The sequence below is a fragment of the Papio anubis genome, chromosome 7 (genome assembly GCF_008728515.1).
Source record: "Papio anubis isolate 15944 chromosome 7, Panubis1.0, whole genome shotgun sequence".
In the NCBI taxonomy this organism is placed as follows: Eukaryota; Metazoa; Chordata; class Mammalia; order Primates; family Cercopithecidae; genus Papio; species Papio anubis.
The window spans coordinates 8,388,597-8,460,685 of record NC_044982.1 but is presented as its reverse complement, the minus strand read 5'-3'; the positions used below and the strand labels follow the sequence as shown (position 1 = coordinate 8,460,685).

Below are 72,089 nucleotides of genomic sequence, written 5' to 3'. Positions count from 1 at the left end.
ATACTCCCTCCAAAAGCTCTAGGAAATAATCCTTCCTTGCCTCTTCCAGATTCCTGCATCTCCAAACATTTCTTGACTTCAGGAAGCATCACTCTACTCTGCTTCTGGCTTCACGTGGCCATCTCTCTGCTTCGGTGTGTCTCAAATCTCCCTCTTCCTTTGTCTCATGAGGATACCTTGTATTGACTTTAGATCCCACCCTAAATACAGGATGTTCTCATCTCAAAATTCTTAATTACATCTATAAAGACCCCATTTCAAAACAAGTCACATTCACAAGTTCTAAGTTCTATTTGGGGGCCACTATTCAACCCACTGTAGTACCCATTTAGGAATTGTCAGGCAGCATAGATGACTGGACTTCTTCAATGGGATATTGCTCATGTAGGAGGCAGATATGACATTTAGGAAAGGGGAAAATTCCTTCAAGTCTTCCTCACTCACCCAATTATGATGACTTAGGTTTGTAAAATCTTCTCAATTCATTTCTAAGAGAGTACTAAGTGGCCTCTGGAACTTGGGAGGAAATTATTCCTTATCACTAAGCAGGCTCTCAGCATTCAGTTGTTCCAGTTTTTGATTTAAAAAAAAAAAAAAAAAAAGTCTTTCCTGAGCACCCATTACGCATCCTGGGCTAGACACTGGGTTGACAAGGAGGTGGATGGGACAAGGCACTGGTCACTTTCTCCCAGCGATAAGCCCTCCTTTGGAGACCTGCTCTCTTCTGCCTTCTAGGGAAAAGGGAATTTAAGGAACACAGGTTTTGTCTCCCTGGCCTCAGCTGATTGGATCAGGAATGGATACCTGGCCATATATCAGACCCACAATGAATTAGGAGATGAAGCCCCTGTTTTCTTGTTTGTTCTCTGTTTGTTGAGCAATCTTATTCACGATGTGCCCAGTGACAACTTGCAAAAAGGATGAGACAGGTGCTTAAAGAGAAGAGATGCCGCGTATCTCCAAGGAAAACAAGCCTTCTCACTGCCTCGAACACCCCATGATCTTTTTTGAAATTAAGTTCTAAGTGTCCTCAGATTTCTGTCCTCTGCAGCCAGCTGATCTCTGGCTATGCCCTCAGTGAAGGAAAGAGACAGACCTCTGGCACAACTAGACACATGGTGCAGTACTTGGTTCAATATGGATGTGAGCAAAGTGCTACAGGATTTGGGAAAAGGGTGGTTGACTGGCTCTATAAGCAAAGAATGTGTCACCAAATAGGCAACATTCATTTGGAAAAATGAGTAGAAATTTTGGAGGTTGAATTTTATTAATTAGTATGCTCATGAAGTAGTTCACAGCCCTGAATTCACATCTGGGCAATACCTGAGACCACTTCAGACCAGTTGAACAGAGGTTGTAAATTCCGCATGTGCATCTTTTTAATTCCCCCAGGTGATTCTGATGTACAGAGAAGGCTGAGAATCACTGACTTAATGAGTTACGTAATAAACCCACTTCCTTCTAGAGCAGTACATCCTCAATTCTCTTTAGACTAATAGCTACAGTGTCATCATCCTGAAGCCAGCCATGTGCCACTCACTACATTCACAGCCCCCTAGTGCCCCACTGTGTGAAACATGCAGCAGGTGCTAAAGAAATATGTTTAGCTTTTATGCAGCACTAGCAGGCATAGGCTTCTGATACTCATTGGGCTGCGTCACTTGTTTTTGTCAACAGCTTCCTCTCCTTCATTGGCAACATCATTGACTCCTAAAAATCATCCTGTACTTTATATTTGCATCCTCCTTTCTTCTGCCACTGCATTAGTTCAGGCCTTTCACATGACATTTTTATTATGGGTCTCTCTGCATCCAATGAGTCATTTTGTTATCATCATAATCATGATCTTTATATACTCACACACCCCAAACAGATGCATGCACCCCACTATCTATCTATTATCTATCCACCCAGTCATCCGTCATCCACTTATCCATCCATCACCTACCCATTCACCCACTCACTTAACCATTCATCCATCCATTCCTCCATACACGCAACTATTCACTTGTCCATTTATTCATCCACGTCTCCACACACTCAACCATACAGCCCGTCCCGTCATGGGTAGAGTGAGGGTTCAATTTAGAGTTAGAGATGAGAAGATGGAGGCTGGATTTAGGGAGGACATGAAAGCACTCCAGCAGAGTTAATACCTAGCGGACATGTGAATGGTCAAGACATGTGTGTCCACCTAAAAGTGGATTCATAGTCACCCCTGGTAGAGGGAACAGACTGACCATCTGCCTGAGGAAGTGAAACAGTGTGATCCGTGCAGATCAATTCCCAGGGGACCCACACAGGCGTGGGTGTTGGGAGAGGGGGAGAGATGGTGTGCTGAGGGTAAGGAGGGAGGACCTTGGAACCTGGAATAAAGTGTTCAATTTATATGGAAGATTATGGAGATCGCAGGAGGATTTTATGCAGGGATCGGGTGACATGAAGTGCGTATCTCCAACCATGGAGAAGTCCCTCTCATTTTTCCCATTTCTGTGCATGGTCCTTGGCTAGTTTAGGAAGTTTTCTCTGGGTTGATGTGCCAACCCAAGATTAGGGAGTATTAGAAACCACTCTCTCAAGAAATAAATAACTCCAAAGGTGTGAGCAGTCAGTTTAGAAAACCTCATCCCACTGCCATCACTCCTGCCTTACAACCAGTTCCTGCCTTTCCCCACTATAACTAAGAAGGATTTTAGACAGATTTTATGCTAAAGAGTCAACACTTGGCTTGTGTTCTCCTTCCTCCACTCTCTCCCTTTCGCCTGCCCTCCCTCCTGTCACCCAGCAAGAGAGGGCCTGGACATTCTCCCTGGCCAGTTACTGGGAGAGACACTGAGAAGAACAGCAGCCCACCATCCTTCAAGGGCAGCAGGCAGCGTATGAGAAGGTCCAGAGGTGCGAGGGAGCCTGGTCCACTGAGGTTTGAAATGAAGCCTCTTCTCCTAGGTGACGGGGTTGGAGGGAATGAGGTAGGAGAGGCCCCTGGAGGGTAAAAGGACACTGGAGTTTCAACTTTATTCTAAAGAGGAAGAAGAGAGAAGACAAGATCAATAAAGTATTTTAAACTTATAAGAGAGATATTACATTTATATTTTTAAATTTTTAATCACAGATATAAAAATTACTAGAAATAGAAAAGTATATGTATATGTACATCATATATATAATAGATGAATATAAATAATGGATAGATAATGGATGGATGGATAGATAAATACATAGATACAGTGATAATTGATGAATGGATGGACAGATGGATGGATGGGTGAGATAATGAGTAAATGGATGGATAGATGATAGATACATACATGCATAGATAGATAATGGATGTATAGATGATAGAAACACAGACGTATACATAATGAATGAATGATTGAACAGATGAGTGGAAGGGTAAGATAGATAGATAGATAGATAGATAGATAGATAGATAGATAGATACAGTGATAATTGATGAATGGATGGACAGATGGATGGATGGGTGAGATAGATAGATAAAATTTTGGAATTCATCAAGTCTTCCTAACACAAGAACTTGAATTTATGAAGTCTATCCACAAGAACTAGAAACCAGAGAGAAAAGACTGGCATATTTGTTTGTTTATTTTGTTTTGTTTTGTTTTTTGAGATTAGATGGAGTCTTGCTCTGTCACCCAGACTGGAGTGCAGTGGCACAATCTCAGCTCACTGCAACCTCTGCCTCTGGGTGCAAGCAATTCTCCTGCCTCAGCCTCCTGAATACTTGGGATTACAGGCAACCATGACCATGCCCAGCTAATTTTTGTATTTTTCATAAAGATAGGGTTTTGCCATGTTGGCCAGGCTGGTCTCAAACTTTTGACCTCAGGTGATCTTTCCACCTTGGTCTCCCAAAGTACTGGGATTTCAGGTGTGAGCCCCATGGCCAACTGGCATATTTGAATATATAAAATTATACATATTTTATGTGTCAGAAGATACAATGCAAAAGTTAGAAGACAACAGATTGAGAGACCATATTTGCCACTTTCGCACAAAAATTATTAACAATTTTAAAAGCAGCTCAATAGGAAAATTAGTCAATTCATAGAAAGATGAAATATTAATTCACTGCAAATAGCCACTAGTAGTCAGAGAAATGCAAATCAAAGCAATAAGATGGCATTGTTCCACCATCATAATGTTTTTCTTTAAAAAATTGATAATGGTTCTAAGCTGAGAAGTTGGAAGAACGTCTGCTCTTTCACAGACAGCTACTCAGAGTGTTTCATAAACTGATACAGTCTTTTTAGTGAGCAATTTGGCAATTCACTTTCAATTTTTTTTCTTTCTTCTTCTTCTTCTTTTTTTTTTTTTATTTTTGACATGCAATCTCGCTCTGTCGCCCAGGCTGGAGTGCAGTGGTATGATCTCAGCTCACTGCAACCTCTGCCTCCCAGGTTCAAAAAATTCTCCTGTCTCAGCCTCCCGAGTAGCTGGGACTACAGGCGTGCACCATCAAACCCAGCTCAGTTTTGTATTGTTAGTAGAAACGGAGTTTCACCATGTTGCCCAGGCTTGTCTCAAACTCATGAGCTCAAGTGACCTGCCTGCCTTAGCCTCCCAAAGTGCTGAGATTACAGGCATGAGCCACCGCTGCTGGCCCTCAAAATATTTTAAAAGTCCCCACTGTTTGTCCCAATGATAAGCATGCAGCAGTTTGTTTCCACTGCATCATAACCTGTAATAGCAACAATGGCTCCAAAACTAACCTCCATGTCCTTCGATAGATTATATATGTGTGTATATGCATATGTATATGTATAATGTGTGTGTGTGTGTGTGTGTGTGTGTGTGTGTATATATACCCCAAATCCTTGAACTCTGAATTAGCAAAGAGCTCTTAAGCCTAAGTTATGGCAGTTATATGAACAGCTGTATAATTATGTCACTGCTAGATAAAAAGAATAAGCCCCAGAAATAGATGAATGCTCCCATTCATGTAAACAAATAAGTAAAAATTTGTCTGCATACAAAGACCTCTCAATGAGTAGAAGATGGCCTGGGAGGCTTGCGGGAGTGGGCAGGCTTGTGTGAGGGTGCTGTATTTTTTCTGGCAAAAAAGGAGTTTATATAATTGGCTTTATATTATTTATTTTTAGACATTTTACAATGAGAATGTGTCTATTATTTACTCATGTGATTTGAAAGAAAAACGAACTAACAAAATGTGGTTTAAGAAATAGATCACTCTCGTAGCAGTGCCCAGGATGGATTGAAGTGATCAGAAAGCCTGGAGAGGGGATCTTGCAGGGATCTGGGCAGCATGTGAAGACCTGTCAGCTGATCCACAATGGCCATAGTTGAATTTGGAGAACAGGAGCTAAAGTCATGAAATGCTGAGAGGGCAGAATCCAGACCATTGGATTATCCGACAGGGCAGGAACTTGTCAACAAAGATGCTCAGAGTGTATTGGGTAAGTTACAGGGTGATGGTGCTACCATTAACAATGGCAAGTAATGCAGAATGTGGAAAAGCAATTGAAACCTGAGGAAGTGTGCACTCGGTGTTATTTTATGTGGGGGTTATACTTAGGAAACTGCAAAGAACAACTGGGATCAAGGCTATAGGAGTTGGGTGGGCTGTAGACCAATTTTATTTGGCCTCTAACTTAGGTTTAATCAGTGGACTTACACCATCCCACTTTGGAGCCAAAATGGACATTAACTTTCTCAGCTCCTGACCTGTGGACCCTGAACTTCTACAGCTGCTCAGGACAGCAAGCTCTTAACTGCCAATGTTTCAAAAATCTGAAAGGAAGTGTCTGTTTGTCTGGAATGAGGCTGCCTTCACCAACTACAGTCATTTTCTTTGCTTTTGCCTGGAATCATCCCACTTGTATTGCTCACCTGGTACAGCTTAAAAGCTCTGATTGATAAAATGGAAAGACAAACCAACAACCAAACATCTACGGAAAACAACAGTCTACAAAGAATGTGCTTCACCCCATACCTTCCGGGTTGGATAGCAGGGAACATTTTTTTTCCCTTTTATCGATTTAGGGGGTACAAAGTGCAGTTGTATTAGATGGATATATTGCATAGTGGTGAATTTTGGTCTTTTATTTTTGTGTATGTGTCACCCGAATCAAATAGACTTTACCCAATAGGAAATTTCAAGCTTGCTTTCGCAGGCTGGCCTGCAAGCTTGTTGAGACTCGGTTTTCTCCCTTTCTTTTATGTTCATTTCCTCTTTCACATTATAATGTATGATCAACCTCAATTTTGATACCCCCCAGCCCACACCCCACTTTTGGTGTATAATTTTTTTTCCTCTGGAAGGGTAGTTGATTGATGGTAGCAGAAAGGACACTGGAAAGAAAAATAAATTAAATTTATGCAAGTGGGGAGGGAGTTGCCTCATTAACAGAATAATTGAGCTGTTAGTTAATTTTACTTGTTATCCACAGAAAAGGGCAAAAATCTTCTAAGCAATGACTCCTCTTCTTCCAAATGATTAAAAGAACAACAAAAAGGTTTGTATCTTGGATGTATCCAGTAATTATATGCCTGACACTTTTTTTTTCTTTGTAAATATCATACAAGGCAGATGTATTTTTAAAATCCTGGCAATTTACACAACACTATGAAAGTGTCAGTTCTTCCTAATCAGAATTTTCTGCACTTCCCCCACACTTATTAGCAGTAATTTCTGCTAATTGATAATTATTACCTTTTTTTCTTAGTCAAATCTCGTTGTTAGTGTAACAACACTTCCTGCTTTGCTAAGATCAATATGTTTAACTATCACTGTAAATAATGCATAAAATTAATAATAAAAGTATGCCTGCTCAATAGAATGCAAACTTCATCTATTTTCATATCAGCTCCTTAATTTAGAGTCTTTTTTTTTTTTTTTTGCCACAGACTGGTAATAATAAGTAGCTCTTAAGCCCAAATAATGAAACTCTTCATATGTAAACGTCATTAGGACTTTGACTAAAGCCTGTTGACACAAACTAGGCTATCACTGGGCTCTGGAAGTCCCAGTGGAGAATAAATCTCACTCCCTTTTCAAGTCCCTTGCAATAAATCTTAATTGATTTGTAAAAGAGAATTGTTCTTTACATCCTTGAACTGGACTGGACTGAGCCCTGAGTGATCACTCTTGGATTTCTGTAGCTAATTTCCAGGAAATTGATGATGTCTTTATGGCAGTAAAGGGCAAGGCCAGCCAGCTGCTGGGTCCTAGCCCAAAATGAGCCCTTACCGAGGACCACTGGCAAATGGCCCCAGAAAAGCTTCAGAGAAGGTTATCCATCATCCCATTCTCCCAGAATATGTCCTCCACCCCAAACCTACCACTCACCTCACACCCATGCTTAATTAAGTCAAAACTACTCACTCTCTGTAAGACAAAGACCATGGTCTTTAAAAGATATTTATGTATCTATTTATACATGATTCAAGAGTCTGAGAATACAGGAAGGTATTGCGGATAGAAGAAAGAAGTAGTCACAAAGCCAAAGCTTTCCCCTCGTTTTGGAGCCGGGGGGGTAGTCCTTCGAGAAACACTTTCCATGTGACAGGAATCTTGTAAGAAATGATACTCACTTGTAGCTGTAGTGGAGAGAGCAGGGGAACTGGGAGCACAGGTTCCTGTTTCTAAAGCTTTGTGCATTAGCTTTGTGACTGACCAAGACCATGTTCTTTTGGGGCCTCAGTTTTCTCATTTGTAAAGTGAAGAAATTCAGAGCGTAAGAAGTCTCTAAGCCTCTTCCTATTCTTTTACTCCACTCTAAGTCAATGTCCATCAACCCCACTCTTTATTTACTTGCTTTGAGGGTGAAAGCAGGCATAGCCAAAAGATTGATTTCACAAACTACAAGGGGACAAAAAGAAGTTAAGAGCTCACCCACTGGTTGGAGGCCACTGCAGGCCAAGGAAAGGTGCCACCCTCATAGTAGAGAGCAAGCAGTGCTGGAGGTAAGCTCATGTGTCACCAGTTGTTAGTCAACATGGCCACTCTCGCTTTTTAGGTAGGAGTCGAAGTATCAAGAAAAAGGAAAGACTATTCTCAGAATAGAGAAAAGATCAGCTTCTAAATAAAAAAGACAAACTAGAGTGACCTGAAAAGTGACAGGCTTTCCACATAGAAAAAGAAAGAAAAGAAAAGATTACATCCCTGAAATCAAAATAGCCCCAACTAACAGAAGCAACAGGATAAGATGGGAATAGAAATGGGATGGACAACAAACCACCTGGAAGCAACGCAAAGCAGGATGACAAAGATCAAACTCACTGTGGAGCTAGAAAAGTACTATGAAAGGCAGAAGAGGCCCAATCAGCCCTGTGGCAAGTAAGCCACTGTTGAGGACTAGGAATTTTTACATTCCTCCTCAGAATGTAAAGGTAAATAAAAATGATATGGCAGATCGCAGTCTTGGGATACAAAGACGAATTTTAGTCTATGGTCCATTCAGTGAGTCTCTATTGATCACCTATCATATAGCAAGAATTGTTTTTGTACCTCAGCTGTATCAGTGAACAACATAGACAAAAATTCATGAACTCTTGGAGCTTATAGTCTAAGTCTGCAGTCCCTAACCTTTTTGACACAAAGGACCAGTTTCATGGAAGACAATTTTTCACAGACAGCAAGTGGGGAGGGTGGCAGATGGCTTCAGGATAAAAGTCTTCCACCTCAGATCATCAGGCTTTAGTTAGATTTTCATAAGGAGCAAGCATGCAATCTAGATCCTCTGAACCCTTGCATGTGTAGTTCACAAGAGGGTTTGGGCTCCAATGAGAATTTAATGCTGCTGACTGGACAGGAGGTGGAGTTCAGGCAGTAATGTTCACTTAGCTGCCACTCACCTCCTGCTGTGCAGCCTAGTTCTCAACAGGCCATGGACTGGTTCCAATCTGTGGCCCAGGGATTGAGGACCCCTGGTTTAAGTGACTGGTCTCATTGAGTGTGAATGTTACCAACCAGAAATAATCAAAGGAACCCCCATATTTTAGCTACCATGTTTCCATTCTTTATATGTAAGGTTCAGCCACCCATTCTTTGAGGTAGATTATGTTCATATATAACTCGGAGCCCTATGCCCAAAAAAGGGCACCAACTTGCCATAAATGGCCAAGCAGAAAAGGGAAGAGAAGAAATTCTCAACTTGTCACTGAGCAAGCTGCTAACTCTTTCTTAGTTTCCTGTCTTGACCTCTATTGAGCTCTAGGCTCTGTGAGAGCCAAAGCCTGTCCCAGTTACCACTGTGCAGGATATTTTCCTGAACCAAATAGGAGACCAATAACTATCTGTGGAATGTTAAGTTAATGAACAAAACCTGAAGTTGATCTACTGCAGAGTTTATGCTTTCAAACACTTAGCTATACTTAGCTTACAACCGAACAAAAGGTTCCGACGTTTATAAAAGACCTGAGTATAGAAATTGAAGTTTAGTCCATGATTATGGTAAGCCAATAAAAATAAATTTAGGTCTAAAGATGTCCTGACAAAAGCATCAAAAGGATGTGAACAAAGACAGTGTATATCTGGTTAATAAATAATTTGCCTAAAAATAAATGCAAATCATGCTAACTCGGACTGTTGCTTTCCAACACTAAATGTTTTGATTGTTATCTAAATACTTTGCAAGAAAAACAGTTCTGATCTTTAACTGTAAAACTGGCAAGGCTTTTCTCCATCTAGGGAGGCAGTCGAAAGACATCATCATCTATTTAAACACTCAAAAAAGGGTGCCACACACTCCCTCTTCTTGGGAAAAAAAAAAAAACTGATGAAGAAGAACCCAAGTTTCGTAAAAGATGAATTCAATTTAACGAACTCAAGAATGGAAAAAAAAAAAAAAGAAAACATTGGTCACAAATGTAGACAAGACATAAGGCACAGTGCAGTTCCTGATCTTTTGAAATAAAGAACTCTGCCTTGTCAAGGTTAAGTTTCAGTTCTGCCATGCTCCATATGGATGTCTAGGACAGGGGGAAATTCTGAGGCCTTCATGGAGTCATTTGGCACCATGGACAGCCTGATCTCCATGACAGATGAATCTTTTTCCTAGTTGTTTCTACTGTTCCCCACAAGGGTCAGGGTCTCTGACCCCTTGTTCATTTCTTCCCTTGTTGCCCTTTCCCTGAAGCACTCAGCTAATTTTGTGCTCCAGTGATCAAGATGGGCATTTGTCACTTTCTGCAGAAAAGAATAAAAGCTAATGAGTACTTGACATTCCCAGAAGCTGGTAACTAAATCTTGGCTCAGGTGACAGCCCACTGAGCACATTCTCTGAGTACTTCTGCATCTAGACCTTGGGTATGTCTCACAAGATGCACATGTGTGTTTCTTTCCATACTTTAATAGCAAGAATATTTGCTTTGAAATCCAGCGAATTCATCTAAAAAACAAAAAAGAAAAAAAACGTTCTGAAAACATTTTCAGAGTCTTTCCAAGAAAGAATCCACATTTGAGAGCTTTGTCTTATTTAGGGACTCTACAGACACACTGTAGGAGCTAAGATAAATAATTCATTTAATCAATACACCTACATAATGAATTGGCCTGGGCAAATTTCTAATACAGACAGACAGATCAACTGATGTTTTTCTTGTTGCATTGTTGTGCAACAAAATTCTCTAACCACTCATTCGCCTTGTGAATGCAGATTTGATGATTCACTGAAGTATACCATTTGGATTATCCAAAGATCACGGCTATGGTCTCTAGACACCACGGGCCTCTATTGAGGTCATTCCTGGATCCATTGCCTTCAAGATGCCAGGTGAGGCCATCAACAGTTAAGCCTAGCATCATCCGTACCTGCAACCTCCCCTCACCTGCTAAGGAACAGACATACTAAACTGTACACACACCCCTTGCCTGAGGCACCATGTTCCTGGATGCCTTCAGATCTTTGTCTATATTTCCCTTTGTCTGAAATGTCACTCCTACCCTTATTTTGGGGAACTTCCGTCCAGTCTTCAAGATCTTGCCCTATTCTCCCATTCCATGGAGGAGGAAATGAAAACCAGAGAACCTCAGTTATTTGCCAGAGATCATGTAGTTGGTGCTAGTGTCAGGACTTGGCTCTGTGGCTTTCAAATCTATGTCTGTGTCTGCCTATGGGTGGAGAAAGAGAGGCTGTATACCCTGTTTGGATCACAGTATTATTTATTTATGGTGTGTGGTTATGTATAAATTGAGTGGAACTTTATTTTTTGAGTTTCTTAATATGGAAGCTGACGTCACTGATTTTAAGCCTTTCTTCTTTTTTAATACAGGCATTTTTGTGCCAAAAACTTTCCTCAAAGAACTGTTAGATCCATCCCACCAATTTTTTTTATGCTGTGTTCTAATTTTCATTCAGTTCACAGTACCTTCTAATTCCTCTCTTTTATTTCTTCTGCTTGAAGTTCATTGGGATTCTTGGATCTTTGGAATATGGTTTTCATTAAATTTTAAAAATTACAGTCTTTAGTTCTTCAGGTATTTTTCTGCTCTGCCCTCCTTCAAAGACTCCAATTACATGTATTTTAGGCCATTTGAAGCTGTTCCACATGTTGCTGATCCTCTGTTCAATTTTTTCCTTAACCTGCTTTCTCTCCGTATTTCATTTTCAATAGTTCCTATTATTTTATCTTCGAGTTCATTAATGTTTCCTTCTGCAATGCCTAATTTGTTGTTAATCTTTAACAATGTACTTTTCATCTCAGACGTTATAATTTTTATCTCTAGAAGTTTGACTCGGATTTTTCTTTTTATATGTTGCATGTCTCAACATACTCATTCCTCGAGGTCATTAAACACATGAAATACATGGAAAACTTATAATAATTGTTTTAATAGCCTTGTCTACTAATTCTATCAGTTATGTCATTTCTGAGTCAGTTTCAATTGATTTATTTTTCTCCTCATTATGAGTCATATTTCCTTTCTCCTTTGACTGCCTGGTGATTTTTTATTAGATATTGAAGACAGTGAATTTTACTTTGTTGAATGTTGGATATTTTATATTCTCATAAATATTATTAAGTGTTATTCTGGGATGTAGTTATGTTACTTGGAAATAGTTTGATTCTTTTGGATCTTACTTTTAGTGTTTATTAGACAAGACCAGAGCAACATTTAGACTGCATCCTACTGCTAAGATAAAGCACATCTGAGCGTTCTACCTGCTGTCCCGTGAGTTATTAGGTTTTTGATTATGGCTGGTGGGAACAGGAACTCTTTCCAGGCCTGTGGGAGCTCTGGGGATTACTTCCTTTGATTGCGTGTGTGTGTGTGTGTGTGTGTGTGCGGTTTTTTTCCCAGTGTTGGGTATATTCCACACATACATGTGTTGATCAGCACTTAGTTAAAGAATTGAAGGGAACCCAGAAATTCTCAAAATTTCTCCTAGCACCTCTCTCTGCTCTCTGATACCCTATCCTGTGAGCTCTAGTAACCTTAGCCTCCCAGCAATATCCCCTCAACTCAGGGAGACTGCAAAGCCCTCTAAGCAATCAGCTTGGATAACTTGAGACTATGCTCAATTTGTTTTTCCTCTCTCAGGGATCCCTGTTCTTCTTGAAAATGTCCCATTGTTTAAAATGATTTCTCAAGTATTTTTAAACTATTTTTATGCATTTTATTTTTGAGGCTACTTTTAGTCTCTTTTACTTCCCCTGGTCATAAACTTAAATTAAAGTTGAGTTTAGGTTTCTATTGTAACATGACTCATGTAATTAGAATCTTTGAGAAGAATCTAGAGAAATATGTTTTGCTGAAAAAAAAATGTTGAGTTTTTTTTTAGATCATGGACAATTTTATCCTTAGTTTAGGGAGCAGTTCTCTTTGAACCAACTATCTTTCTTCAATTGTCCCTTTTTTTTTTTTTTTTTTTTTTGAGACGTAGTCTTGCTCTGTCGCCCAGGCTGGAGTGCAGTGGCGCAATCTCAGCTCACTGCAAGCTCCACCTCCCGGGTTCACGCCATTCTCCTGCCTCAGCTTCCAGAATAGCTGGGACTACAGGTGCCCACCACCACTCCCAGCTAATTTTTTTGTATTTTTAGTAGAGACGGAGTTTCACCATGTTAGCCAGGATGGTCTCCGTCTCCTGATCCTGGGGTCCACCTGCCTCGGCCTCCCAAAGTGCTGGGATTACAGGCATGAGCCACGGTACCTGGCCCTTCAATTGCCCTTTCTAAGAGTCTGATAAACTGGGTTCATGCCTTAGATTGCTTTTAACAAGCTATATTATCTCAGACAAATTACCTGAACTCTCTTGCCTTAATATCTTTAAATCTGAAAAATGGGAATTGTATCATCTACATAATGTACTTATAATTAGTAAATTAGAAACAAACAAAATATACATATATGTATATTTGCAAAATATACATATATACATATACATATGTATATTTGCAATAGCTTCCTCATAGGAAATGTCTGGAAAACAATTGTCTAATTAAGAGCAATTAAAAACTGTACACTTTAAAATGTCAAGATTCATTCATTGTCCCAAAGCCAATAACAGTTTTTTTTAAATCCATCTGCCTATTTGTTTATTTATTTATTCATCTTCATTTTCATCAAGAGAGACCTGTAAAATGTGTTCCTTTAACAAGGAACTCAGGCTGGGCATGGTGGCTCAGCCTGTAATCCTAGCACTTTGGGAGGTAGAGGCAGGAGGATCACTTGAGCTCAGGAATTAGAGACCAGCCTGGGCAACATAGAAAGACTTTGCCTCTACTAAAAATTAAAAGAAAAATCAACTGGGCCGGGTGTGCAGTGATGTGTGCCTGTGGTTCTATTATAGTCCCAGCTATTTGGGAGGCTGAGGCAGGAGGATCACTTAAACCCAGGAGATTGAGGCTGCAGTGAGCTATGACTATGCCACTGTACTCCAGCCTGGGCAACAGAGCCAGATCCTTTTTTAAAAAAAAAAAAAAAAAAAAAAAAAGATAAAACTCAAATTTGGACTTTTTTTTCTTTTCCTTTCTGTAATAACAGCTATTTTCTAAAAGATGCAGGAATAAAATATTTATTTGAAATTTAGTATGTTTGCAGCAGTGTGTTTCACATATAAAGGAGATTGAAATTTCTCTAATAGGTAAAAATAAGTCCTCAATTAATTGCCTCAGCCCAGGAAGAGGGCATTTTCACTTGGGAACCTGCTGAGAGGTCTGCAGGAGACTCATCATAGTGCCAGCAGCTCCCATAACTTCACCTGGGTCCTACCAGGCCACGCGTGTGGAGCTGCCCACACACCTCAGTCAAAAGAGCTCTCGCCATCTATCCTACTGGAGAGAGATCATTAAAAATGCAGCCAAGTGTGATGCTCTCACATTCGGCAGTTCTGTGCTTTATGTAAAGGAAGCTTCCCCTGTACTAGCATTGGTATTTAAGCTTCCAGAGGCTTCCAGTGGCTTCCAGATGATGCTTACAGTGGGCTCACTGACGCAGTTTATTTCCCTCCATCTTAGATTGTCAACTCTATCATGACCCAACTGAAACCAGAGTGATTTCTTTATGTCCTTGGAATTATGGGAGTAAGAAGAAGGAGGCAAAATGCTATTTTTTCTAATGTATGTTATTCAGAATAAAAATAAAATCATTCTTAATTGCCCTCTGATACGTGCGGTGTCTATTAAACTCACAACATCGTCTTAGCTTCTTTCCCTACTCACAGAAGGGGGCCCTGAGAATCCACACAATGGCACAGTGGGTTGGGCTAGGTGTAAACAGCTGATATAAGATGGGTCAATTGAATTTGGAATTGAAATTTTATAAGCTATATTTCATGCTAGATTAGCTCCCAGCAAACACAAAGTCTATGGGGGTGTCTTTAGAAATTCAGAGCTATGATTTCAGTGTCTTTCACCTGATAGATACTGTAAATAGTAAAGCAGATTTGCAGATAGAAAAGAAGAAGTTGGCTTGAACAGAGAGACTTTGAAATATGACTCTTTGTGCATTTCCTAGACTGTATAGATGCTGTCCCATGCCTTGTCCAAGGGCTGGGTGTATTACCACCCCACAAGACACGACTGTGGGCTTCAACTAAATGCCCGATTTTTATTTTATCCAATTTGTTTTGGTTTCTTCTGCTTGCAAACAAAGTGCTCTAACTCAGCGGGGTGACATGTAGTAAAAAAAAAAAAAAATAGCTGAGCTATACCTAAACACACAGAAAAGGTGCCAAGAAATGAGTGAACACCTAATGTGATTCCTAACAACTTTGCTATAAAAAATTCATTTAATCCTAAAAGTGTCTCATGGTAAGGAGATTGGGTAGGTCCTTTTTACTGAAGAATAAACTGAGACTCAGCTAATTCAAGTGATTTGGATAAGATGCTAAAGTCCGTAAGTTTTGGAATCAAAGTGTGAAGCCAGGTCAACTATATCGAAAGTATGAGAATGCCACACTAGTCCTTAAAGAAAGACAAAGGCAATATATGACCTGTCACTTCTGAATTCCTTGACTACAAGTTGGTTTATTTATAGAACATAGAGACATACTTATCAAATTAACTGAAATAGAGCCTCAAATATCATTCAAATGCAGTCAGGTAGGGATATAGTCCAGCAAGGACAACCCATCTTCTCCATGTATAATAAGCAATTAAATGAGATTCTTGGCAATTCAATCAGAGAGGGACAGAAATATTGAAATTCCTTGGATTAAGAAAAATAAATTTTTAACACAGTTGACCTTTGTCATTTTCATGTAAGAGAAACCAATGATGAGCCACTGAACTAGCAAATTAGCTCTTCAGAGCTGTTGACAAGGTCAGTAAGAAATGAAACCCATTTTAACAAAGATGAGCTGGTTTCTTAGGTGTATGACTCAGTTTTGGAGGCTTTAGCCATAAAGAAGTTCAGAGGAACTTTGAAAACAGACTTTAAAAATGTACAGATTTTATTTTTTTATCTTGAGACATTTGACTCTTTTCTTCTCCCTGGAAAACCAGTGAAATGTAAAGATGGGATTTTCAAATCTTCTGAAAGGTGCAGTTGTTTTATTTTTTTCAGCTGTTTAAAAGCAAACATTTGAAATGCTGGGCATCTAAACTACATCAGGCACTGTTACTTCCATAGATCATTTACTCCTCACATGAGAAGAGGAAACATTCTTTCAAATTTAAAAATATACAATTTACAAACAGAAAATTTTCATAATTTGTTATAATCTCTTTCCCCCATAACTATGTTAAAATTTAAGATCTCTGTGGAGAATGTGGGGTGCAGAAATAAGGCAAAGGCTAGTTTGGAGATCATCAATTTTATTGTTTATATTTTCTGGGTACAGGCTTGACTATAGTTTCTATACTTTCTTGAGATGGGCATGGACCTTTGACTGAGTTCTAACCAATGGCTGTAAGCAGAAATGCTTTGTAGCAATTCCTCTCTGGTCTATAAAATACTCCCCACTAACAATTTTTCTGGTTCCCCTCATTCCATTGGCCTGATGGAGACAAGCACAGCACGTCTGAAAGTCCTGCATTAAAGGTAGGGTAGTACAACACGAAAGGTGCCTGGGTCTTGGAATCACCACATGGAGAAGAGCCATTCACCAATGGGGAGCATTTATTCTGGACCTCAAATGGCAAAACATAAATTGTAGTGTACTTGAATCCTTAAGACATTTGGGAATGTACTACCACAATTAGTGTCAACTTAACTAGTATAAAGAGCTAAAGACCATGAGGGTGATAGGTTTGTTGGTAGGACTTTTACATTGAAACATGGTCCTTAAATGTGACAATTAGTTTTATTAATATATGACAACTTGGCTAGGTCGTGGTGCCCGGTTGTTTGATCAAACACTAGTCTAAATGTTACTGTCAAGGCATTTTTCAGTTGTAATTAACGTTTATAATCCATTGACTTTAATGAAAGCAGATTACCCTCCACTCTGTGGGTAAGCCTCATCCAATCCGTTGAAGGCTTTAAGGGGAAGAACCAAGGTTTCCCGAAGAAGGAATTATGGCTCCAGACTGCAACATAGAAATTCTGCCTGAGTTTCCAGACTTTGGACTCAAGACTGATACATTACCTCTTATGGATCTCCAGGCTACTGGCTTGTCCTGTGGATTACAGACTTGCCAGCTCCCAGAACTGAGTAAGCAAATTTCTTAAACTAAATACATACATATGTATGCTATATATATTATATATACAAATATATCAATATAATGTACACCATATAAGTCTACTATATGTTATATATATTAAAATATAATGATATGTGTTATATGTAGTATTTATTTAAAGAAATTAACTTGAATGCATTTGTTTATTTGTTTGTGTTAAGCACTATAGACACACATGGAAAGAGAGAGAGGTGGGGGGGTGGTACTTGGGATGCTGGCTGATGAATGAGATGCTACTACTGACTGGCATGCTCTCATTTCTGGAGAGTCAGGGAAAAACAGTAGGCAGAATCAGCCAGTTTCCAGGACTCCTAACCAACATCCTGCAACACTGGGACACTGGCTAAAATCCTCTGTCATATTCCATGGCAGACAGTCCTGCTAACTCAGGTATTCACTGTCCCTCCCAAAGGAGGATTATGTTTTCTAGCCCCACTGACATCAGGGGTGGCCACTTGACCTGCTCCGTCTGATAACACCTGATCAGAGGGGCATGTCACATCTAGTAAGAGGCTTTAAGAGTCAACATAGGGTTCCTTCTCTTGTCCTTTTGCAGCATGGCTTGCAATGTTCTAGAGACAGGTTGTACCCTCTGTGTGGATCCCAGAGACCCACACATGAAGTAGGGGCTAAAGCCAAGCCACTGTGAGTCAACAGCCGACTCACTATGGAGCCACAGTATGAGCAAGAAATAAGCCTTCTCTATTGAAAGCCACACAAAATGTGTAGTGATTTGTTACTATAGCATATATTAACCTATCCTGACTCATCTATATCTAACTATCCACAACTATAGATAGCCCCAGTTCAAATCCTGGTTCCTACCAGTTCCTAGCTGTGTGTTTGGACAAGTCATTTAGCTTCTCTGTTGCTCAATTGTCTCCTCTTTAAAAAGGAGTAGAAAGTACTCACATAAAGGGTTGTTGTAAGGATTCAGTTAACCTATGTAAAGCTTTTATTTGTTACAGGCACATAAAATGCATTAATAAATAGTTTCTATGCTTTTTTTTTTTTTTTTTTTTCCAGACAGAGTCTTGCTTTGTTGCTAGGCTGGAGTGCAGTGGCGTGATCTCAGCTCACTGCAACCTCCACCTCCTGGGTTCAAGTGATTCCCCTGCCTCAGCCTCCTGAGTAGCTGGGACTACAGGCATGTGCCACCACACTCAGCTAATTTTTTTGTATTTTAGTAGAGTCGGGTTTTCACCATGTTGGCCAGGATGGTCTCGATCTCCTGACTTCATAATCTGCCCGCCTCGGCCTCCCAAAGTGCTGGGATGACAGGCTATCTCATGCTTTTAAAACTGCTCTCCACACAGTGACCAGGAGGCCGTCACCTTTAGACAAGACAAAACTCAAAAAGTAATGCATAATCTCCACTCTACAAAGAACCAGCCAATTCTTGGGGAGGAGCAGTGGAAGTAATTTTTTTTAAATAAGGTGCCAGGTAATACCTATTTTAGGATTTGCAAGTTTTATTTGGTATCTCCTACATATTCTCCTTGTTGTCATTTTTTTTCTTTGTCCTTCTCTTTTGGTAGATCTTTAAACATGCAAAAGCAATTCTTAGTTGGAGGGACATATAAAAACAGGTCATGGCCAAATTTGGCCAGTGAGCAGAGTTTGACAATCCCTGATCTAACCAATACTTATGACATCTATTTCGATTGATTTTCTTTATAGGAGATTCCTATCTAACCTATATTCTGGAAGGAGCTCAAGACCACCTTTCGTGCAGGTAAACTTTCAGCGCACAAGGTGTATGCCTGCATTCATCCATTCAGTGTACTTTCCCTGAGAGCTAACTGTGAGTCATCAGCTCTTCTCTAGCTGGTTTCACTTCAATAACATGGGAGGTGATGCATTCCCTTGGCTCATTGGTCAGCAGTGAGGTAGACTTATTCATTACTAGAGACATTAAGTACAGCCAATGAAACCGATTCTTGAAGGGAAAGCAGAAATTTTTGTTTATATGAACAAATATTGATGAGCCACATTGCAAAATAACAAAGGACTTCTGGTGTGGGTGTTTAGTACAGTCTTGTTTGATAGGAAAACTGTGTTGCTGGCATGAATTCTGTTCTGTCCCTATGATGGCCATCAGTGATCCATAGAGGTTGGGAATGCACTGCGTTAGGGTTGTCATGAGCATGTGGATGAAACAAATGCTGACAGTTCCTCATTGGAAAATCCTACTGCAAGTGAATCTTCAAGATTGGTTCCTCTTTCCAATACTGCAGGAATTCCACCTTCTGAGTTTTATTACAAGACAATAGATAGAGTGAGCAGGGGAACACATTTCTATAAGGAAGTTGTGACGCCCTGTGTTTCAGCTCTACAGGTAGGAGCCCTATAAGATTTCACATTGACTGAATCTGACGATTTCGCAATCTTTTCTAACAATGTTGTCCAACTTAGCTACTGCCTCTTCTAGTCTTTGGCATTTGCTTTCAAATTCTGTTTGTCCATCTGTTATTTGTCCTCTGGCATTGTTGCCTGCCCATTTTTTATGTTTTTCTGTTTTTTGGGTTTTTTTTTTTTTTTCTGTCTTCCCAGTAATTTTGCAATATGAGCCTATTGATTGACTTTTTTATCTTGCTTCCTTTTTGAGGACAGGCTATGAGAAATTCTAGAACTGGAGAGAAGTGTAGGGTCTGATTTCTCTGGTGGCATATGTCTGCATCCAAAGTGTATGTTTACAGAAACACAGGGTACACAGCTCTATTCTTATAAAGCCACAAAGTTAATGTGGCCTGTTTTCCCAGAAAATTTTACATCACAATGAGTTGAAACTTTTTATTGTCATCAATAAGGGTCTATTATAGAAACTGTCAATGTGTTCTGTTGTTATAAGTAAATATAAAAACAACGGTGCTGAATGCCTTTTTAGGTTTTGTTTTTTGTTTTTTGTTTTTTTTTTGAGACGGAGTCTCGCTCTGTCGCCGGGGCTGGAGTGCAGTGGCCGGATCTCAGCTCACTGCAAACTCTGACTCCCGGGTTTACGCCATTCTCCTGCCTCAGCCTCCCGAGTAGCTGGGACTACAGGCGTCCGCCACATCCCCCGGCTAGTTTTTTTTTTTTTTTGTATTTTTTAGTAGAGACGGGGTTTCACCGTGTTAGCCAGGATAGTCTCGATCTCCTGACCTCGTGATCCGCCCGTCTTGGCCTCCCAAAGTGCTGGGATTACAGGCTTGAGCCTCAAGTTATCTCTCCCTGCTCTTAGAGAACAAGTGTGAAAAAGCAACCTTGGAAACACCAACTAAGCCATAGGGTGAGTGGGGGAGATCCTCAGTGCACACCCCTCAATGCTTCCTATGCAATAGGCACTGTGCTTGATCTTTCCCATAGATCATCTTAATGATAATCTTTATGATACACAGGCCACAATATTTACCCTTTTGACAAAATCAAGGCTGAAAGAGCCAAATTAAGGTTAGCAGAATAATGTTATTCCCATTTTATTAAGTAACTTTTCTAAGGCCATGCCTAAGAAAGATATTAACGCAACATTTCAAGTTGAGAGCTGTTCTCTCCTTATAAGGAGAGATTTTTTGCTGATATTATGGTCTGAATTGTATATGTCCCCCCCCAAAAAAAAAAGCCTGTGTTGAAGTACTAAGCCCCAGTACCTCAGACTGTGACCATATTTGGAGATGGGGTCTTTAAGGGGATTATTAAGTTAAAACGAAGTCATCAAGGTGGGCTTTAATGCATTATAACTGATTTCCTTATTTAAAAAGGACATAGAAACACAGAGGAAGATGATCTGAAGACACAGGGAGAAGACAGCTATCTGAGGCCAGGAGAGAAGCTGCAGAAGGTATCAGCCCTACTGGCACCTTGATCTTGGACTTCCAGCCTCCAGAACTGTGAGAAAATAACTTTCTGTGGTATTAGTCACCTACTCTGTGGCATTTTGTTAAAGCAGCCACAGGAAACCAATACAGGAAATTAATGACAAGGTATTCTCTCTATCTCTATCTCTGTCTCTGTCTCTGTCTCTGTCTCTGTCTCTATCTCTCTGTAATCTATATCTATAACATCTATATCTGTATCTATACTGCTTGACTTTACCTTATCTGAAATGCTTGGGATGAGAAGTATTCCAGATTCAGGATTTTTAACAATTTTGGAATATTTGCATTGCCCTGTGGATATCATGCAGGGCTTTTTGACATTTTCAACATTGTCTTTGCACCATAGAGGACAAAATAAGAAAACAAATACAGTGAGTAACGCACATAGGTCTGGGCCCCAAGTGGGGCATGGCAGGGAACCTGCCATTGGCATGTCCGGCCTGTACACATGCTATTTTATTACTATTTGTGTGCGTGTTTGCAAGGGGGAGATTGAGTATGCAAGGAAAAGACATATTACAGCTGAAGGGGTCGGTCACATGAGGTCAGTGTGAAATTTTCCACTAATTCAGTGATATCGGCCAACACTCAAAAAGTGTAGGATTTTGGAGCATTTAGAATTTTGGGTTTTCCCATTAGCAATAGTCAGTCTCTATCTGCATCTATCTATCCAATCTATTATAAATCACCTATCAATATTCAGATATAGTAGATGTAGAGACACATGTAATTCAAATATAAAACATTATAAAGGGGATTTAGTCTTTCCTTTCTAACTATTGTAAAATAGAACCTATTTTAATGACAACACAGTGTTTTCCAATCTTTATCCATCTATATGCTTGCAAGGTTTCTACACAGTGGTAATTACAGCACACACATGCATGTATGTTCTAATATTTCCCTTTATCATTAACACGCAAATATTTATAAAAATTAAAAAGAAGAGTCTGTTAAATTACAAACTATTTCTTATGGCAATATATTGAAATGTTATTGTATATTTTTTGTTTTTGTGTGTTCATCACATTAATAATCATTTTAGAAAATGTACAGAGTAGAAATATCATCTCCAGAATAAATTTTAAAATCTCTCATCATTTTATTATTCAGAGATGGTATGTGAACATTTTGTTGTTAGTGTTTCCATTTTACATTTGTAGAAATGCACACATATACACATTGAAATGTATACATATTCAACCTACTTTTCTGTGTTCTTTATATAGGAAAAGTACTAAATCCTCACCTGTTATCTCTGAAGCAAATATTTTCCCAGATTTGTGTTATTTTTATTTTCATTTAAAAGAGTTTTTGTTTGTTTGTTTGTTTGTTTTTTACATTCAAACCTCTTGAATTGTATGAGATATTTTTTCAGTCATTTTCATGCTTCAAAATTATGCCTCTATCCTGAGATCAGATAAGTATTCGCTTGGATACTATATGTGTTATGGACTAAATGTTTGAATTCATGTGTTGAAATTCTAATCCCCAGTAGCATGACATCAGGATTTCAGGAAGTGGGGCCTTTGGCAGGTAATTAGGTCATGAATGTGGAGCCCTCATGAATGGGATTAGTGCCCTTGTAAGAAGGGGAAGAGAGCTAGCCCTCTCTCTCCCCCATGTGAGAACACAATGAAAAGTCTGTAGTCTGCAAGCCTGGAAGAGAGCCCTGAACAGAACCCAGCCATGCTAGCATCTTGATCTCAGACTTCCAGCCTCCCCCACTATGAGAGAGAAATTTCTGCTGTTTATAAGCTGCCTAGTTTATGGTACTTTGTTATAACACCTCAAACAAACTAAGACAACACAGTTTCACTTTTTCCACCTAATTATTTAATCTCTCTGCAATTTACCACTACAGAGTATTTTATGGAAGCCCCTACTAGTATTTCTCAAGAAGTTAATAAACAATCCCAGTGATACATTGTGAACTGTTCTTCCCTTTTCCACTGCACTAGTTTTCTATTTCTGCATTGCAAGGTCCACAGACGTAGTGACTTAAAACAGCAGCTGCTATTAGTTCACTGTTCTGTAGGTCAGAATTCTAGGCACAGTGTGTCTCGGGCCCTGTTCAGGGCCTCACAAGTCTGGAATCAAGATGTCAATGCATGTGCCATCATCCAGAAACTCCATTAGAGAAAGATTTCCCTCCTTCTCTCTCAGGTTGTTGGAAGAATTCATTTTCTTGCCTTTGTAATACTCAGGTCCCCATTTCCTTGCTCACAGCTGAGGAGCTGAGGATCACCCTCAGCCCCTAGAGCCTGACCTCAGTTTCTTATCATGTGACCCCATCCATAACCCCTCTCACATTTTTTTTTTTTTTTCCTTGAGACAGATCCTCACTCTGTCGCCTAGGCTGGAGTGCAGTGGTGCAATCTTGGCTCACTGCAACCTCTGCCTCCCAGGTTCACGTGATTATCCTGCCTCAGCCTCTCGAGTAGCTTGGATTACAAGCCTGCACCACCATGCCTGGCTGAGTTTTGTATTTTTAGTAGAAATGAGGTTTCACCATGTTAGCCGGTCTGGTCTCGAAGTCCTGACTTCAAGTGATCCAACTGCCTGGTCCTCCCAAAGTGCTAGAATTACAGGTGTGAACCACCGAGCCCAGCCTCACATTTTGAATCTTGAGGAAGGACTAAATCACTTTTAGATCCCTTCTGATTCGGTCAAGACTACCAGAATGATCTCCCTTCTTATTAACTCAGTCGACTTATTACGAACCTTAATTACATTTGCAAAACTTACTCATATATGGTAACCTAACAAGGGGGATGCAGCTTGTCATATTCACCAATCCCGGTGACACTGAGTCAAAGGAGTTGGGGGAGGGGGATGGCGGTTATGCAGGGTATGTACCAGGGAGCACAGATCCTGGGAACAAGTCCAAAATTTTGCCTACTTCCTCATTACCTTTCTATCACATGTTACTATAGTTCATCTTTGATAAATATTTGATAACTTCTTTATCACATGTTACTGTATTTCATTTTTGTTCTATACATCATGACCTGCCAATGAACTCTGTACTCAGACCTGTGCTCTGTTGCTATCATTATTATAGAAATATAAAATGTTTTGTGACATAGCTAGGCTAGGTGCCCTCAGTTTTGTCTTCTCCCAAGAATAACTGTCTGCATTGCCTTTTATTTGTATATTTATTCTCCCAAAGGAACCCTGACACCATTTATCAAGCTCCCATTCCCCAGTCTGCAGGCTGTCTTATCTGAAATTTGACTTTGAGCTAGTGAAACCAATGTATTATGTTGGGGAAAAATTACACCTTTACAGTGTGTGGTCTTTCTACATAGACCGTACATTTACTTCCAAATTTGATTAAACACACATGTGTTGAGTGTCAACTCTTCGCTGGACAGAATTGAACATAAAGAAATGTGCTCCATAGAGCTTTGGTTTATGTTAAGAAGATGGATGATAAATAAGTAAACAAGTGAATAAAATTATTTCAAATAATGCTAAGTGCTGGGAAGAATAGGGTGAAGTCGTGAAAGTGACTGGGCTGACCGTGGGTGTGAGAGATGGGAAAAGCCATACTTGTTCCTCTTCTGATAAAGTCAATACTTCTGACACAACATCTGTACATTTTTTCCCACACATCAGTTCTCCAGCAGACACCAACTGAGTTTCCCATGACTTAACTCAATTCTGACACTATGTATTTGGAGATAGCATTGGATCTCACGGGTTAAATTCTCAAACCTACAAGACTGCTCCCTACTTTAGATGCCCGTGAAAGGTAGTAGGTTACCCACAACTTCAGCCAAACTTGCTTACAAATCAAGTGTTCACCAGCCCTGTTCTCAGGTGTGATTAATTTGCTAGAGTGACTCACAGAATGCAGGGGAACATGTGCTTATGTTTACTGTATTGCTTATGTTTATTGTGAAGGATTTTCCAAAAGATACAGATGAACAGCCGGATGAAAAGGTGCATAGAATGAGATAGGGGAGAGAGAGCGAGAAACTTCCATGCCCTCTCCAGGCAAGCCACCCTACAGGTACCTTTAAGTGTTCAACAATTTGGAAGTTCTCAGAACCCTGTCCTTTTGGGGGTTTATGAAAGTTTCATTACGTAGGTATGATCGATGACATCATTGACCACAGGTGATCAACCCAACCTTCAGTGTTTCTCACCTCCCCAGAGTTCAAGGACAAGGATGAAAATTTCGATCCCACCAGTTCTAGGGCTGGTACCTCAGCCTGGTACCAGCCAGGCCCCATCTTGATGCTGGGAGCCACCAGCCACCAACCATCTTATTAACATACAAATTAGATACTCTTAAGTGATACTAAAAGATTCCAAGGTTTTTGGGGAGCTATGTGCAGGAAAAAGGGGACAAATGATGGCAAAACATATACATATACATATACATATATATATATATATATATATATATATATATATATATATATATATATATATATATATATTACAATTACAGTATCACACTGGGCAATTATGGAACAGAAGTAAGGGAATCCTCTTTGAGATGATTGGACACTTTGATAATTCTCAACCAATTATGAAATCAGGAGGAAATGCATTTGGGGAAGAGGAAATGGTAAGTGTAAACACCCTGGAACTGCACAGGATACTATTCATGAGGGACCTGAATCAAGTCTATGTTTACATTTCTGGTGAATAAGTTTGTGCAATGTTTCCTATAAGTGTACTGTATCCATAGTGCTTCTAGATAAAATTATATTTTCTGGTTTCTAGAGAGAATGGATTAAAATTTCCATATTTTCTAAATGATTGCTTCTAACATATGGAAAAGTCATTGCATTTTATATTTTTTGAAACAGTCTCATTACTTAACTGTGATTATTCCAAAATTTTTTTTGTTTATAAACCACTGCATTTTCTGTTCTCCTGTTTTTGAGGTAGACACTCATAACAAATGCAATCATGATGATTTTGCAATAATCTAAATTTTGCATCCTCCTTTTAAAATGTCATCATAGTTTTGCTCTCATTTCATATCTTAACACTAGTTTTATTTTCACACATCCCAGTGGGAATTATTCTTCTGTTTCACAGCAAGTTGCCTTTTGGTTTAAGGTAGAGGGGGTGGGATTCTTTTCTGATATTTTTATGTTAGATACAGGAGCTCTTCTCATTTTGGATGTATTATAAATGAAAGCACTCTAAAGTATCTGTTTCCTTCAAGTTTAGTTTTCCTCTGAATAATTTCCTTTAAATATATAAAGAAGAGCCGGATTCCTGGGTTAGAAGGAATCACTGGGGTGCTGGTTGGGGATAATGACTCTGGGCAATGTTTATCAGTTGTTTACTTGCAATGACCTATCTAGGAGTTTGCTTTATAAATAATAATTCAGTTGTCTTGGGGGAAAACTGACTCTTTGTGATGGCCATGGGGAGGGATGAAGAGAAGAGAGAGGCAGTCTGACCCAGGCAACATCTTGAAAACACAGCTAAGAGTCTGTTCTACTCCTTTTCTGCAAAGTGGTTCCTGCTTATCAGGAATTGGCCATTCCCATCCCTGTGGAAGTAGTAATGCATCCTGTCCTGAATCTACACCCTGCTGTTAATTTGCTGTGAAATTTGGGCGACCAGTTAACTCCTCTGAGCCTCTTTTTCCTCATGAGGGTTATGTCCTGTATCTTGTAGGGACTGCTATTAGTATTCAATAACATACACTATATAAAGTGTCAAGCATCTTGCACAGAGCAAATCCTCAAAAATGTTGCCATATTTTCTTTCTTTATTCTTCCAAAACAAAAAGAATTTCTAGTTGCAACAGAGTCTACAGACATTTCTGTTTAATGTCTCATGTGGAAAAGCAAACACTCAGTAACTGGGAATCATGATTACTGTGACTGCTTTGTTGTTATTGCTATTTCTGTCATCATCCTCATCATCATCCCCATTGAGATGAGTCTAAGTCAACTGGGTCACCTGGTGAACAGGACTTTAAGATGGTTAGGCCAATTAGACACTGTATCTTGAAATCCTAAAGCATAAAGATAGTTATCTGCAAAAGATATACTCTGTTCCTTACACGCTAAGAATGACTGTATCAATGACTGAAGAAGTCACAATGACCGTTTCTTCCTCCCTGTGGAAATTCTTTCCCTTTTCCTCCACTTCACTTCCCCTCTGCCCATCAGTCTATTTGACTCAACAGACACTTCTGAGAGCACATGTTTCTATATTTATTACAACTGTGCCCATATAGCTCAAGACTAGACTGCCAATCTAGTGCCCTCTTAACCCTGCCCCACAAAACACCAAATTTCTCATGTAAATTGTAGGAATTTATTTCCAAACTCTGCCATAATTTTTAACCATCAGTTTGGGTGCCATTTCTCTAGACTTTATTATTTCCACGTCATTTCACAACGAATGGCTGATATACAAAGTGAAATATAAAGTGGAGGAATGATCAGGGAAATTCAAAGCACAAAAGCCATTTAAATTCACGTTCCTGTACCTGGGTGGTTTTGTGGAGATGCTGTGAGCGGCGGTACAGTCTTCAGGCCCAGCAGTTATCATACTTGCCTTTAGGAGTTAGTTAATGCTGGCTTGGGCACTGCCAGGTACAACTGAGCAACACTCACCAGGGGTCATTCTTTGCCATATACATATTAAGTGTCTTAATGAAAAAAAAAAAAAGAAAAGAAACACAATCTGCTGTTGAAATGTTGGACTTTGACTTGGAGTTGAATAAATACACTGGATTTGGGATCTGCTAGACCAAGCTTTAAAGCTCATTTACAACACATAAATAACTCTCCTTGAAATGCAGTTTTCCACCTGGAAAATTGGAGTAATAACATTTGCCACAATAGCATTTTTGGGGGAATGTTAGTGATATAATAAGCATTCTATATAGAATGACACTTTATAAGCTTGTAATAAATTATAACTATAATGAGTGTAATTATCATTTGTTGTGTCTCCAAAGTAGAACCATTGTCACCCATTGAATGTTTATAGCTTCTACTTGGAGTTGTGACTTGTGGGGCAAAGCCCACCATGGCCAATGACCATTTCCTCCTTTATCTTTAAGACTTAAAGTCCAATGATCTCTCCAGTGAGTTAATCCTAGCTGAACCCCAAATTAGTTTCCTTTTGTCAGCTTCCAGCCAGATACTTCTGCTGAGATCTGCTTGCCTTTCCCTTGGAGCTCAAAGCCATAAAGGTTTAAGAATTCAGCCGGGGATAAACTAGAAGCTTCTTCTGGATTATTTAGTATGGTCCATAAAGTATTCATTTGCCCCTCACCATTGTCTGGGGTGCATAAGGAAAAAGTTTAGGCCCTAGCAACTAAGTAAGCACTGAGCAGAAGATGTTATCACTAACCCCTTGTGAGGTCACCCTGCCCTACTGCACATCACTGAGCTTGTGGTCCCAAGAAGCAGAGCCTGAGATGGAGATCTTTGTGCAAGTGATTTACTGAGAGGGAAACTTTAAAAAGAGGGAGGAAATCAAGGAGTGGGCATGTGAAGATGCTGAGCAAGGATGAAGTCTCAGATGCAGGCTAGCTCATGCCTGATCCCACAGAAGCTCTGGGGTATAAATGGCACCACAATGTTGGTCCCCTTGGTGACTTGGACTCCAGACGATTGTTCCCACGCATCAGTTAGCTATTAACTGCAGGCCACCTGTGTTGGGTTGGGTGGGTGGAGAATGCAATTTCTAGGGTGAGGAGTTCTAACAGCAGAGGGTGTTTCTCTACAGAATGGTGCAGCTTTGAGCCTACAACAGCCAAGACTTGCAGCAACTGGAAGATGGGTGATCAGTCTGAATAAAGCAGATCTGTACAAAGTCCCAAAGTGACCACTAAGCTGACTACTCTCCCTGAACCCCTGAGACACACATTTGCCCCCATTTTACATAGCAATTGGTACTTGGTCCTGATTCTCAAATGAGTGCCCAGAGGAAACAATAGATCCTCAGAGCTCAATTCTGCATCTGACAATCTCCTACTATCCTGATTGTTGAGTGTATTCATAATCATTTATCTAATGCATCTCTTTTTCACCAGATGGCAAACTTCAGCCCAGTAAAGACAGTCTGCCATATCGCCTTTATCCAGAACATTGCCCCTACCCTGCAGTAGATGCTCAGTAAAAACATGTGGACATACACACATGAACATACACATCTACACAGATGTGGCATCTCAGGGATGTATAATCATTCTCAGAAGTAGAGCAGTTTAAGTTCATGTTGAGAAAATATTGGCTCTAACTGTAACGTAATCTGCTTCTGTGTGTCATGGACTTGGCACCATCCACCACTTACATCATTCCACAGAACAGAGCCAGTCCTGTTGTTAATCATCCTGATTCCTCACTGTGCTAAAGTTCACCATGGATAGAAATGATTGGCATCTCTGATATGCAAAGACCTAGTGAAGGTTTGCAATGACTGACTTTCTTTGACCTGGGCCACTGTAGATATCTAAGCAAAATCTCCTCTCCCAAACTGGCCTAGAAAAGTAAAAAAAAAAAAAAAAAGGGCAGGGTGACGGGACTTGGAGGATTTGACTCTCTTCTGGACAATGAGAATAAATAAGGAAGAGTCACCTCCCGATGACCACACAGCCAAGTTATAAGGGGGCTCCCATCACTTACATGTGTACAGAGCAAACCTGCCCATGGCCCACCTTTAATCAAAAAGTATTTTCTGTTGCACAAGCCCAAGCTTCCGAAACTCTCTCTCCTTGTCCATTCTTGCTTCCTTCATCCTTTTCTCATTCTCTGATCATTTTTATCCCTACAGGTCCAAGACATGGTGGAGAGCAGACTCAAAGCCTGACCAAGTCAAACTCAGGATCTTGGATATATAACTTGCCCATGATCCCATAGTCTGAACTATCCCTGGACATAGCTTGATCTTCACTTTCAGTCAAAATCATCTTTCCTCCTTGCCAGACCTAGTTCCTCCCCTACATAAACACACAAAATAAGCCTCCTTTATTCAATATAGTTGTCATTTCCAAGGTCACTGTCAGGCATGAGTATGTTGACCACACAAGCAACACTCAAACCACGGGAAGTAGGACTTGAACTAGAGGCCAGCGTGAAAGAGTTCAGATATGGAAGGAGTCCGATCAGAGAGAGCTCAGGACTCACATCATGTAGCTTTTCTGGAAAGAGGACTGAAAGCAGAGGATAAGTCCTGGGATTTGGTGCTCAATGACATGTTCCTGGGGAATGGCATACCTCAGAGCCAAGGGTGCTCATTTGCAGAGCTGCACACTGAGGCTACAGAAATGCTTAGTGTCTCTGTGGCTGGAAGGGGCTGGTGTAATGTAATATGTGTGCCTGGGGAGAGAGCAGCAACCCTGAAGGCAGAGTGGATTTGGCTGCTCAGGTTCTGTGATTATGGGTGCTAGGATTCTCAGGCTCAGTTTTGAAAGGAGCCTCTGAATTCTTGGAAAAGCTCCGTCCAAATCAGAAATGATGAGAAGCTGAACCTAACCTTCGGCTCAAGTTCACCAGTGAAGAGCTCAGGAGTAGTGCATGAGCCAGGGGTTATCAAATTGAACTTTATGCTCTTAAAGATAAATACCATATCCCAGGGCTATGTCTTCTTTGCTAAAAATTACCAGCCAGCCTGGCTATTTATGAACTTTATTCGGAAGTATTTATTGAGCACCTACCATGTACCAGGCACTACATTATACGTTATGGATACTCACACAAAGTCCTAGTTTCTGCCTGTTGTGGTTAATTTTATGCGCCAGCTTGACTGGATTGCAGACTAATTAGATATTTGATCACACATCATTCTGAGTGTTTTTGTGAGGCTGTTTAGGGAATGAGATTAACGTTTAAATTGGTGGGCTTTGGATAAAGCATACTGCCATTCTGAATTTGCGTGGGCCTTAACCAATCAGTTGAAGGCCTGAACAGAACAAAAAGGCTGACCTTGTCCTACATTACGGGGAACCTCTGTTATCTGACTGGCTTGAGCTGGAACATTGGGGGTTTTTTCCCATGTCAAATCTCTTTCTGGGTTGAGAGTCTGCTGGTCTTCAGACAGAAACTTCTACGATAGACTCTCCTGATGCTCAGACTTGCACTGGAACTAAATTACTGGGTCTCCTGACTCTTGAACTTGCCAACCACAGACCTAGCCACATGAATGATAGGGACACATTTTCTCCCTGCCTTTCTGTACTGTCTTTCACAATGTTGGCTTCACCCTCTGGTTCTATGCAATAGTCCTGGACGTTCTGGACTCTTCCCCATTGATTTAAAAAAAATGGCTGTAGCTGTTTCAGACTTTACACCCTCACAAAATACTATCCAGAGAAAGAGAAAGAGTTTCAAGAGATCCTATGAAGAAAAAGAAGACTTTCTTTTCTCAGAATCCCCAACAAATACCTCATATTTCCTTGTCTCTGATTGGGTTGTGTGCTCATCCTTAAACCAATCACAGTAGCCAGAGGGATGGGTACAATAATTGACAAAGCCAATGAGAGTCCACTCCTGAAACTAGCCACAGGGGTCAATTTTGCTATTAATTACAGCTGAGAACAGGAGGGAGCGGTTTCCCCTTAGCAATGCTAAGTACTGTTTCCTGAAGATGGTTGGATGGAAGAAAGAAAACAAGTACCATACAAGTTCACTCCACTGGCCTCCTCAGTTAAACCCTTCCATGTGCTGTTCCTCTCACCTCTGCCAATTCCCCTACCCTCATTTCTCATCTCAGACTAGTTCTATTCTATCCCCATTGACTGGTTGACATTTCTGGGGAGCTTTCCTGACCACTCTCTTCCTAGACCCACTTAAGTGTTCCTGTTGTGCCTTCTCCTGACACTCCCCTAACAAGCACCTGCTGCTCTCCTGGCACTTCCATCAGCGTCTGAATCACTTGTTTACTTGTTGCTCAAACCCACTGGACTATAAATTTTTTTCACAGTATTGCCAAAAGAAAGCACATAGCTTCAGGCACTAGGAGCTGTGCTCAAAACTATTTGAAAGGTTAATGCAGGAATGTATGGATGAGTGAATGAATGAAGTGGGTGAATAATGAAATTAATGAATGAAGTGACTTGGACTTTAATGAAAGAAAGCTCTCATTATCAGCACTCCAGGCAAGTCAGCAGAGATCTTGTTTTCCTAGATACTGGTCAAATTTGACAGAGAATATTGTTTTGAAACATGAAATGCTGAAACCAGGGAAGAACCTGATTTAACATCGTAAGAAGAATCAGACATACAAAAATAGCAAAGTGAATGCAGTTAATTATGATTTAAATATTGATCATAAAGGACTCTTTCAGCCTGAATTAATGTAGCAAATTTAAAATCAAAGACCCTGCATAATCAGATAACGATTGACCATTGATCCTGGCATTGTGCCAGATGACCAAGTCAGGTCTCATCCTTTCTTGGGAAACCTCCTCTTGGTGTTGACATTCCAGGGACAGGCATGGGTCCAGCAATGCACCCAAATGTTGAGTCCGCATAGATGTAATCAGAGATGGAGTACCAGACTGTCTTTGAGAGGGATTTCCTCCAAACCATGAAACTGATCATTAATCACTTTTGTGTAGCTTGCTGCGTTATTGCAATGATGGGGAAATTCAAGTAAAAAACAAAATTCACCTGACAATAAAAAATAAATTTGGGTCAATATCACAGTATATGTGGCAAAAAGCAGCTAAGCCATGGTCTCAACTGAAGATAGTCAGGACAGCGAGTCTTTCTATAGCACTTGGAATCTCACAGGGACCTTGGCTTTCCTGATGTCTTTACTGTACTTTGGTTTAACCAACCTGGGAGGACGACATCACCTCCCCTGTCTTGCAGAAGAGAAAACTGAGGCCCAGAAGGTTAATGGGATTTGTGTACAGGTACTAATAATTGTCCACCCAATGATTTGAATTCAAATATAGCTTCTTTAATGCTCTTCAGCACAACTTCCTCACTCTTCTTCTAAGTCAAATGTGAGCAGCATTAAAAGAAAATAAAAGTACAGTATCGTACAGAAAGCAACATGTCATTCATGGCTGTGTGTTCCCATAAATATATATGTGTGTGCGTATATATATGCATGTATATATGTATATATCTATATGTATGCTAAAAAATAAAAATAACAACTACAACAACAACAAAAAACAAAACATGGAAGTAAAAAAAGAGTGATTTTCCAGCAGGTTCCTACAGAGCCCTTCTCTTGATTCCTGAGAGGTTCAATTAACGGATGCAAGTCATAAAACAGTGCATTTTCTCTCTGCTATGATGCATTGTTTTTAATCTCACTGCCTTGTATTATATCACATTCCTATAATTCTTCCGACAGGAAAAGGCTTGTTTCATAAAAATATAGTCCCCAGCATTTGAAATATAAGTTCACATGCCGGCAACATATATATCACCGAGCTGGCAAACTAACTCACTTACTTAATCCACTAAACTTCAGGTGCTTTCTATATTATGTGAAATGGCTTGAAACAGGCAGAAGCTGCCAGGACCCATCACGGCTTCTTTGCTCAAGAGAGACAAGAGGAGAAGGGAGAGGAGGGGGGAGTGGAAATTCCCTCAGTGGATTCCACAATAACATGCCTTTCATTATCACCCAGTGTCAGGACACTGGGTAATGTTCATTGTGCATGCACAATAAATTACTATTTACCTGGCAGTGCCTTTGATAAGCTCCTCTCCTCTCCCCCTTTCTGTCCACGCAGCACGGAGCAGCGAAACCCCTTTGCCTATAATTCTTATTAAGGTGATACCTTTTCTGAATAAGAAAGTACACACTTCCAAAGCTGGCACTCTCTGGGGTTTTTAAGGGACATTGTTTTTATTGGTTCCCTTTTATTTCTTCCACCCCACTGTGTTTTAATGCTATAGTGACTTCTGTGTATACAACTCTCATATTGAAATGTCGGCTGCAGATATATGCAATATTAAAGAGCGCTTATGAATTTTTGACATCTAATTAGTCGCTACCCAGTTAACGTGTCAGGACTCAGAGGGATTAGGGAGGCAGCCCTTTCTGAATAAGTTACAGTGAGGCTCCTGTCCTTTTCATGTATTATTCTTTAATGTAGGTGGTGATTATTTGGCTGTGATTAATTGATGAAGCCCATTGGTCTGGCAAGTGGTGCCGAATTCACCATTCCTCACTTTTATTTCTCTCAGTAGGGTTCTGCCACTTAATCGGAAGGACTTGCTTCCTTGCAGGCAATCTCTCTGTGCAGCATTCTGGGGCAGAGGGACTTTTCCTGGGTGACCCACCTGGACCCTTTCACAGCTCTTGACTCCCTGGTCAGCAGTGGGCTTTGCATCCTGCCTTCTTGGACAAGCCCTGTGCCCTGTGGCCCCTGGCCAGGCATGTCTGAAATGCTGCGGCACCCCCTATACAAAAGCTTCCTGTTGCTCCCCTTTTCTCTCGTATCTGATTTTCGAGCCTTGCTTTCTGGTACCTTTAACACCTGTAGCTCCCGGCCTGGCTCAGTTTACTTCTAGGTTCAGCTGCCTGCCAAGACGCCAGGTGACACTCGGGGCTCTCCAAGGCCGCTCCTGCCATTGTCTCCAGCTGGGGGGCTCAAGAAACCACACATGTGAGATGCACAGTCTGATATGGCCGGCTCTGCCCCTCTGGGTAAGTGATACCAAGCTCTAAAAAAAGGCAACAATGAGAAGCGGATGTTGGGGAGAGGGGACCTGCTGGCTGCTTCTTTTGGGCACTGCCCCATGGGTGTCAAACACCCTGCTTTGTGCAAGCAGTTTCCACTTCCTAGGAACTCTATGCCCATGCAGTCCTCCCAGAAGCCCCTGTCCCAGCTCCCTGGGTTCCCACAGAGGAATCATCTCTGGAAGTGGGTTCCTGGGAATGTCGGATCTGATCGTCTTGGATTTGAAGCTGGGCATGACTTTTAACATTTAGATAAAGCAAGCAGGGAAATGGTTTGTGAGTACAGCTCTGTGTTTACGCACAGGGCAAAGGAGGGATTTTCTGCTTCACTGCATGACTCCCCTTCCATACCCCCACATGCACACGCAGGCACACATATGTATACACACAGGTGCATGCATCCATGCACACAGACCCACATATACACACACAGGTCCCACACACACCCATAGACACACACACTTCCATATACATGTGCAGGTGCACACACCCATGCACACACAGGCACACACAGGTACACACACAGACACACACTCTCTCTCCCACAGCTTTCTAAACAAAGGCTCTGCCCTCAGACTTTCCTACCCTAGCCTCCTGGTTTTATGAACAAATAATTCGGTGTTTTTGCAAAGCAGAATCCCCCCACCACCATTATAAACTCCCACCATTCAAATCTATAATTGGGGGAGTAACAGTGCTGTGGCTGACTTATCTTTTTAAATGCACCGACCCTGGACGAGCCATCCTAAAAATGTGTAATTATAAATAAACCTTCACCTATGTCAGCTGGCGGGGTTTTTAATTACTGCACTTGATGTCAATCAAGGCCAGCTCTGGGTGTGCATGTTAGGGGGTAATTTCAGAGGAATTTTGCGGACATAAGCTGTTCGCCTTATTCTATTATCTGCATTTAAAAGGGGAGGGGAGGAGATAAGGCGACAGCCAGGAGGGGAGAGAGAAAGAGCAGCTCATGGAAAGAAAATGGTGGGGGAGGCATTTTACCCAGGCTACAGCATCCCGCCTGGGCTGGGAAGGGCAGATACAGGACATCTCTCCTAACCCAGGGCCCCACACTGCTGACCCCCTCTTTGTCTCCCAATCCTTTCTTGCAGGAAGATCAGGAGGGAGCTGGGAGTGAGGTGTATATTTGCTGATGGAAGGGGGTGGGGGGAGTCCCTGCTAATCATGTGGGGACAAGGCGGGGATGGGGGTGGGGGTAGGATGAGGCGGGGAAGGAGAAGATCAGGAAGAGCAAGAAGTGGGGCGGGGTGGGGGGGCGCTAAAAGGAAAAAAATCAATTGATGCATATTCACTTTCTCCTCCACTGCGGATTCTATCCGAAGGAAACACTGAACTTTGTAGTGTTAGCAGCAGCTGAAATTTAGAATTATTGTTTCCTTCTAACAGAAGACTCATTTTCCACGGCCGCATTTGCAGCATAATAAGCTTTTTGTTATTTTTTCAATTAGAGTCAATTGACCTAACAAAATGCTTGGCAATTAAGTGATTTTTGTAATGGTCCGGGGGTAATTTAGTCGAGCTTGTCAGCTGTGTTTCATGAAGCCAGGCTGTCTTTTTTTTTTCCCCACTGCCTCTCTCTCTCTCCCTCTCTCTCCCTCTCTCTCTCTCTCTTGAGCATAATGGCTCATAATTTCGAAATCTTTTCCTTCTGTTTCCCTCACAATAATTCGCAATTACAGGAAGTTGTTGGAGGTGATTTTTTTTTCTACCTTGCCTTTTGAGTCAGTAATTTTAAATAAAATGTACATACTTATAAAAAGGCAGCTATTACTGAAATCACTTTTTGTGTAAACTCAATTATTTCATGAATAGTGACACCAGCTTATACTGGGTCCCACTCCTGAAGGCTGAGGCATTATTATCTTCAGGGTAAAAAGGTTGGAACATTCAGAACACTCTTTCCAAATCAAACCAGCATTCAGTAAAGTAAACACGACTTCAGGAGAGCAGGAGGCTACTGGGTTACCTGGCCATGAAAAATGGCAACCTCTGGGCAGCCCTCATCTCTGTTTCCTCCCCTGGGCAAGGACTGGACTTTCGCTTCTCATCCTCTGATTTATGAGGAAATTCCTCATTTGCCTAATTGATTCATTTTCTTAAGACGACATCTGGAGTTACATTTTCTTTTAAAAGGCTGCAGTTAGAGCTGATGACTGGCTCAGATGTTCCTTCATTGTATTACTATCTGTTTATACCTATCTTAAAAATATATAATATTTTGCATGTATCTGCATACTTGCATACATACAGAAATAGCAGAAAGCCGTGTGCCGTTGTTTTTCAGACACATTCGCCTAGGAGGTAATGTGAGTCGTTATCAAGATTCATCTTCAACCTTTAGGAGGCTCATGCACATTTTCGCGTTGCCTTATGTGTTTGAAAATGATCTCTGCCTTCTACTCCTGAGTTACAATCCCTTGTTGACTTCAGTTGCCTCCACTGTGAAAAACAACTTAGCAGCAGCCCACTTCGTTCCTTGGTAAAAATATCCCCAGTAGGGGGCAGTAGAAGAGCAAGCCAGCGGAACCCCATTTTGGTTGGCCCTTTAACAGGGCCAGGACTTCCCCGCTCCGGGAGACCCATCCCCTCTTGGCTCCCGTTGGAACGCAGAGTTGGAAAGATCCATTAGCGCAGAACACTGGTTTTGAACTGGTCTCCCAATTCTGTCTGGATAACATCTAATCAAATGCTCCTCCCTCTCCTTTTAGGTTTTGTATCTTTTCAAAGTGGTTCATTGAAAGCTGTGGCTGTTGTCAGCTGGGTGCTGGGAGCACTGGACAAATTTCCTGCCTAGGTTGTGTAGACAACATGGGGAATGGGAGACCCCTGGGATCCTGACGGTCTCGTCAGGCCTAATGAGACAAATGTCCAGTGCCGTCGGACCTGTGCTGATGCAGTTACTTGCCATGTGAATTTGACAATCAAAATTCTTCCTACATTTCAATTCCCCCAAGTCTAAAATGAGGAGGTTGAGCTTGATACCATCTCAGAACTCTTCAGCTGTAAATTGCAAACCAATCAGGTATTAAAGAATTCACTCATCCACTCTTTACGAGATGCACTCTGATCTGCAGAAGACATTCCTGTGTGTAACAGAGTCATCATATTCTTGGGTTTGATTTGTTCTTTTTTAAAATATGGAATTTTTGTTAATTCCAAATGGTTTTCTTTATTCTTTTTGTTGTTGTACAATTTACCCTCAACCAAAGAAAGAATAAAGATATTTTGGAGAGTTAAACTTATTTCATAGCTTTAAATAGGTATGTGATTTCCACAGTGACTGACATCTCACCCCTATTTTGAGATATTTGGAAATCTTTACCTGTTTCCCCAGTGGTCATGGACAGCCTCGGGCTTGACTAGGTTTAGATTCTCAGACACTGTGGTTTGGCCTGGGCTGGGGCTGGGCCCAGCCTCTCAGAGCTTTGATTAATCCACTGCACCTCTCATTTTCCTGACTATAAAAGAGAAGCTACGGTTCTGAATAAGCATCTTGCAGAAGAAAGAAGCCAAAGCAGAAAGTATTAAACTTTCATCCAGCACCATAGGAGAGATGTAGTTATTAAATTTCAGCTGCTTATCAAACTGATATGAAAGTCATTTTGCATGATTGCTTTGCATCCTCAAATCTTCTGCTTTTATTTGCAATGCATCTCCGTGCTTTCTTATTAGAAAAATACTCAAAGGATAAAAAAGCTGATAATATTATTCGGTTTTGACAATTAGGTAGAAAAAGCATTCAAAGAAGTGCTTTTTTATTGCAGCTGGTAATACTATTGGAGGTCCTCCTGATAGCAGTCTATACTGATGCTACCCAAGGTGACACTGGTTTTGTCTTTTAATTGCCATGTACTGGTTATACTGGATCTGGGCAGGGGAGGCTATTTCTAATCTTTGCATTGGGACATAGGACACTAGCTTATGTGACAGGTTGAGCTTATCCTGAACCTCTTGCATTTGTTCACTCTTGATTTTATGTCATGTCCACTGCTCTCACTTGCATTGGGCCTAGGAAGAGGACCTTTGCTGGCTATTTAACACACCTTTGTTGAATATTTACTGTGTGCTGGGAAATGCCTCAAGGACCAGAGATGTAGCTTCAAGTCGTAGACCATCTACAATTGAATTTTATCTCCCCTTTTCAATTAAATCATCAGAGTTCACTTTTAAATTATATGCACATATAAAATTCTAAATTTTGTATACATGTATGCACATAAAGACATATGATTTTTTTCATCATGTCACTATCTTTTTGTGGTCCAGAGAATGCAAAAATGATTATTTTGACTTATTAGCCAGTTCTATAGACCTTATTTTACTTTAGCCTTTTAAATAGCTCTATGAGGTAGAGACACATTTTCTTTTGACAACAGAGGAAAGTGAAGCTTGGAGAGGTAAAGAGACTTGTTCAGGATAATACAGGTGGTATATGACATCTGTGTGATTCAAGTCAGGTCTGTGAGACTATGAAACAGTGCTATCTTTTGACCTTAGCTTACTGCCAGCATCTCCATCAGCATCTCTCACTAACAGCCGTCAATGCCCTTTATTTCTATGTGTTCAGATTCTAACAAGGTAGGGAGAGACCTTAGCACAACTGGCGTCATCACCCAGTAATAGACATGAGCACCAGGGCTTTGGGAGTTGAGACAGAGGAGTAGGAGCCCCATGCACCAAGGTCTCTAAGCACCACACTTCCTGCTTTTTGCAAGGAAATGGACATTACTTACAGCAACCATTAGACTGAAACTGACAACAAGGGAGATGCAGCCACTGAAATCTAATTCTGGAGAGCTAAAGGAACCCCTGTTGGAAGAGGGAAGTGGTAGCTGCGCCCCATGGAAATAGCTCAAACTGAAAGTCAAGGAAGACCCTAATTAATTTAACAATAATTTGTTGAGGTCCCACCGTGAGCCAGACCTGGTTCTTGGTGCTTGGGATATCAGTGAAACACATGAAGACAAAGATGCTTGCAACAGTGGAACCTATGTTGTAACTGGGGAGTCAGACTAAACAGCAAGCCACAGCACAACATGTCAGAAGCCAGTGTGCTTTGGAAAAAATAAAAGTAAAGCTGGGGTCAGGCCGAAATGGGGAGCAGTTTTAGTTTTCGTATTAAATATCATGATCAGGAAAGAGAGATCTAGCCCCAGGTATGTCTTGGACATCTTTTCCTTCTGGGCTTTATATTTTGTGAACCAAAATTTCCCATACTTGACACATCTCAGGAATCACTCAGGAGGGATGTGGTTTTTTAACTTCATAGAATCCCAGGCTCACCTAGGGATTCAGACTTCCAGACTCTTTTGGACCTGGAGCCTCGGAATCTGCATTGTTTAACAAACCAGCCCAAAGTATTACATATGTGCAACTATATTTAAGAAGCCCTGGACTAAAAGGCCAAGCATACTCTAGGGACTCTAAGGTGAATCCTCTCTGTTCATTATCTCCGTGACCTTGGGAATATTATTGAACAAAGAGGTATTCTTTAACTCCTGTGGCTGTTAATGTGGGTTAACTAATACAACAAGAGTTGACAAACACCTAGCCCAGGTCTTGGCACATCATTGGAGCCATGTTTTTGGGTTTTTTTTTCCTATTCCTCCTCGTGGCACTAACATCAAATCATACCTTGTTGAAATTATGAACACAAGAGAAAGCCATTTGAATAGAAGCAGCAAGCTCTATAACGGCGGAGAAAAGAGGAGAATAAAAAATTCGTTAGGCCAGGCATAGTGAGGTATGCCTGTAATCCTAGCACTTTGGGAGGCCAAAGAGGGAGGATCTCTTGACCTCAGAAGTTCAAGACCAGCCTGGGCAACACAGCAAAATCCCATCTCTACAAAAAATTAGCCGGGCATGGTGGGCACATGCCTGTAGTCCCAGCTACTCATGCAGATTGAGTTTGGAGGATCACTTAAGCCCAGGAGGCCAAGGCTGCAGTGAGCCCTGATAGCACCACTGCACTCCAGCCTGGGTGACAGAACAAGACCCTGCATCAAAAACAAAAGCAAAACCAAAAAGAATTTGTAAAGTGGTTACTCTGCCAAGAGAGAAAAATAACTCTAAGCCATAATTTAGGCAGAGCCTATTTTACCAATGGGGTTGGGAAAATATGCATTCAATTAGCTGAGATGACGACGAAAGGATGGACCTTAATATTCCCCATCATTAACGCAATCTATATTGGATGGGGTCTGATTTCCTCCAGGTTGGGGGTGATGGGAGACGGTTATCATTGAGTCTAGCTGGCTCAATGTCAGTGAGAACTGTTGCTCTCTCTCCTGCTTGCACAAAAACCTAACATTCTGCCTTTGCCGTAGAATTGTCTGTGTACTAAGCAGAAACCTGTGTTTCATTTGTCACCTCAGCTCTTACAAAACTGAAATTGTATTTAAAAAGTAAAAATGAAACAGAAATGCAAGTGCCACAGAGCACACAGCACAAAAATATTCATCCATGCAAGGGAGGAATTATCTCTTTCACTTCTACCTCCCAAGCAGGCTCCTCCCGCTCCCGCCATCACTCCTTGTCCTTTTGCCCTGCTCTCTGCTTTATAGGACTTATTCCCACCCGATGTATCCTCTATTTCATTTGGGGTTTTGTTTGCTTGTTTGTTTTGCTGTATACCATTTCATTCTCCCACTTTGCAGTATAGTGTCTTGGCTCACTGCCCCATCGCCTAACCTACCATGTTACAGGCGCTCAAAAAATATTTTTTGAATAAATGAATCTCAACTCCCTCCAGTTTTCCTAGAATGTTACCAATCTAGTTATTCTCTTTTATAAATTCATCTAGGCCACTAAGCTGGCATGATCATAGTATAAAAGGCAATTCAAAAAAGAGAGAGAAAAAAATACAGGAAGAAAGAGGAAAGCAGTAGGAAATTGAGCATAAATGTATTCAATGCAGCATTATCAGCTTCATAAATTATATGTCAATGTCTGTAGACTCCACGTATCTTATGGCTTAAATTTTAACTTGGGGGACATTTTTTGTAGAATTCACCATGGTAAGGGCAGAGCACGATTTTAATGGCCAAAGGCTATTTGCAGATTTGCTTGCAAAATTGCCAGTTTCAAATATATTACAGGGAATTTGGACAAGACTGAAATATATTTGCAATGAGTCAAATATAGAGTTTATTTTTAAAAACATACTTTGATTAATTTCAGGTACCTAATTATCTCCTCAATTTAACAACTACTTCTGTTTAAATGACAGCTTTTAAAATATTTGACTCTAATAAACCTCCCCTGAAAACTTGTTATGCTATTAATTTGATAATACTTTTTGTAAATGGAATGTTCATTTGTTAAAGACGACTTCAGTGTGTATCTAAAAAAGTCAATCCTTGCAAGAATATGATACAAAATAGTATTTTACCATCTCACTACTAAAACGACTGTACTGAGTGTCCATCCCCTCTGCTCTGATGGTGTAGGGTGATGTTTCTCTGAGGCTGTGGACTGGATGACAATCCCAGCTGAAGCCCATCCAAAGCCCCCAAGTCTCTAAGGACTCCTGTTGTAGAAGTGATTCTCACAACAGTCCAATCTCGTACCCAAATACAAGTTGAGAAACTCAGACTTCTACCCTTTTCCACGTGTCCTTGACAATAATGAAAAAGATGTCTGTAGTATCTAAATATGTCTTCCTTTCATTAAATCATCATTTGATGATCAGCAACTAGAGAAGACTATAGAGAAACTGTGACTAAGAACAAATGGACTTCTCCGTTCCCATGAGATGTGGTATGTGGAGTGGCCACTTGGGAGTCAGGTTTAGATTCTAAGTGTGGTTCTGTCAATGACTCTTGTGCTCAAGCCCTTGTAGCTACATCTGTAGAATGAGAATATGAGACTAGCATTAATATTTTACCAGTTTATGAAGTTAAAAAAAAAAATCACTGTGGACCATCTCTTAGACTTGGAAATTAAGCCAGCAAGCATTTATCCATTGAACATTCTGTGCCAGGACAGTGTATAGTCTCTCTGCTAAGTGGAATTAAAATATATAATACACATATGTGCTTGCCCATCACACATGCACACACACTCATACACAAGAGAGTGGCTGCCTGCAGGAGGATTGCAATCTTCAAGATGCTGTCAATTGGAAAGACAATATCATATAGAAGAAAAATGGTAGACTTCTGGGATTCAAATCGCAACTCCACCAATCAGCATCTCTGTCCTGGTGGGCAAGTTGCTTATTTGACCTTATCTGACCCAGAGTATCCTCAGCTGAAGAATAAATGGAGATAAGAATGTATATATTATAAGGTCATTACACAGATTAACATCATCTTTTTTTTTTTGAGACAGAGTCTCGCTCTGTCGCCAGGCCGGAGTGCAGTGGCATGATCTCGGCTCACTGCCACCTCCCAACCTCCACCTCCCAGGTTCAAGTGATTCTCCTGCCTCAGCCTCCCAAGTAGCTGGGACTACAGGCGCACTCCACCACACCCAGCTAATTTTTTTTAGTAGAGGCGGGGTTTCACCATGTTGGCCAGAATGGTGTCAATCTCTTGACCTTGTGATCCACCCGCCTTGGCCTCCCAAAGTGCTGGGATTATAGGCATGAGCCACTGTGCCTGGCCAACATAGTCTTTTTTAATAGACCATAATATGTAGTACTCCCAGGCACACAGTAGGTGCTTGGTAAAGAGTGGTTGTGATGACTGTAAGGATGACAATGATGGCAATGAAGATAGAAGGTTCTAGATTGAATCTTCCCATAAATGAGTTTGCCAGGACAATAGGAAATTGCAGCTCAGAAGCTGTAACTCAGGGACCTGAAGGCTATGAGTCACCACTTTGCTTCGTGCCTGTCAGTTCATTTTTGAGAATCCACAGAAATAGAAATGTTCTATCAGACCAACTTGGATTGCCATCTGGCCCACACATTTTCCTGGCACGGCCCGAAGGCCAGCACTGCTCTTCTCCCCTCCAAGCAAAACCCCAAGTTTAGCAGAACAAAATCTGCTGCTGAAATGCATCAAGCACAGCATCGGTTCATTATCACGATTAGCATATTAGTAGTAGTTATAAGGCAATTAATGTTGATAATAATTGAATCTGTGTTAAGGTCATTAATATAACTACTAGTTATTATAAATGGTTAGTATACTATTTAATAAAAACAGAAACAGTAATAGAGTGCGCTTCATACTTTTCACATGGCTTTCACATTTCTTCAGCTCACTCAGACTTCTTTGGATATATTATTATCCTTAGTTTCTCTTCAGGGAAATTGAGGTTTGGAAAGTTAAGAGACTTATCCCAGATCATAAACTAATACACAGAAAATTTGGAATTAGGAATTCCACCTTTTGATTACTGGGGTAGCAAGCCCTGGAGTTTGAGTAGAGCGAGGAGAGAGATGTTTATCAAGTAAAGCACTGTTTGGTGCAACCACTAAGTATCACAGGATGCCAGGACCGGAAGAATTTTGGTGTCCATCCGATTCAATGCTTTTATTATACAAATGAGGAAACTGAGGCCCAGAAAGATGAATTATTCACCTCCAAAGAATGGCATTGTGACACAGATTTCAAATTAATTTTTATGTCAGAGTCCCTTTATGTAGTCCCACTCTTGAGCCCCTGAAAGGGACTTATTTAAAAATTTTCCCGTGAGCTGAAAACCAGATAATCAAGTTTGGTAAAAGTGTGTATTAACTTATCGACTTAGCTCTAAAACGCACCCTAGTTGTATTTCCCAACGTGTGTCTCTTTTAATTCTGCTGCATAGTATTAGTTATTTTGTAAAAAATAGGATTCCCTGAACAATTACATGTGAAATATACTGGGTTAAATTGTGAGTTACACAGTCTCTGTTTTTGTTTTTATTGCTGACCTTTTCATTTTTTCCTGTGTTTCCATCCATGTTTGACCACAACATTATTTGCCCTCAGAAAACTCCTTGAGACTCATGTTTAATAGATCATATAATTTGGGGAACTTGGGGGCAGTGGGATCTTTTGCAGGGCTTCCATGCATTTATTTGTAGCAGGTATTTCTGATATCTGAAAGTCTGCTGGGTTTGCTTCTGGGTCTGTGACCAATTTATGTCAGGTTAAGGTCTCTGAAAATATCAGCTGCAGATATGAGGGAAATCTTAGCAATCTTGTTTTATTTTAACTCACAAGGACATTAGGAGCCACCAAATCCACACTATAGGAGATGATTCCAAACTTCTTTCTCAGCCCTAAAACCCCTAATGAGTGGCTCTCATCCTCAATCACTGTCTACTAAGTGCCTACAATGTGCCACTTTTCACACCATTTCTGGCTATTTTTGGCTCCTGCTGGATCTGGGTGCCCTGCCGTGAGACACCTGAGGAGGAGGCATGCACAGAAGGGAGAGTATTTATAGGCTTGGGGCTTTGAAATTAGGTAGTGGTACTGGAGCAAGTAATTTCTAACAATATCCTAATCTCTGAAGGGGGCCAGATAAATAAAGCTGTGAGTGAAAGCAGTCATTTCTTCTACGTCTCCTGGATTGTGTAGCTACTGGAAAAAAAAAAAATTCTGATGGAAGAAAATTAAGAATAATTAGAGAAGAAATGAGAAAAGTCAAAAGGATTTGGCCAAAATCTGCGATTTTCCTCCGAGAGACATTCGTGTTACTTGTAACCCTTAAAATGCACAGGCTTTGAGATGGAGGAGTTAGTTCTTACTGATCTAAAGTTTGGCTTCAGCTGTGTCAGTCCCGAAAATCTGTTTGTTTGTTTTATAAGTTTTTAGGAAAAAAATATTGACTTTGAAAATTGCATGAGAATAAAAAGTCCAATGAACAACAACTTTCTTTCTGAAAGACCTATACATATGGATTTTTTTTATTTTGCATTCAGGACCACATTTTCAGCCGCTTTTCCTCCCCCAGCCTCCTCTTTAAATATGTAAAACTCTGCATGCCTCTAATTGTTCCTTCAGTTGTCCACTTGCACCTTCAAATTATGGGACAAGTGGCCAATTGGGCCTGCAATTGGCTAATTGTCGGTGCAATTAGCCAATTGTGGGTATAATTAGCTGCATGTAGAATTAATCATATGCATAAAGTGGGCGTCCACTCTTTGAAATCATAGAACTAAATGTGTTCTAGATGCACATCTGTACTCGGGCACAAAAGGGACACAGGCGAGAATCCTGGATGAATCACTGTTAACAGAATCATTAAAACAAATCTGGTGCTCGGTTAAAAACGCCACATGATTCAACTCCGAATATTAGGTCTACTTGCTTTCTTCATAAGGAGCTTGGTATGGACAAGGCAAAGAAGATAAAATTCTTTCATCAGAAGCCTTCTGCAAGAAAATAACCTGGCTGCTGTCACCCTCCAATTGCATTTTTTAAAAAATTAAATCATTGTATTTATGATACAGTTGGCCAGTTGTAGCAGGTGGTCTCTGACACTAGAGTCTCCATAAGGAATCACATTCATTTTGGTCCAAATACTTGCCACAGTGCGACATGTTCCATCTCAGTCACATTTAGCACTCATATTTCTTAGGCTGGTTTGTGCATATTCTTGGGGAGACCAGGGGAACCACAAGCAAAAGTGGTACCCCAGGATAAACACATTGAATGTTTTCAAAGCAATAATTTTATTTGATGGCAAGCAAGATAAAATAATTTTAAATTTCAAAGTAAACAACAGAAAATTTTGAAAGCAGTTAAAGTTGTAGTGGTTAAAAACTCTCCTTAGATTCATTATTTATTAACTCTGGGAACTTGAGCAATAATTTATTTAACTTTCCTACAATCTAGTTTCTTCATCTATAAAAACAAATTAATATAAACGAGTGATAACTACCTCATAGGTGTTTTTTTTTTTTTAGAATTAAATAAGGTTATTTAAATTTATATAACAAAAGTGAGAGCGTGGAGGGAAGTAGACAGAAAGAGACAAAAAGAGAGGGAGAGACATGAAAATCCAGGACTCAGTAAATCAAGACACTAATATATTAAAAGCGCTGTGATTTCCTGCTATAAATAATTATTTATCTCAGAATTTTGCCAAACAAAAATGATCAAACATCAGTCTTTTTTTGGTAATACTATTACTAGCCACTAAAAAATACCAGTCTAAATAAAAAATGGTCAGTGGATGCCCATTGATCACAGAGCAAATTTCAGATACTTAAGCTGATTTCACTCTTCATAATGGGCCCTTACACTTCCCTTCTACTCTAATCTTTCATTTATGGAGGAGCCTTTCAGAAATGCACCCATACTCCAGGCAAGCTTGTCTACTGAACCTGACCACCATGCTACCTACCCTTATGTTTAAAGTGGCCATCATTGACATGGGAAAAGGTTATGAGAAATGCATGGGGCTATATCCACAGTTAGAGGTTTTGAAGGAGAGAGAACTGCAAATAAGAAAACATTTGCTGATAATAGAGAAAAGTTTCTTCATTACCTAGAGTCTTTTTTTTTTTTTTTGAGATGAAGCCTTGCTCTGTCACCCAGGCTGGTATGCAACGGTGAGATCTTGGCTCACTGCAACCTTCGCCTCCTGGGCTCAAGCGATCCTGAGTAGCTGGGACTACAGGCGTTTGCCACATGCCTGGCTAAGTTTTGTATATTTAGTTGAAATGGGGTTTCACCATTTTGGCCAGGCTGGTTTAGAACTTCTGACTTCAAGTGATCCATCCATCTCGGCTTCCCAAAGTGCTGGCATTACAAGCATGAGTCACCATGCCCAGCCCATTTTTTCCCTAAGTTCTAAATTTTGGCTGGATTTTGAACACATATCATTATTTAATGCATAAAAAATGTACACACGCCATATGTATTTCAAGAAAGGAAGAGAGGGAGGATAAGAAGAACTTACTTTTACATCAGGTACTTTTACAAGTGTTGTTTCATTTGCTTTTCAAAATAATAACATTACCTATGAAATAATTGCCCAGTTTCAGGGATGAGACTACTGAGCCTCAGAGAAGTTAAATGATTTTCCCCAAGTTATATAATAGCAAGTAATAAAGAACCAGCATTCAATTTCTTGTACATATCTCAAAAATGTATGTTGAACAAGTTTGATAAACATAAGCCATTAGATACTTAGAATCATAAAGAAATATTATAATTGTACCTCATGTTCAAATGCGTATAACAACCTGTCTAAGAATAAGCTCCTCAACAAAAGTACGCATTTGTGATTTTCTAGATAGTTATTATTTTGTGTTAGGAAATTCTACAAAGGATTATGCTGATGCTGAGATCACATTTTATGTTTTCTTCAAAATTGAATTGAGCCTAAACTCTGGATTTACAAACCAATGTCTGAATTCCTGAAAGAACTCAAAGCAAGCCAAGGCCAGGATGATGTCCTCAATCTCTATGCCATTGCAGAGCCCAAACTCAAGAGAAATGCACAAGAGATGACTTATTCATTGAATACACTTTTCTAGTTGGCCCTTTGTCCAAGCTGACTGGGGGACTGTTCATTGATAACATATTTGATGTTTCACCAAATACACTGTCAGCATTTAAACAAATTTACTCTTCATACCATCATTCTTGACCCACACTTCCAATGTTACCTCTCTATGAAATTCCCTGTCCGGGCTCGGTGGCTCACGTCTGTAATCCCAGCACTTTGGGAGGCCAAGATGGGTGGATCACTTGAGGTCAGGGGTTCGAAACCAGCCTGGCCAACATGGCAAAATCTCGTCTCTACCAAAAATACAAAGTTAGCCAGGCATGGTGGTACATGCCTGTAATCCCAGCTACTCGGGAGGCAGAGACAGGAGAATCACTTGAACCTGGGAGGTGGAGGTTGCAGTGAACCAAAATTGTGCCATTGCACTGCAGCCTGGGCAACAACACCGAAACTCCGTCTTGAAAAAAAAAGAAGAAATTCTCCTTGTCACCTCAGGATAGATCTAAATACTTTTCAATATTCTTACAATTCCTGGCCTATAATGTGTAACTATTGTGTTCTTATCTATATCTGTATCTGTCAGCTGTGCTGTAATGATGCTGTGTAACAAATAATTTCCATGTTACATGCCAGCCTTGGGTAGGCTGAAGCTTTGCAGCTCTGTGCTCAAAGGCTCCCCTCCAGTCTTCTGGTGGATTGTTGGTCTGCTTCCTGGGCCTTCTCATGCTGGGAATCAGGTTAAAGGAAGATCCCCTGCCTGCTGAATATTGTTTGTTCATGGCAGAGATCAGGAATAAGGGAGTTGGCTGAAACTCTCACTCCCTCTAAAAGCTCTTACATAAAGGAGGTTAATATTACATTTTTTTTTAACATCCCGTTGGCCAAAGAAAATCATACAATCAACCTCAAAGTCAAGGAAATGGGATATAAACTCTTCCGAATTGCAAAAGTGGAGAGGAAGTAAATATTTATGTACAAAGAACAAAATTGATTTTGTTATCTATCTACATATTATGTTTCTCCCCCACTGATCAATAAGGTAATGGGTCATAAAATAGACATCTGTCTTTCAGTCTCTTATTTCTAGCATTCAGTATGTATCCAGAGAAAGCTTATTTAATACTTGTGTATGTCTTTAGACTCACTGGTAAAGGAGTAAAAGCATCAAATGATACTTTCTAAAATGGTTAAATTGTATCAATATTTAGCTTTTTAAATTTCTCTCTCTCTCTCTCTCTCTCTCTCTCACACACACACACACACACACACACACACATATCCTTTCCTTTAATAGTGTCATCTTAAAGATGAAGAAACTGACTTAAAGAAATGAAGAAAGTCTGTGTCCAAGGTTACGTAGAGTCTTGTTGGACTGCAGATCATGTAATCTAACCCATAATCTACCTACATTGTCTTCCTCTGCTTTGGTAAACTGGATGCAGCAAAACAGCAAATGTTTTAAACAAGAGTATGTTAGGGGAACTTCTTAGATGATGTGCCAGGAGATAAGAGTCAAGCAGGAAAGGTCATGCCATAACATTTTTGTCTTGCTAGAAGAGGTGAATGTGAAGATACACTATGTAAGGTCATCCTTACTGTAGGCATTAGCAGCAGATACTCTTGTGGGATGAGGGATCGTCTAGCAGTGCTTGCCTAACTTTCTTATATTACAGCACATGTAAGAAATGGTTTTATCTCTGTGAAACTACGAGCAACAGCAAATGTGTGAGCAATCTGGAAAGAAGTGACATAGGCCCATGAGGTCACCTAAAAGCACTAGGACACCCTGCTGAGGACAAGCCAACTGGAGATGGCCCCATGCTCCAGAAAGACACACTCTCACTCCAGTGGGAACCAGAGGGGATGGGTAAAAATGTCGGTATGCAACCCAGTCGTAGGCAAGGTGACCTAACACCTTGCATGACATATTTCTCAGAGGTTTACTAAGCACTCACGTAAATACTGGCGAATTCTTTATTCAAAATTCAACTGAAGGCATAGGATTGGAATAAATTACTGTATAATATCCTGGTCTTGTGAGGCATTCAATCTGAGCATGTGAAGGACTTTAAATGTCATTATTCTGATTCCTCACTTCAGGGCTTGAACGCCCATATCTGTGCATTGCCCATTTGAGTCCTCAACTGTCCTCAGCACAGCCCAGAATCTGAAACGTCTTTTCAAGAGACAATGTCTTTAATTATATGGGAGACTGTAGTTCAGAATCAATAAATTTTATAATGATCACTTGTTTTTTAAGCTTGCTCAAAAGGAGAGGAGACTGCAGGAGCTGATAAAAGTAATACTACTCAGAGAATTGGTTATTAGCAGGCCAACCAGAAAGAGAAAGACAAAAAAGGGTTGTTTTCAAAAATTAGAAAATATAAGGACAAAGAATCATGGTGTTCTGGTACATTTGGTATAAGGGCGCCTCAAAGTCATGATTGTTTATCTGAGTGATAAGTGTTATACACAAAATAAAGTTTGAAAAATAAATAAATGGTTTGGAATATGTATTGCAAAGTTTTCCCACCGCGTTGAGATAAAACAAGCACATAAAAATAAGACAATAGGAATAGATTTGCCTTCGGAGGGACAAAGGGAAGCACTCACCCTTGTTGAAGTCCCCCCCATATGCCTGAGATTATCCACGTGCTATTTCCTCTAGTTACCATAAAAAGATCTCTTAGGACTGTTTCATCTCATTTTTACCACTGAGGAGGCTGAGGTTCAAGGAGAACCCTCTTGGTTGAATTTATATTGTGAGCCTCTAACCCAAGGGCTTTCTCTTCTAATTCCCGTGCTGTGAGATGTATGGATAGTATGGATAATCCTTGCATATGTGGAAGTGTGTTTCCAGATGAAGTAAGAAAAGTCGAGGTTCTGGTATTAAAGATAATGTCTTGGCAGACAGGGGGTTGTTAACATTTTGCACAAAGTCATCTGCAAAACCAAACCCAGATCCAGGGCCTTTCCCTTCCCTGCCTAGCTGGTTGCAAGTTGCAAGCTCCTTCCTCTAAGTGAATAAGAGAGGCAGGTAGAGCTTGGACTTCATATGCAGCCTGCCTGTGTGAGTGACCGACAGCAGGCTCACCCAAAGCATCAACTAAATGTTGCTTTCTTATATTTATAAATAACAGCAGCAATGTGCCACTAGCACAGTGCCATTTCATTTAATGGCCCAGCACAGAGCAACTTAATTAATCTTTTAGTCTCTGAAACATTCATCCTAGTTTTGCAGGGGCTCTGAGAAAATCTGCTTCCCTCTTGAAGCCATTGACACAGAGACCAGTGAGGAGTGAGTTGGCTTTTCCTTAATAAATTTGCTGAGCTGTGAATCTGGGGTCTAGTGGTTTGAAAGTGGAATCTCTATAGATGTTAGTCATGGATTTAAAAAGTAGAGACTGACTGCATTTCTACGATGAGTCCTTACTGTGTGCCAGGATCAGCACTGGGCTATTTTACTTAAATGTTCTCATTAATTCATCACTAAAGCCCAGTGAGGCAGGTATCTTTATACTCATTTTACAGATGAGAAAATTAAGTACTGGAGAGTTAAAGCTACTTCACCAAAGCCACATTTCTAGCTAGGATTGGAACATGGGTCTGTCCAAAACCCTTACCAGGATCATGAAATTTGTGGTTAATTGTAACAATACTGATTACAGGTATAATTGAAGCAAAACTTACATACCATTAGTTATGTATCATATATTCATTTAATTATATGCCAGGTATTTCTGCATACATGATTTATTTGAATTCTCCAAATAATCTAGCAAGTTAGATATGTTGTGCATTCGTATTAGTAGAATCAGGATGGAATTCTTCAATAATTATTGTAAACATTAGTCAATATGCAATATTAATCAATAGCACATTGCTCTTGTTATTTATAAATACGAGAAATAATATTTAGTTAAAATTATTCCTCCATTTTGTAAAACGGCTTGATACCTAGTTTGTTGACTTTTGTGATGTTTGAAAATGAGATAGGTTATGACATGTGCGTAACATAAGGTGATAGATAAATAACTAGTTTTAATGGGTAAATGATGGCATCTATACCACTGAGCTTTATGATGTCAGTAAGGCAAAGAATCAAATGTATTTTTTCAAAGGGAACAAAGATACCTTTGTGCCTCCTTCCACCCGGACTCCATTCTAAAGCTACTAACTGCAGTATTTATCAGATCTTTAAAGTGATCTTACTCTATGGCAGTGAAGCTACATTTTAGGAATTTATACTAAGAAAATAATCAGAGATACACTACACATTATAGAAAGATATTCATTGTTGGATTATTAAAACAAAATACTGGAAACATCCTAAGATGGTTGCTGGTTATATCAGTTATAGTGTATTCATCTGACTGCATACCATGAAGTCCTTAAAGATGGTATGTACATGCACAGATACAGGCACACATACAGGCACATGAGCTGGCACACACGCATACACACATCCGTAGGCAAAGAACAGAAGAATACCAAGAACAATTTAAAAGTGGCTTCGTGTTGGCTGAGGAGGGGATTACGGATGAGTTTTTGTAGTGTGTGTGTGTGCACGTGTGTGCATGTGCCTGTGTGTTGTGTTTCATTAAACTTCCTTCTGTTTGCCGGGTTTTCCTCATTGAGTATGACTTCTCCAGTATGACTAGCAAATAAAGAATCATGCTGAAATACTCTGTGGTGTAGCCCAATCCTGCTCTTAACCATGACCGTTACTGTAACTCAAACAAAGCGTCCTGGACCTGGTCATACTTTCACAGCCTCAGTGAACTGCGTAGTCCCCTTGGTAATCATGAATATCTGGTAAATGCTGCCAGTTCTAAATGAAGCCATGACGCTGGGATCCATTAACAAAATCCAAAGTGAATTTGTCTTAAACATTTGCAAGTGGATGGAGGAGAATCTCTACATTTCTATGTGGAAAGTTCAGATGGCAAAGCAACGGTTTCTGCAGTGAAACAGGTTTCACACAAGGACACTGTCAGTATAGGTAATATGCCTTTGTTTATTTAAAGTCTTGGCCATTCAGTTTTCTGCCAGTTATTTCCAGAGCAGAGTAGTTGACGATGTGCAAAGTAGGTACCCTCAGCAAGTTCACATAGTAGGGTATCTTAACATTAACAACAAAACAGGAGTCTGCAACATTAGACTGTAGCATTCCTCAGATTAACTGATTAAAACATGTCTGTTAATGAAAGGCTTTGATGCATTAATTCAGTAACCTTTTAAAATGATTTGTTGTATTTTAATCCCAAGAGTGTCTCTCTCTCTATATATATAGAGAGAGACACATATATGTGTATATATTCATTTAACTGCATACCATGGAGTCCTTAAAGATGACATATACATGTACAGACACAGACACACATACAGGCATATATATATGTGTGTGTGTGTATATATATATAGAGAGAGAGTGATTTGCATACACATGCTCTCTCTCTCTCTCCACACACACACACATTAGAATGTAGTATGCTTCTATGCAAAACCTAGAATTTATTTATATGAACAATGAACTTAATGAGCATAAACTATTGAGCACCTACCATATGCACCAGGCATTGTGCTCAGTGTTTTGTAAATATTATTTTTGTCTAACTGCCATCACCTCCTTGACAGATGGGACACTGGCTGGAGAGTTTAGTAACTTGGCATGGTCGCACAATGCACTTATCCCTGACCCTTGAGCCCGTATCCCACATGATTAGGGATGACTCGTTACAGTCTTACAAAGCCTGTTCAGTCCTACGGAAAACCAAAAGGATGGAACCCACCTCCCAGTCATCTTGGGGACTTACACTGGGAGCTTCCACAAAGATGATCAACACAATTGTTTCTAAAAACTCTTTGGTGCAGACTATGGGAGGAGTCACCTGCTGAAAACTGAGGCTGAAATTCAGACCTTGGATGGCTCTGTGATGCATGCAAGTATTTGCATGCTTGCCAGGATATTAAAAACATCCAGTTGTTTTGCAGCCTCACCTCACAGTGAGTCAGACCCGAGAGTCCTAGAAGAAGCAGTGTGGGTTGTGAGGTCCCCCCGTCCTGCACTCATGCGCTGGCCTTGCCTTCCACTCACTGGGTCTACGACTGTGGGCGAGGACCTTTCTCTCTCTCAGCTTCAGTTTCCTCAGCAGCAAATATATCAGGCAAGAGGTTTGGGCTGTGTGTGCCAAGCTCTTTTACCCAAGGATCCTAAGACATAAAAACAATGAGTTTTTATTCTCTCTGGCATCACTCACATAAGCACAGGCACTTAAATGCCTCCATTTGAGATACGACTATTTACTAAAAGATTCAAGAGCCTTATCCTCTTTCAGGCTAAGCTTTTTTTAGTTGTTGGTTTGTTGTTTGCTTAGGTTTTTGTTTTGTTTTGTTTTGAGAGGGAGAGGATGTTTTGTTTTGTTTTGTTTCTGATTCAGCTAATGTTCTAAGAATTAGATAGGATACTCATCACCTGGCCTCTGTTAGTAAGAGGCCTCCCTGGGATGCTCCCTGCCGTCTTCCTCAGCAACTGCAGGTAGATGTTTTGTGTCCAGGCGTCTTGGGAGACTGCAGGGAGGAAGAGCCACAGATATGGGTGAGACAAGCTACGGAAGCCCAATCTCTGAGTCCAAGGGGTGTCATTCTTTGCTGCTGCTTCTAAGGGGTGAATCCGGCGTCAATCAATGCATTCGCTCAGCTCTCCCCCTGCCTCTCCCTCAGTTAACACCCCAGCACACACAAAACCAACGAAGGTGATTATCTCTGCTAGCATAATTCCTCCCTAACATCTGCTTTCGCCCATAACACTCCACTAATTTTTCCCTCATTTCATTACACATAATTTTCTTTCAACACAATCTACATGTATTAAGTGGTAATGACTTTCCAGTTAAGAGCAAATCGACACCAAGGGACCCCCGTCCCCCCCACGGTTGCCTGCAGAGCCTGACTCTGGCTATTAGAGATAAATTCGGTACCTCAGGAAGCTGCAGTGAGGTAATCAATCAATTAAGCGGTTAGGACATACATTATCAAACTTCCACAGTGCAGGGGGCAGGGGGCCATGCTGATCTACTTGCCATGATTTTTTAGGAATTCAAAAAAATGAATAAATAAGATGGAGAGCTATTATACAACCAGGCTATAATTTGCCACTCAAAGTCAGGGGCTGGTGCTGTCAGACTCAACGCTGCAGAGTAAATGGGGGTAACCGTGGTCTTGGATGTGCCCTGTCTGGGTGGGAATCATACCTCTATTGTTTACTAGCATTGTGTCCTGGGGTGCACAGGGGACACCTGGGAGTCTGAAGTTCCTGCCCTTTAAAAAGGAAAAGAGACACCGGATTTACAACTCTGACAGCCTAGGTTTGCAGTGGGGATGAACTAAGACCATGCACCTGGAAGCACCCAGCCCACAAGGGGCATTCAGGAAATCTTAATGACCTTACTCTGCCCCTAGACTTTGGATTTAGGAAATGTAAGGTGACCAGAGATCACCAAAATGCTGACATCAAACTTAGTCATCATCGTTGTCGTCATCATCATCATCACTTTCCTCAAGTTTTTGAAGAAAAAACCAAAATGCATAAAATCCTGAAAATAAATTCAGAATATATGCCAGTCCTTGCTCCCTTGCTGAATTTATATCTGTTCCCTTCGTACCAACATCTCAATTAACCTCATCTGTAAAAATGGGTATATTGACGTCATCCACTACAGCAAGGATGACTGGAACACTCAAAAGAAATATATATTAAACTGCTTTGAAAATTATAATGCATAAACAAAAGGGGATTGTATTTAATAATATAACTTAGCCTACTGTTTTTTCTTCCCTAAACTTGATTCATTCTGTAAATATTGCATGAGTCTGAAAAGTATATTAAATGATTCAAAAAAAAAAACTAGTTGCAAAGGCGGAAGGCAAAAAACAAAAAGATGAGTAAGTGTGACAATATGAAAATGAAATATTTATCAAATAAATGAACTAGACAAAATAGTTTAAATGTATGTGTTAAATAATATGTAAATATGTGAATATGATACATAATATGTAAGTTCTAACAAACTGATAAAAAGGAAAAGATAATAAAATAGGAATTTTAATAAGTATATAGTGTTTATTACTTTACAAACACTGCCCTAAAAGTTTTATGTATTTAAATTTATTTAGCAAGAAAAAAAATCAAATAAAAATCAACACATAAAGAAACAAACACTGAGGCCAGGCATGGTGGTTCATGCTTGTAATCCCAGCACTTTGAGAGGTCGAGGTGGGAGGATCACCTGAGGTCAGGAGTTTGAGACCAGTCTGGCCAACAAGATGAAGCCCCATCTGTACTAAAAAAAAAAAAAAAAAAAAAAAAAAATTAGCCGGGTATGGTGGCACACACCTGTAATCCCAGGTACTTGGGAGACTGAGGCAGGAGAATCCCTTGAACCCAGGAGGCAGAGGTTGCAGTGAGCCAAGATTGCACCACTGCACTCCAGCCTGGGTGACAGAGCAAGACTCCATCTCAACAACAAGAAGAAAAAAAAAAAGAAAGAAAGAAAGAAAAGAAAGAAAGAAACACAGAAATAATATATGAAAATGTTAAATCTCATAGTCAAGGAAATGTAAAATGACATCAAGGAATTATGATTTTTTTATCTATCAAGTTAATAAGGTTTTGAAAATTGCCGTCACTGGTGCTGAGGCTTCAGGAAAATATATATTTTCTATACTGCTGGTGGATGTGTAAATTGATTTTTAAAAAATGAAAAAAAAACTTTTTGGGAAGCAAATTTCCAATATGCTTCGAAAGCTTAAACATACCCACCCATTGACCCAACAATTATACTTCCCTGGAATTTACTCTTGAAAAATTAAGGGATGTTAGCAAATATTTACTGACAAAGATGTTCACCACATTGTTGTGTACAGCAGCAAAATCTTGCAAGTGATAGAATCCCATGCTGGGAGATGGTGTCCATTCACCATTCACAGAGCAGTTTCACCGAGCACTTGCCCAGGATCAGGCCATGATCCAAGGGCTGACACAGTGCAGAAAGCAAAATAGACTGGGTCTCGTGCTCATGGACATCCAATTATAGTGCAGGAAGATCTAACAAGTGGTGTTGTGTGCATGTGCTGGAATACTGTGGGTCTGTTTTTGCAAAATATTTACTTAAGGCCTACCATATTCCAGGCACTATTCTAAATCAGGACACGGCAGTACACATAGGGAGGAATTTCCGCATTCATAGAGTTTATGTTCTAATTGGGAAGAGAGAAAATATATAACTAAACATTATGTTGCTGCAGTGTATTTCATGATGTGGGGAAGGAAAAAAAAAAACAAAAACATGTTCTAAGAAGTGAAAACAGCTATATGACAGTGCATGCAGTATGAAGCCATTGGTGTAAATCAGCAGAAATAGGCAAGCAACACATTTTTAAAATACTAGGAGGATTTCCACCAAGTCTCCAGATTTTGTTCTAAATTTTTAGTGATTGTTACATTTAAAATAAAAGCAAAACTAAACTGAAGCAGAGATTACTGATACATACATACGTCAAGTCAATGCTTAGCTCTTGATTCTACTTCTAAAAAAGTCATTGGATTTATACTTTGTGGAAGCCTCAAGATTTGATTTCTTAATAACTAGAAACTATAATGAAAATGAGTGCTAGGTCATTCTTCCAATTTTGTTTTTCATTGTATAGAAGACTTATGTCCTAAGACCTGAAAAAAGCAAAGGACCTTAGGAATCATCTTCAGCCCAGTACTCAGTTCAGAGTTGAGAGCATTTAGGAGACTTGCTCAATTCCTTTTTTTTTTTTTTGAGACGGAGTCTCTCTCTGTCGCCCAGGCTGGAGTGCAGTGGCGTGAGCTCAGCTCACTGCAAGCTCCGCCTCCCGGGTTTACGCCATTCTCCTGCCTCAGCCTCCCGAGTAGCTGGGACTACAGGCGCCCGCCACCTCGCCCAGCTAGTTTTTTGTATTTTTTAATAGAGACAGGGTTTCACCGTGTTAGCCAGGATGGTCTCGATCTCCTGACCTCATGATCTGCCCGTCTCGGCCTCCCAAGACTTGCTCAATTCTTAAAGTAAGAATTGGGCCCTAATCAACTCAAAATGACTTGGCTTCACTTTTTTTTTTTTTCCCCAATGCTAAAATGACAGAAAGCAGGGAGAGGAATAAAAATATCACCAACAATGATTAGCATTTCCATGATAGAGTCTACCTCTAAACAAAAGCAGAGCAAAGCTAAATAAACTATCATTTAATCACCTTCGAATAGAAGTAGCTTCTCTGTCTTGTGCACAGATAAAGGGAAAACGAGAATAGGCATCACATAGGAGCTATATTTACCAATGATTTCTGAATTAAAATTGTTGAAGCCTATTTTGATCAAGAGGTAGCTCTATTTGTAAATGCACCCGGAATTAACCTGGGAAGCAGCAAGTTAGACATTGTCTCCCTTATCAACACTGATACTAGGATAATTATTGAGGATAATTACTAGAACATAACTGTAGGGTACTTTATGGTTTACAGATCCCACTTACAAACATCTGTCATGTGATTCTCCCGCGAATCCTATAGTGCCTATTTTGTGCCCAGTTTATAGGCAAGCATGTTGAGGTTTTGGTCAATCAAATGGCTAGCCTGCAGTCACACCTCAGAAGTGGAGCAAAGCTATACAAATCCCCTGGCACCACTTCATTGCTCCTTCTTGAAGGACAGAATGGGAAAAGGTTTTTTGGGGGGGCAGGGGGTGGCGTGGGGAGGGACGGAGTTTCACTTTGTCGCCAGGCTGGAGTTCGGTGGCATGGTCTTGGCTCACTGCAACCTCTGCCTCCTGGGTTCAAGCGATTCCCCTGCCTCAGCCTACTAACTAGCTGGGATTACAGGCGTGCGCTATCATGCCCAGCTAATTTTTGTATTTTTAGTACAGACAGAGTTTCACCATGTTGGTCAGGCTGGTCGTGAACTCCTGACCTCGTGATCTGCCCGCCTTGGCCTCCCAAAGTGCTGGAATCACAGGCGTGAGCCACTGTTCCTGGCTGGAAATATAATAGCTTTTTTGGATTTTATAATAGCTTTTGGATTGAAAATTCTTGTCAGAAATTTGGAAAGGGGCGGCAAAACCCAATGAGGAATTTATTTCATTGCCTTTTTTTCTTTTCATTCTTTCCTTCCTTCTTTCCTTTCTTTCTCTCCTTTCTTCCTAACATAACCAGGAAAACCTATTGTATGTACTCTAAAAATCCAGCTGTCTGTTTTGTCTGTCTTCTAAAACCTTTCACCTTGTTTATTTTTTGGACCAAAATGACTTTACTCAGCCAGCTTTCCAAGCCAAGCAGGGTTTCAATTTTTTAAGAAGTAAATTTTAGAGCAGGACAATATGGAAGCTCCAAAGAACAGTAGTCTATTCTGTTAGACAAACAGGTCGTTTGTTTATTTGGCCATTTGTTTTAAGACACAAGTAGAAACACTGGGCTGAACAGAGAAAGGAGAGGCTTTGGCCAATTTCCTCTGAGACCATGAGACTGGGCAGGATGAAACGTGAATAGAAAACACGCCAGATGTACACCGCGCAACTACAAACACAACTTTCTGTCGCACACTGATTTGGTCATCTCTTTTTCTTTTCCTCAGAAGCTGATGCCCCCAACAGTCTATGGGGCTGGAGAAAACCGTCATAGGCAAAGTGATTCTAAAGGCCCTTTTGCACCAAGCCAAATCCTAACACACAAATCCCTTCCACCTCTCAGGGCCTGTGGTGCAGTTTCTCGCCGTGGAATTTTGTCTCAGCAGGTATCAGTACCACCAATGTGCCAGAGAAGAATGCAGTCAGGATGGCGAGAAGTACAGTTTTACTTTCTCCCATCCTGTCTTTCTGTTTCGCCACTATTTTTCTTGTCCCCCTCCTCCTCCCCTCCTTATTGCAAGATGTCTGGCACCCTGCGTCTGGCATGAAATCTTACGGATCTGCATTTTCTACAGGGCTGCAACAACAGGTTTCAACTTGATTTGCCATCCCTGTGAAACATGGAGTTTCATTTGTTTGCTTCCGAGGACAAGAAGGGCTGTAGCTCTTCGTGCTGAAAAGGGGGATCTTTATGTTGGATTGGATGTTTCTAAAGAGATGAATTCAACTGTCACGTATTATTTAAGAAAAGTATTTTTATTGTATGATGTATTGTGAAAGCACATTCCACGTTTGCATGTCATTTCACCGCTCTGTTGTTTTAAAGTTGCTATGGGCCTTGGGACTATCCACTGGCAGAAATTCGCACTTAGCATTCTAAAATGTTAGTCACAAAAAGGTGCTGAGAATCATGTCACCTGGGCATCTGATTTTACAAGGTGGGAAACTGAGGCTGGCAAAAAAGAAAGGATTTGCTCAAGGTCAGAGCTGGTTATGATAACACGGGAAGAATTCCCGAACTGGGGGCCTCAGATCATTAGCATAATCCACATATTCTTCAGGATTCATTCAATGCTCATTTTATATTTTTGCTGTAGCCATTCTTTCTCATGCACTTTTATACCACATCTACATATACTTAAAAACAGATGGCTTTTATATGTAATACTATCTCTCTGGACTCACACATATTATTAATATTTGATTATTTTACAGAATTTTATAAAATGGTTTTCCTACTCTGACTGTTTTAAGTGACATCATATGCCTTTGTAGAATTTTGAATTGGAGGATATTATCGTTTTCTGGCCACTTCACATATATTATGAGTTATATACAGGAAACTGATTTTAAAGAGTGATGGATGGATGGATAGACAGCGTGGATGAGTAAATAAATGAATACATAGGCATGTATTTACATATGCACACATACATACCATTTTAATAATACATGTATTATTTTGTACAGAGACCTGATTGACAAATGCTACACGTGTGCATCTCGTTGAGCTCCTCAAGGACAGAGGTGCCCGTCTCTTCACTGTCTGCTGTGCCTGGTCCAGGCAGGACCTGCCACCAAGTCAGTGCTGAAAATGTTGGCCAACAAAAACATCTGCACTGTCGGAAGGACTAGAAGCTTCAGAACAACACCTGGGCTTCAGGATCCAATGGAACTTTGTCAGTTGAACTCCAGTCTTGAATCTAGGTCTTCTTGCTTCCAAATGTGGTCCTCTGCTGTCTCATCAGCCTCTTGGGGCCTCACGCTGGGGCTCCAGTTCGGGGTGTGAGGAGATGCCAAACGCTTCTCAGAATGGCCTATCTGGGATCTCGCCCAGTGCCTTTCTCCCTCCTCTTGTTATTTTTTGTGTCTTTTCTCTTCCCCCTCTCCCTGTCTCGGGCGTGTTTACTCACAGCAGCCAGAAAGACCACCTTCCACCCGCCCTCTCTTCGGTTCAGCTGCACCTCTCTACTCCAATAAACCGTTTGCATTCCATCTGGTGAGCGTTTGCTCTGAAGACATTTCCTTGTCAATCTCTCCCGCCACATTAAAAATCTGTCATTACGATTGCATCGCCGCCTGGCTCCTGAGATTTCTGACTGCTTTATTGCTCTCCTCATTTTTTTCTCTTGCCTGCTACAGCCGAGAAGCAGAAATAAAGGTTTGTTGTTGAAACATGGCCGGGAGGAAAGTAGGAGGCACACATCTGTCAAGGCATTACCTTTCTTCAACCAGGGATTAAGGTGTTTTACGGCACTCGCTACTGAGCAGTCACACTGAATAAATTTTCTCAGTAGAACATAAAAATGAACTCATACATTTTGAACCAAGTTTCTTCTTTCCAGCCAGCCCCAATCATTATGCAGTGGCACCCGCATACAGGGGCGCCGGTGAGTCAGGAAGTTTCTCAGACCCATCCCACCTCCCGCCAAAGCTGCATTATTTAAACGCCCGCTGAGGTGAGGGAAGCATCGGGATTAAGGGGAGATGGTGGTTGTGAACGCTTAGGCTTCCTCGGCTTATGGGAGAGAACAGAAAGATTTAGAAAAAACCTGGCCCCAGGTGTCCTCACTCAGGCCTGGCAATGCCCGATCTTGCTTTAAGAGCTGGATCAAATCCCTTTCTGTGGGGAGTGGCCCCTGGTTCCTCCACCATCCTGTCCCCTCCTCCCTGCCCTGTAGGAGCACTTATGTGACAACTGCCTGTTTCACAGCCTATCCTCCTACTTTCTTCTCTATCCTGGAACCTCATGCTTACAAGACTTTACAGTGCCTAGTAAGAGTGCTGTACCTATAATATTTTTTTGGGGGGGGCTGTTTTTTTGCATTCTAAACTCTGTACAGGGATTAGCTCATTTAGACTTCCCAGCCATCCATTAAAGTAGGCCATTCTGTTCTCATTTTATAGATGAGGAAACTGGGACAGAAAGCCGTGTTAAGCACCTTGCAGAAAGTCAAATAGCTAGCCAGGCATAGACCTAGGATTTGAACCCAGCATCAGAACCCCTACTTCTAAGACCAAGAGTCTGTCGATAAGTGCTGTGCTATTCTGCCAAGGGCATAGGGCATGGAGAGAGAGGAGTTTAGCAAAGGCTTTGAAACAACTTTCTGGCACAGCAGCGTCTTGATAATGAGCAAAGGTGCCTGGGAGCGCTATCTTGTCCTGGTACCCTCTGCCCTGGGGGTTGCCACAGCCCCACCCAAAGTTACAGAGCAACAGGATTGGTGACCTGGGCTGAGGCTTCATCTGAACCCTGTTTCTGACTTTCTCCACTATTTCTCTCTCTCTCTCTCTCTCTCACATACACACACACACACACACACACACACACACACACACACACACAGAGTCCTCTCCACCTTTCTGCCTATGCTATTCTCTCTACCTGGAAGCCTGAAATTCTCTCCATTATTTTTTAAAGGTGAGGAAAACTCCTATTCATCCTTCAAAACCTTTTACTTTCTGTGAAATCTTTTTTTACCCCTCTAGAAAAAATACAGACTCCCCCCAACAACAACAACAACAAAAAACAACACCCCGCATGTCCTTTCTCATCCCTGAGTAATGGCACCCACCAAGTTGTATTATACAGGATCTGTTTTCAGGTCAGTATCCCCCATAACCATCACAAAAGTCAGCACCCCATACACACTGAGCCCTTAGTAATCTTCATAATAACCCTAAGAAATAGCTCTGCTCTCTTCTCTTAAATGGACTGAAGATCTTCTGTTTAGCACCTTAATACCATTGTGTTCTCTGGATGGCCTAATGGAACCAGCAGTGCAGGGAGGGCTGGGAGCAAGACTTGGGGATCTGGAGATTACCTGAAATCCAGGACTGGAAGCTGGTTATTGTTTCTATGGTTTCTAAGAGCTGCACTTGAACCATGCATCCAGACACCCTCAGGGCAGGGCTTGCAGGAGGCACCTCCTTATCCCCAGACCCAGGCTCAGGATCTGGCACATAGTGCCCGCAGGGACAGCAACTCTGCTTTGCTACCAGAAACCTACTTCTAAGACCAGCTTAGTTTTCCTGGGAAGGCCTTGCTGCTTGCATTGCTTATAAAGGTAAAATCTGAAAGCAGCCAGGATGTTCAGCTAAACAGGAATCCCTATGATAATCCAGTCATGCAAAAGAGCCCTATGCAGTCGTGAAGAAAAATGAGGCCATTCTAAATGTGCTGATACAGAAGAGTTAACACAATTTACTATTGTTAACTGAATAAAAAGCAAGAAGCAGAACAGCATATCACACAAAGAGACAAACATGCATGACAACACGTAGACGACTACTGAAAGAATGAATAAAAATCAGTGGTCATCTTCAAAACGAAAGAGAATATTTTTTTGTCTATCCATTTTATGTAGTTTGAATTTTTGGCAACCTGCGTGTCTTATTTGCAATCAAATATGAGTCAATTTTAGGTAAGTGCCTTATGAAATCCTAAGGACCACCCTGTAGTGCAGACAGCATTACTAAGAGTGAATGTGCCCAGCCATTGGTTTGTGAGAAGTGGGGAGCTCCAGCTCAGTGGAGACAGGCTGGGACACAAGTAAGGACTCACCCTCTTAGGCTGAGCTGGCCCTGGACTAAGAGACACTTTGCTTATCTTCCATGTGGCTTAGGCACTGAGCAAATGCCCCATGTTCGTTTTTGCTTCCCAGCTCATATCTATTCTGATTGGATAAATGGGCCAGTTGGCAGGACCATTGCGATTAACCTTGGCTGATCCCTGAGTGAATGACCTTCTGGATATGGGTGGTAGGCCTTGAGCTGATTTGCCACAAGGTAGAAGTCTCAATGTCCCTCATTACCCAACAAACCACTAGGCAGGGAATCATGATATCATGCATCAGATTGTTTCCCGATAGGCCTCATGGCCTATCTCCTACCTAGAATAGCTCCCATCTTGCTGTGAGTCAACCCCTCGTCCACTGGCTGCAAGTATGTGAAATTCAATTAATTTTCTACAGGAGGAATAAAAGCAAGGAAGAAGCTGCCACACCTCAACAGCCAACATGGTACTAAGCACTGAGGTCAATCAGTATTTTTATCAGATTAAATTAAATGTGACCCCAATGACAAGTCCACGTGACGAGCGTCATCATCCCCATTCTACATACCCAGATGCCGAGGCCCAGCTGCAAGGTGGTGCAGAGGACAGGATGGGGGAGCCCTTCCATTCGATCTGCCTGCTCAGCCTGTGAGGTGAGCATCTGGGGGCTCTCAGTTTGAATCTTGTCTCCACCATGGTCAAGGGGGGCTACCTGGGAGATTGTATCACTTCTCTGTGCTTCAGTTGCCTCAGTTGTAATGTGCTGCTTATGCTGGTGTGCTACTGTGAGGATTAAATGAGATACCCCTTAAAGGCCCATCGTGCCTGGCATACAGTAAATGCCCAATAAACCCTACTCAGCATTATAATCCAACTTGCCAAAATGTTCTCCTTTGTTCACACATGCAGAGATGTGGGCCCTTCCTTAAGTTTCCCTTTCTTCCTGTCCCCACCCAATTTCTTCGAATTTGTTTTGTTAGTTAGATTTTCATTTTCTTGTGACCATTTCATAAAACTTATTTTGGAGTCCAAAATCCTGTCAACTTGAGCACATTAATCTGCAATCCCCATAAGGATGTGTAATGTGATTTATAGATGCATTTTCTTTAGCTTAACAATATCACGTTCACATTTCGGCCTCGGCGGCCTTCATCGCCTTGCCAAACTCTGGAATTTTATTGTTGGATCAAATAAACTGTGGTTATAAATCATTCCCAGATGTCAGCCTAATTATTTAGAATGCGTGGGGACCTGTTGGATGGAGTGCTTTGGCCACACACTCGCCGTGTGTTTCTAACGGCAGTTTCCTCCCCGCCTCGCCCTGAGAGCTCCCGGGGCTGGCTCTGAGGCATTGGCTTTCTGCCCCAACCCCAGGGCTTCCAGGCATTTCCTTTTTTATTTCTCAAAGATGTCCCCACCAGTGCTGGTTTCCAGGAGCTGGGGTTTCCCATCAGATCCCTGACTCCCCTCTGCAGAAAAGCAATTTGCTTCCCCATGATTTTTCACAGCCAACGTTGACAAACAAATAGGACGCCTGTCAGGGCTACTTGTTGATCATGAGTGAAGAAGGGAGTGCAGGGCTTCGGGGTGGCAGGAGGGTGGGGTTAAGCATTTGGAAACAGAAGCCCTCAGAGTCATCTTCTGGTACTGCTAGTGGCACCACTTAGCAAGCCTGCAGAAGAGGACAGAAAGGAGCCTCAGGCTTTTTTGGATCTTAAATGGAGATTTTCCAGAAAATTCATTCAGAGAAGGAGCACTGACTGTTCACAGCTCCAGTCACACTCCCCAAAAAACCAGCCTCTGCCTACGGTGCCTTCCTTCTTTCTTCCTGTCTTCCTTGTCTAGCTTTTCCTTTCATCAGATGCCACCATGGAGGTTCCCACCTGCCTCTCCTCTCTCTACCTTCAGGGTGCCTCTGCTGGAGAGGAGACTTCACTGTTAGAAAGGGGAGACCTAGGATGGGCTGGCCAGACATGGGCCAGGGGCTACACTGCCTACCGCACCGCTCCTCCCGTGGGGACTGTACAGGTACTTTCTTTAAAAAGTGCCTTGATAAACCCTAATATTCTAAAATAGTCACTTCTGTAGCCAGGCGTCTCTCAAAGAGCTACTTTAAGGGTGGTCGATGTTGAAAAATGCACGCTCTGCACAGTGGAGCAGTGGCCGTGCCCTTCTTTTTCCCTGGCTCCATTATCAGGAGAGGAATCTCTTGCTGGAGAGCATCTCAGCTGTGCTGTGGCCCCAGCTGCTGATGTCGGCCTCCGCTGCCCTTCCCCTCCTTCTGATCCAGGGCCCAGTGGCCTTCCTGCCGGAACTCGGGCTCCTGCCCCTGCCCTCCCACCGGTGTGGGCGGACGTGCAGGTGTCTACCCTGAGCCTCCTCCCCCGTCACCTGGGTTGGTGTTTAGCCAGTTGACACCATGGCTTGTGGTTTTGCTCCACCAAAGCCTCTGCCACATGGAGCGTTTCAGGGCGAGCTATAAACGTGACCAGGCCAAGAGCTCAGCTGTTGGCAAAGGGTGTGACCAACTGAAAGCGTTTCTTTGGAGAGCCTAAAACATCAAGGTCTCCAGGATTGGGGGAAAGGGATGGTGACAGATTTTCTACAGTTTCTTTGTGAGATTATTATTTTAGCTTCCACCCTCTGTATCAGATTAAAAAACGTTAATAATAAAATCCCAACAAAGGGGGAAAAATGCTGGAGAAAAAGTTGTTTGAGAGGCAGACTATTATAAAAAGAGAAAAAGAAATGGCTCAGGGTCTCAAAGACTTGTTACTGGCTTATCAGCAGGGAAACAGCTACTACCCTGCGGCCTCATGGGAGAGCTTAGATGTGGGAACAAGTTGTGAACGTTACTGGATCAGAGGGTGCCAGGAAGGTGTGAGGGGTTGGTATTAAGGCGCTAACAAAACATACAGAAGGTGGAGAGCTTGAAAAGATGGGAGAGGGGCAACCAGTCCTACTTGGGTCTCCAGCAATGGCTCCAGGCCACACTCTGTGCTCACCACACCAGGGAGTGGAAGCTGAAGATGACTAGAGTTCAGTCAGAGATGCCGAGAGTACAGTCAGAAATGACCAGAGTTCAGACAGAGCTGCCCAGAATTCAGTCAAAGATGCCCAGAATTCAGTCAGAGATGCCCAGAATTCAGTCAGAGGCAACCAGAGCTCAGTCTGAGAGTATCAGAGTTCAGTCAAAAACAACTAGAATTCAGTCAGAAATAACCAGAGTTCAATCAGAGCTGCCCAGAGTTTAGTCAGAGACACCCAGAGTTCAGCCAGAGACAACCAGAGTTCAGTCAAGGATGCCCAGAGTTGTCAGAGATGCCCAGAGTTCAGTGAGAGATGACCAGGGTTCAGTCAGAGATGACCAGAGTTCAATAAAAAATAATCAGAATTCAGTCAAAAATGACCAAAATTCAGTCAGAGCTGCCCAGAGTTTAGTCAGAGACGCCCAGAATTCAGTCAGAGACAACCAGAGTACAGTCAGAGACATCCAGAGTTCAGTCAGGAATGACCAGAGTTCAGTCAGACACTCACAGTTCAGCCAAAGTCAACCAGAATTCAGTCAAAAACAACTAGAGTTCAGTCAGAAATGATCAGAGTTCAATCAGAGCCGTCAGAGTTCAGCTAGAGATGCCTGGAATTCAGTCAGAGACACCCAGAGTTCAGCCAGATACAACCAAAGTTCAGTCACAGATGTCCAGAATGCAATCAGAGGTGGCCATAATTCAGTCAGAGATGACCAGAGTTCAGTCAAAAACAGCTAGAGTTCAGTCAGAAATGACCAGAGTTCAGTCAGAGACAGTTTAGTCAGAGATAGCTTGAGCTCAGTCAGAGACAACGAGAGTTCAGTCAGAGCTGCCCACAGTTCAGTCAGAGATGTCCTGAGTTCAGTCACTGAGACTGAAATGACACACCGTGCCCCTCTCTCCCATTCTGGGAAAATGTCCATAGTCCAGGAAAAACACAACCTTCAAATTGAGGTTAAAATCTAAAATGTCCTGTTAGGACAGCCCATCACTGAATGGACAAACTACGTTAGAGAGCTCCTCATGTAATGTTGGGCTACCTCATGAATGTTTCTGTGGAGGAAAGATCACTCGTTTTGAGGTCAGGCTGTCTTGGCTGGAAACCCAGATTTGAAAGGTGCAGTTTCTGTGAATCTGGGAAAACTGGCAAATCTGTGCAGAAGTGGGATAAAGCAATGCTTCCCTGGAAGGACTGCTGTGAAGGTGACATAAAACTCCTCGAAGAGGCATCAGTGCAAATTAGGTCCTGAACGAGGGTGAATCCCTGAGTATCACACAGGTGGCGTTCTGACCGTGGTCCAATGTGTAGGAGTTCCAGAATGGGTGCAGAAGGGCAAGCAAAAGGATGGGAGGGTGAGCGGAAGACTCAAGTAAATAGATCTCTGTGTCGTTTCCAAATTGCTGCTGGGTTTTTTGTTTGTTTGTTTGTTTTTCAAATTTTTCAGAATTTTTTCTTGGAAAAAATTCAATAATTTTTTTTCTTCAAAGAATTTTCCCTTAGGTAAACTCAAATATTTTAAAGTTGAATTGGTGAGAAGCTAAATCTCTCCTAAACCGAAACAAGTGAATTTTTTTTTCTTATTTCTCTAGGTCTGTCTAATAGGCAATCAGCTAGCTAACTGATTAGTTTACTAACCAGTTAAAAATATTATAGATTCAATTTCCATTAGGAAACAACAAAAAAAAATTACAAACCAATGATGATTCCATTCAGTGCCAAACCCCAGTATTACAATTTGAACCTGAGAGGAATTTCTTCTTTCTCCCGCAGATGTGGTCCTTTGTGAAAAGGTAAGATACCAGCCAGTCCACTAGGAAATGTCATGACACAAAGGTTTTGAGAGGATCTTTCCTAGTCATTGAGGTCTGTTATGTGGTCTGGGAGGCATCCCAGCTGACCCGGGGCAGAGATTCCTCAGCAGGGGCCACTGCCTCTCATTTGGTTCATTAGATCCCTCAGGCTCTCTTCATGGGGAGTGAGAAGGTACTCTAGAAAGTTCTTCCTGCCCACCTCTGCCTCCTTTACTTGACACATCTCAGGCAGAAAAAATGTGTGCAAAAACATGGAAGCAGGACCCAAGCTGCTGTACTCCAGAAAGAGAGAGTCCCTAGTCTGTTCCCGGCACTGCACTGTCAGCCACACAGGCATCAACGCCTTCTGGGTCTCGCACCAGGGATCCCTCACACGGGCACCTGGAGGGAAGTCCTTTCATTCTTCTCATTTTACTGATTTAAAACTTGGAGCTGAGAGGGAGTGAATAACTCGAACCAAATGACAGTTCTGGGAGGCCTGGATCCTGAGGTTAGCAAATGTGGATTAAGTCACCTCGGGATGGGAGCAGGGGTTAGAAGAATGAGAAAGCCATTACCCCTGATCCTGATTTCAAGACGATCCCAGCCTGGGTCAGCTAGTTCAAACTCTTCTTTCCCATCAAGGAACATACGATGGATTCATCGATACCACAGGTATTTCTTGAGCACTGACTTGTCCCAATCACTGATCCAGACACAGGGGGCTGAGAGGACAGCTGCAAAGCCTGTGCTCTTTCCCATGAGCCACAGGGTCCCTTGCCTATGCAGAGAAACACAGCAGCACGTTTGTACAATTAAAAGACCATTTTACAGAGTTGGCACTGGATATTTCTAATCTATTTAAAAATGTAAACCATTCCCAGGTTCCCGCACTTTACGCCTGTGAACCATATGTGGGATTCAGTGTGTGACCTGTGGATTTGCTGTGGTAGGGATTGGGGAAAGGACATAAACCAACCCATGCAATTTCCGGGGCTAACAACTAAGCCAGGGATGGCCACTCCAGGGGGCTTCCAAGGCAAGGTGTGACTAAAGATGAGTGCATGCCAGCCTTCAAAAAAAAAAAAATGAGAGCATCCAGATAGAGGAACTAGGACAAGTAAGAGGCAAGCTCTGTGTGGTGGGTGGCCAGTGCGGAGCAAGGGGACCCGTGGTTGATTTAAACTGCTGAAGAAGAGACCCTGACTCAGAGAATGGCCCAGGAAGTCCCTGGGACCTCTACGGTCTTCTATATGCCCAAGTTAAAGAAGTTGTCTGTGCTATATGGTTGCTCCCCCTTGGCCCTGTTGACATTTGGGGCTAGATCCTTCTTTGTGGGGGGCTGTCCTGTGTATTGTAGGGTGTTCAGCAGCAGCCCTGGCCCCTACCCACTAGATGCCAGTAGTAGTCCCTCCTCCGGTTGTGACAACGGAAAATATCTCCAGGTATTGTCAAATGTCCCCTGGGGGCAAAATTGCCATGGGTTGAGAACACTGCTCTAGGCAAAAGGCTGCAAGCATACAGGGGCAGCCTGTGACTAGAGGCCTCAGCAGGAAACAGCCTAGAGAAGTCACTTGGGGCCTGCTGCAGTGCTTCCAGCCTCAGGGGCAATGCCTGGCACACAGTAGGTCCTCAGCAAACTAGTGCCAAGCCTCGGTTGTACAACAGGGCTGTTGCAAGATACTCAAAGGATCTAGTTGTCAAATTGCTCTGCACTGGGCAGGGCTAGGGCCCTGTCAGGCCACCGTCCCTTGGCCTGGGAGGTCACCACTTCCGGCCAGGCAATGCTGGGTGGCTGTTTATCTGTGTGTCCACAGCTGCCAACCAGGCATATTAAAGGCCATGAAATAAGGATGAGGCCTAGGAGGGGTAATTAAAGCCACGATGACATTGATCTGCTGAGATTTCTGAGAGAGCCCAGAGCACACAGGGTGACTCTCCATCTTACCTCATGCAGGCCCAGCCTGATTGGCCCCCTGGGGATTGCCGAGGCCGTGGAACCTCACCTGTGGCTGGGAGACTCCCAGGGCAGAGCCAGGCTGTCTTCAGAAGCTGTGCAAAACAGGAGGCCTGGGCCTGGGGGGCAGCCCAGCTGCTGCGCTTTGCCCTGAGAAGGCAGGAGCAGGCCGATCTATTCAAGACACAGGTCCCCATTCTCAAAGGTCTCAAAGGTTAACTCTTCCCCTCCTGGGCCCAGAGACTCAGTCAGGTGAGAACCTGAGATGCTCCAGGGCCATGTCATCTGCAGGGCAAGGCCGTCTTTGCACATTGGTCCAGATGCCCACAAAAAGATTGCAGTCTGGATGCAAATTAAGTCAACAGTTAATCCTTGACCCTCTACCCTGAGCTAGGAAGGTTGCTTAGTTATAAAAATAGGGACATCTAATATTTTCTTGCAATAGTCTTTGTGAAGATGGACACTTTGATCAGAACAATAATTGTGTTTCTACTGTTATAGCTACCGATCAGTGTTTGTTTCTTTGTTGTCGTTTTAGCTTCAGTTTTACAATTAGCACAGTGAGTGAAATTAATTAATGTATGTTCAGAGTCAGAAAGAACCAACATTGGCTTTGGTTTTACCTATGACTTGGGCAAATCATTTTGTGTCTTCATCTCTCTATTGATAAATGGAGATAAAAGTAATCAATGCCATAGATCGGAAAGGATCAAATGAAATGATTGCAAACTCATGAGCTTGGGAAGTCTTAGTTCATTTGCTACTTTGCTATATGTTAGATTCTTTCTTATACTTAAGATTATTACATCCTCACAGTCCTGTGAAGTGGTCATCAGCCACGCACTTTACAGATGAGGAAACTGAGGCAACAAATCCTTTCTGAGCTATGATTCCATATGAGGAGACTCCACACCCACCCCATCTCAGAGGGGATTACTGAGGTGCTCACGCTGCAGGAAGCCCAAGTTATTTTTTGTCTTCCAGCTGCTAAAATCAGACAAGTAGAAGGCAGGTGCCCTGCCTCGAAGCCTGCGATTGCCTTCCTTCCTGCCTGCCCATGAACTGGCATGCACTGTACTTCGTTACATCATTGCAGCTTCTGGTCTTCCTTTGTGAAAACCTGGTCTGTTTTTTGCCCTCTTCCTTCGCCACACTGGTGGGGGATGGGAGCTCCCCCTCTGATCTTTGCACTGTAAAGGAAGTAGCAACCCTATCAGATGGGAGGAGGGAGAAGTTTTCTTGGGGCCTAGAAAAAAAAATAGCCCATCTCCCACACGAGTGGGGCACCTGTGGTGAGATCGCCGGTCTAA

At 41.4% G+C, this 72,089-nt stretch overlaps 2 long non-coding RNA genes across 2 annotated transcripts in view; one reads left to right on the top strand and one right to left on the bottom strand.

The window, feature by feature from the left end:
• The first annotated feature begins 34,376 nt into the window (after positions 1-34,376).
• LOC101021143 lies at positions 34,377-61,512 on the top strand. The gene is made up of 2 exons (XR_650102.4): positions 34,377-34,577; positions 60,918-61,512. It is a non-coding gene; the product is annotated as an uncharacterized LOC101021143 (long non-coding RNA).
• A 7,135-nt stretch (positions 61,513-68,647) lies between these two features.
• LOC110743833 overlaps positions 68,648-72,089 on the bottom strand; it is a 6,201-nt gene continuing 2,759 nt past the window's right edge. The window contains exons 1-2 of the long non-coding RNA XR_002523518.2: positions 70,829-72,089; positions 68,648-69,603 (exon numbers count right to left, since the gene is read on the bottom strand). The exon at positions 70,829-72,089 is cut by the window's right edge and continues 2,759 nt beyond it. This is a non-coding gene — a long non-coding RNA (uncharacterized LOC110743833). The remainder of the gene's footprint in view (positions 69,604-70,828) is intronic.